This window comes from Hyaena hyaena, unplaced genomic scaffold (genome assembly GCF_003009895.1).
Source record: "Hyaena hyaena isolate Hyena2069 unplaced genomic scaffold, ASM300989v1 scaffold_395, whole genome shotgun sequence".
NCBI classification, from domain to species: domain Eukaryota; kingdom Metazoa; phylum Chordata; class Mammalia; order Carnivora; family Hyaenidae; genus Hyaena; species Hyaena hyaena.
In genome coordinates this window covers 1062675-1115335 of record NW_024081029.1, presented here as the reverse complement: position 1 = coordinate 1115335, position 52661 = coordinate 1062675, and the positions used below count along the sequence as shown (strand labels likewise).

The 52661-nt window shown below is 36.4% G+C and overlaps 2 protein-coding genes across 2 annotated transcripts in view; both read right to left on the bottom strand.

The window, feature by feature from the left end:
- Positions 1-5293: 5293 nt before the first annotated feature.
- On the bottom strand, positions 5294-34430 carry DCK (deoxycytidine kinase). The gene is made up of 7 exons (XM_039251769.1): positions 34087-34430; positions 28440-28555; positions 12028-12221; positions 10721-10868; positions 9205-9320; positions 8332-8422; positions 5294-6522 (listed from the first exon to the last, which is right to left on the bottom strand). The coding sequence occupies exons 1-7, from the start codon at positions 34202-34204 to the stop codon at positions 6496-6498; spliced, it is 810 nt and encodes a 269-aa protein (XP_039107700.1). The 5' UTR covers positions 34205-34430; the 3' UTR covers positions 5294-6495.
- Positions 34431-46677: 12247 nt separating this feature from the next.
- Positions 46678-52661, bottom strand: part of MOB1B (MOB kinase activator 1B) — a 49039-nt gene continuing 43055 nt past the window's right edge. The window contains exons 5-6 of the mRNA XM_039251799.1: positions 50186-50349; positions 46678-47290 (exon numbers count right to left, since the gene is read on the bottom strand). Of these exons, the coding sequence (XP_039107730.1) occupies positions 47213-47290; positions 50186-50349 (242 nt within the window). The 3' untranslated portion in view covers positions 46678-47212. The remainder of the gene's footprint in view (positions 47291-50185; positions 50350-52661) is intronic.

Below are 52661 nucleotides of genomic sequence, written 5' to 3'. Positions count from 1 at the left end.
TTTCTCATTAATTTTAATAGGATACATTATATTATATACCAAGATATGAAAAAAGCATCAACAGAAAATAACAAGTTTATACGAAATAAGCAAAATGGACTGTACATAAAACATATTGTAGAAAAGATTTATTGTATTTGCCAAGGTAGAATACTTGATAGTGGGAGGCAGTTAGTGGAGAAGAATAAAGGAATCATTCTTTGGAATGTAAAGTCTACTTTCTGTACCATTTCCCTCCACCAATTTTCCACCCTTTTGGGGACTAATTTAATGGTTATCTTGCATTCAAACTGCACTTAAAATTAACTTATAACAACGACAACAACAAAAACCTTCAGGGAACTTCAAAACACATGGAAATACCATCTGAACATAGCAGACTAGAGTCCTACAAGATGTGACCTCTTCGTTTTTCTCCTTTGACATGCTTATGCAAAGTAAAATAATCTGATGCATAATTCACATGTATTCAAAATGATAATCTCTGTATAAAAAGTGTCAAGTAAATTAGTGTGTTTTTGTCTGAGACAGGAATGTTTAAATATTGATTTTTATTGCCTACTTATTGTGTTTTGAGAGTACGAGTTTCAGAATAGGGAAAGTCTTTGTACCCAAAGAGAAAAAAAGGGTGATTTGTCTATAACATGATATACCTTTCCAAGAGATATTATGGCAAAAAGTTATTAACTGAACAGTTCTTTTCTTTTTAATTTATTTTAAATGTTTTATTTATTTCTAGGAGAGAGAGAGAGAGAGACAGCGTGAGCAGGGGAGGGTCAGAGAGAGAGGGAATCACAGACTCCGAAACAGGCTCCAGGCTCTGAGCTGGCAGTCAGCACAGAGCCCAATGCGGGGCTCGAACCCACGAACTGCGAGATCATGACCTAAGCGAAAGTCGGACGCTTAACCGACTAAGCCACCCAGGCACCCCTAACTGAACAGTTCTTAATGGGGAGGGGGGGGAGACTGTATTTGGCATTACTAATCTCAATACTAATATAATTTATAATTAATGACAATATTCCAAGGAATTACATAGAATAAGGAAGATACTAATTATATCAATCTTGCCTTCATTTCTCAATTTTAAACTGAAGATGAGAAAAAATTTCATTGTACAAATAAATACTTAAAAGAAAAAAGAAACCTTATTAGGTTAGTCTCAAAAAGCCTCCAAATTATTAGTAAACCTAAGTATCTCAGGCCTTTAGGAAACACAAAATTATACAACTTCAAGACTTATTATAAACCTAGTCAAAACAGTATGGTATTGGGAAAAGAAAAGACAAACAGATCAGTGTATACAGAGTCAAATGATCTTCAACAAAGGAGCAAAGGCAATACAATGATGCAAAGATTATTTTTTCAACAAATGGTGCTGGAACAACAGGACATCCACATACAAAAAAGGAACCTAGACACTGACCTTACATCCTTCACTAAGATTAACTCAAAATGGATCATAGACCTAAATGTAAAATGCATAGTTCTAAAACTCATAGAAGACAACACAGAAAAATTGCTAGATGACCTTGGGTATAGCAATGACTTTTTAGAAGCAACAAAAGATATAATCCTTAAGAGGGGCACTTTGTGGCCCAGTGGGTTAAGCATCTGACTCTTGGTTTTGGCTCAGGTCATGATCTCATGGTTCGTGAGTTTAAGCCCCACATCAGGCTCTATGCTACAGTGTGGAGCCTGCTTGGGATTCTCCCTCTCTCTGCCCCTCCTCTGCTCACATGGTCTCTGTCTCTCTCAAAACAAAAAAGATAAATTTTAAAAAACTTAAAAAGAAAAATAATCTTAAAAGAAATAATAAGCTAGACCTCATTAAAATTAAAAATATTTGCTCTGTAAAAAACGTCAAGAGAGTAAGATAAATCACAGACTGGAAGAAAATATTTGCAAAAGGTAGTTTTGATAAAGAAATGTTATCAAAAGTATACAAAGAACTCTTAAAACCCAATAAGAAAATGAACCCAATTAAAGTGGGCAAAAGACCTTAACAGACATCTCATCAAAGATATACAGACAGCAAATAAATACCTGAAAAGATGGTTAACATCGTATGTCATAATCAAAGTGCAAATTAAACAAGATACAACCATATATCTATTAGAACGGCCAAAATCCAAACCACTGACAACACCAAGTACTGACAAGGTTGTGAGGCGAGAAGAGCTCACATTCCTTACTGGTAGGAGAGCAAAATGATACAACTGTTTTGGGAGACAGTTACAGAGTTTCTTAAAAACCTAAACAAACTCTTAATCATACACTCCAGCAATTGCACCAGTTAGTATTTACCCAAGTGAACTGAAAACCTACGTCCATACAAAAATCTACACACAGGGGCACCTGGGTGGCTTATTCGGTTAAGCCTCCAACTTTGGCTCAGGTCATAATCTCGCGGTTCAGGGGTTTGAGTGCCGTGTTGGGCTCTGAGTTAACAGCTGAAGCCTGGAGCCTACTTCTATGTTTCCTTCTCTCTCTGGCCCTCCCCCAGTTGCACTCTGTCTCTCTCTCAAAAATAAACATTAAAAAAAAAACTACACACAGATGTTTGTAGCAGCTTTATTCATAACTGCCAAAACTTGGAAGCAACCAAATGTCTGTCAGCAGGAGAATGGATAAATTATGGTACACTGACAATGCATTATTCAGTCACCCCCTCCCCCCAAAAACCAAGCTATATGAAGCCATGGAAAGAAGCCATGGAGGAAACTAAATGCAAATTACTAAGTGAAAGAAGCCAATCTGAAAAGGTACATACTGAATGCTTCCAACTATATGTTCTCAAGAAGGCAAAACAATGCAAACAAAAACATTAGCGGTAGCCAGAGTCGGGTGGGGGTGACAAACAGAGCACAAAAGATTTTTTGGGCAGTACAACTATTTTTGTATGATACTACAGTGGTGAATATGTCATTATTCATTTGTCAAAATGCACAAATGCACAACACTCTGTAAACTATAATATAAACTATGGACTTTGAGTGATAATGTGTCAATATAAGTTCACTGATTAAAACAAATGTATCACTCTGGTGGGGGATGTTGTTGGTGGGAAGGCTGTATAAATATGGAAGCAAAGAGTATATGAGAACTCTATACTTAAGTTTCTTTCTAAAACTGCTCTAAAAAATAAAGTCTATTTAAAAAGTTTTAAAAAATGGGGCGCCTGAGTGGCTCAGTTGGTTGAGCGTCCAACTTCAGCTCAGGTCATGATCTCATGGTTCGTGGGTTTGAGCCCCACATCAGGCTCTGTGCTGAATGCTTGCTTGGAGCCTGGAACCTGTTTCGGATTTTGTCTCCTTCTCTCTCTGCCCCTCCCCAGTTCACACTCTGTCTCTCAAAAATAAAAATAAAATTTAAAAAATGAAAAGTTTTAAAAAGAAAGATAAGAATGGTAAGATCCAAACAAAGTCTGTAGTCTAGTTTAGCATTTTTCTAGAGGTAATAAAATTTATATCTCGATATAAAAAAATGTTCTGTGACTATTTGTCCCTTAAAATATAACAGACTTATTTTCTAGGGGGCTCAGTATACAGTGCTCAAAGTTTCAGACATAGGTGAGAATATTCTGAAAGAGAGAATGTCTTGTACAATTAAAATTACCTTTTTGTATAAGAGTAAAGCATAAAAAGTACATGCACTCTGATGAAATATGAAATTTAACAGGAAATAGGATCCAAAAGATAATACAGACTACTAGGTTCAACACTCTTTTTTCTTTATAATTTTTTTTTTAATGTTTATTTACTTTTTGGGAGAGAGAGACAGAGACAGAGCACAAGCAAGGGAAGGGCAAAGAGAGAGAGAGACACAGAATCTGAAGCAGGCTCTAGGCTCTGAGCTGTCAGCACAGAGCCTGACGCAGGGCTTAAACTCAAACCGTGAGGTCATGACCTGATCTGTAGTCGGAAGCTTAATCGACTGAGCCATCCAGGCAACACTAGGCTCAACACTCTTGTACCTGCTCAATGGCATAGCTTTTATTTTGAGTCATAACAAATAAATTTGTAAGCTTTTTTTTTTCAGTTCTACAGACTTAAAGTCATTAAGTTAAACATTTCTAGAGATAACTAAAAATCTCTAAATTATGTGTTCACCTAAAACAGAGTCGATGTAACATATATAAACCATTGTTACCTTTTTATATTCATAATTTTTTCTTCAAAAGTGGAATTTAATTCTTAAAAGATGTAATCATTTCAATGAGTGTAGCTCCATCACAGTTCATGAGATAATATTTATTTATTATGCCAATATTTAAACAAATTCATTTGTATCAAACACAAACCAAAAAAACATACAGTATCAGGAGATAGCTTCAATATTCATGGTGAGTATAAGATCTGAAACAAAGTCTCCCTTACAAAGATCAGTGCATCTAGTCTGTTTAATGTACAAAATTATCATCTTGGAATATCAAAAATTCAAAACAAAAAAAATGACATTTTAAAAAGGAAAATGATAGTTTCAAAGGCAAAGTGATGCTTCCACTCATTTCAAAAACCGAATTTTTCTAAAATATAAGTAGAAAGGTTAAATACATAGAAAAAACACTGCACCTTAACTAAACAAACTTGAAAAACATTTTATCTACAGACCTAAAATGAAACCATGCGGATTTTTAAAATTGTAACTATTCTACCTCCTTGTCTGCCTAATGTATTTCCTAATATATATTTAATAAAAATGATAATGCTTTCAAGATACAGAACATATAAAGCAAGACCATTTTTATCAGTAATTTAAAGAAGGAAAACAATAAATCTAAGGTATAACCCTACAATGAAGCACAGTAAACTGTGAAGTGAAGAGTGATCATGATGTTCTCAAAGCAGAAATGTGTGACTTTTAAACTTTAAAATAGCAGGCTGCTGGGGCACCTGGCTGGCTCAGTTGGAAGAGCATGCAACTCTGGATCTTTGGGTCATAAGTTCAAGATGAATATTGGGTACAGGGATTACTAGAAAAAAATAAATAAAAACTTAAAAAAATAAATAAAGTAAAACAGCAGGCTACCTAATTAATCCAGACAGTAAGGAAAGCAGGATAGGGCAGGAAGTAAGAGCGGGACAAAGAGAGGCACCTGGGTGGCTGCTGGTTGAGCGTCCTATTCTTGATTCACGTTCACGTCATGATCTCATGGCTTGTGAGATCGAGCCCCATGTGGGACTCTGGGCTGACAGCGTGGAGTATGCTTGGGATTCTCATGCTCCTTCCTCTGTCTCTGCCCCTCCACTGCTCATACTCACACTAGCTTCCTCTCTCTCAAAGTAAATGAACATTGGAAAAAAAAAAAAAAAAAAAAAACCCCTACCATGCAGGAAGGTGTTTTCTAAAAAAAAGAGCTAGACAAAAGACGCTACACTGCTAAGAAGATAATCTACCTTGTCTTCAGTTTCTCTTTTGACTTCTTACCATGTGTAAAGGTAAAGAAAAACTACTCATTCCCAGTACAGGGTCAATAAAAACTTAAAAGGGAAAAACTTATCCCTTGCTATGTTCCACTAATGTTTTACCTATAAAAATGGGAAGAAATTTAGGGAAAACTATACTTTCACCTCAAATGAGTTTAAAGACAATCATATTTTAAATCAATCTTTTAACGATAAGACTAATATCCCATTCTAAAAAGAATGATCTGAAAAGTGAGAAAGTAGGTAGCTACTTTAAGCTCCATATAAATTGAATCTTTATACTCATTTATCTTTTAAGTACAGAAACATTTTAAGTTATCATTTCCTCTTTAATCCTCTAAAATCTCATGCAAAAAGTTGAATGAAGCCTCATTCATACCATAGATGTAGAAATAAAAGCAGAAAAAAGATTAAATGACTTAGAAGCTAGGCTTTACCATTACAAAATGGGAACAAAGTCTGACCCGATCCTTTGTTCATGTGTTAGAGGCACATTAATAAATATCAATGAAGTGATTAAATACTAAACTGGTCTTAACTTCCACATAAATTAAGAAGGAAGGGAACACATTTGATCAAAAGTATTTAAAATAAAGCTTCCTTATCCTTTTTCAGGGATTCCTAAAACTCCACTTTTCAACTTTTAATAGGTACACTAATTTACAAAGGACATATTAGCATTTACTATGTAACATTAAAGTTCCCAGTTAAGAAACTGGTCACCAGTGAAATAAGAAGCACCAGGGGAAAAAAAAAAGCCAACCTGCTGAGGGGAAAGGTAGAAGGAGGCTGGATCCTTTATGACGTAGTTTAGCCAGCACTTATTCTGGTAACATTTATCTCCAGACTTTTTGTCATGAGAGATAATTAATGTCTTTATTTTTGTAAAGCAAAAAAGAAACTCCTCGTAAACTTTTATATAGAATTCATCAAAACAAGTTTTTTTCTTGGAACAAAAATGGTAAAAAACCTGGGTTTTCTAGAGATTTGTATGAATATGGAATGACAAAGATACACAAAGCTGAAGTATCTGGAATCATTTGGCTGCCTGTAGTCTTCAGCAAAATCACAAAGTGCTCAAAAATTCTTTGACCTGAGGGGAGGAAATAAATATTAATATAATTCCTTGACCAATTTGAAATTTCTAACATTCATCTCTATTTTATAGTATATAACAGTTGAAGACCCTAACTGCATAAGTAACTCCATCACAAAGATACAGCATTTATTTTCAAAGAAATATTACTAAATACTTCAGTAGTAAAAGATATATGACCTAAAATGTCATTTCAGGAGTTATTTACATCTAAGATTAATACAATTCTATAAGAGCCAAAGACAAATATAATAATCTCCTTATAACAACATAGACCAATGACGTGGAGCTTTAGCACCAAAAATATTAGTAACTGTAATGGTTTAAACAACTCTGAAAGGCTTAGACTTGTAAAATTTATAATTTTTCTGAAGCACAAATTTGAATCAGGTTTACAATATGTAATGTTAATATGTACGGAAAGGTCATGTAAGTCGTGAACGTCACCAACTGCCCAACATCACAATGCAACAAGATCCTGTTCTCTACAAATTCTAGATGGCATAGTAATTCTTCTGAAGAAACGAAGATACTGCCTTGAACACTGGAGAACATATAGAACTGTCGAATCAATATGTTATAAACCTGAAACTATATATAACATTGTATGTCAGTTATGTATTTCAATAAGAAAAAGAGAAAGTGAACTACTAGCATTATTAATGAAAGTAAAAGTAAACAATAACATTTAAAGGCAATTCTTAGTCAAAACACAAAAGTGTTAGATAAAATTAAAAAGTGGTTCTATAGATTCACTCTGAAAATGGTTGGCTATTAGTAATGCAATGGCTGATTTAATTTTATTTCATTTATTTTAATAATATCATAAATGAATTATATCCTGTATTTTTAACATCATTAATGGTATTAAGAGGTCATCTGAATTTTCCAAATATGCTTTACTTTATATCATGGGAAAAACAACTATATGCTAGAGAATAGTTAAATAACATATGTTGAGATTTTCAAAATTCTTGAGATATATCATTTATGAATGTCAGGTTCCTGTTATAGTAAATAGTTAACTTCGTGAAGGAGAAAAAATTCAAATTTCTCTCAAAACTAAACAAACCAAAAAAATGTGGCTTCTTCAGATCTTGGATCATCACTAAGTTAATTAACATGGAGAGTGGGATATTTATTATATGATTCCCATTATTATTCTCTCTCAAGTGTACATCAATAGGTTTTCTCTCAGTCCCTTTATCATTGCAAGCACCACTCATTAACAGAATAAAGTCAACTCTCAAATATGCAGACGATAGATTAACTCTGATTAAGACAATGACTCAATGATCAGGCAATGCCAATTCATCATTGACAAGGTTCCACATAAAAGTCAAAACTAAAAATTGTTTCATCTCAAGACTTGAGCTAATAGAAAAATGGATGAAATCCATATCCTACAACTTCCAAGTATCTTCCATACTGAATTTAGTTGAAAAAGATAAACTTAATTTCACAAGTAGCTTATTATTAAAGTACCTAAAGATTGATGATACAGAGAAAAGAGGAAGTAAAGGAAACAAAGCAGAGAAGGGAGTGAGCAAGAACTCTGTTAATGTGATCATCCCTGTATTACAGATAAAGGGACCAAAGGATGAATGAAAGAAACTTCTTATCTTAGCTAAAGCCACAAAGCTGAGTATTTGAAGTTAGGATTAGTCTAAAGTCCAAATCCATCGAAAGCTCTTAACTGTAACATTATATATTCTTTTCTGTTAGTAAGTTGTTTTCTCACAAGTTACAACACTTTTCTAGACAAGACAAAACAAATGTTAGTGTATAGTCTTCCTATAAATCTACCTTTTCAACCAGACCATCATGTTTGTCTTTAAAGTCTTCATTGATGTCCAGTGTTAAGATAGGGATATCTTGTAGAAAATCAAAGTCAGTTCTGTTTTAAAAAAGAGAGATGAACAAAATAATTAGAAAAAGCATTAATAAAAGAGAAACACTAAAAACTCACTCTTATACCATCTCTGGAAAATCAAAATGTTGTCAGTCATTTTATATTAAAATTGTCCTGCCAGTACTTTATCTGGTAGTCCCTTCTTGCTCATCTAGATTTACTACTAAATAATAATACTAAAAATATCTAAAAATCTCAGGTATAAAATATATAAAGCTAGGGCTTATGACATGTAATTCTTCTCAAAAACCAAAAACGTACCATAACATAGGAATGTCTGCATTTTAAAGATGAGAAAACTAAAGCTCTGGGAGGTCACTCTGAGGCTCAGTGATTGCCTAAGGCTGCACACTAATAACTATGGATTTGAACCAAGATCTGACTAATGACAATGAAGTCCATGCTTTTAACAACTGTGCTCTACTAGTGCTCAAGCCTTGATCTAAAAAATAAATCTACAGTAACTTATCTTAAATTCTCTCTAAAAGAGAGTACCTACATAATGCACATAAATATATTTCCTACTTTACCACTTAAATTCCATACATTTTGCTGTCAATAACATTGCGCGAGATTAGCTATAAAAACTTTAAGGAAACAGGATCTCATTATAAGAAAAAGAATCAAAATTCACACCTAATTCTGGGAGGTCCTATAATACTTGTTTAAAAGAAAAATGTCTGAAAATGAAAACTTGTACATGTTTTAGATTAAGATTTGATAAAGGTCTTTGAAATGAATAGTAAGTGAAAATAAGGGAGTCTTACTTCAGGGTTCTGTGCAGGAGCCAGCTCTCATGCTTTTCATGAAGCTTTTCCAAATATTCAAGAGGAATGCCTTGTTCTTCATTTCTTCCCCGTAAATATATTCTATTCAAGCATTTCTAAAAGCAAGCAATAAGAAAGTGGTGGGGTGCAAAGAATGATTATTCTTGCCTGCTGTCATTAAAGTTTTCTTCTCTAGTGTCTCTTTAGTTATGCTAGCCAACATCTCCATTTATTCCTTCTTGAAAGCCGACATAGTTCATTTTTCCCTTTTTGTGCTTTTCCATCATTTGGTGGCTATAAACCAAGGAGTACTATCAGAACAAGTCTATAAACTTATGGGATCCATACTTGAAAAATACTGTGTAAAATAAATTTGGTAAAAAGTTCAATATATAAAATGTTTCAAAATCTATTATAAATCTTCTTTTCAAGTACTTAGATGATCCTCCAATCAAAAGATATCATAAAATAACACTGATTTAAAAAGTTTTGTGTTAGACTTTAAGATATTGATATATTTTATAGCATTCTTTATGTTCTTCTACATTTACACTTGCTATATTTGTAATTAAAAACAAAAAAAATTCTTTTCAAAAATAAAAGTAAATTTCAAAATTATTGTTAAATTCTGGCTTCCTCGATATTAAAAAGAAGAACAAAACCATCACTTGGAATCAGAAACCTAGTTGCTTTGAAAATTCAGCTTCAATAGCAACATAGTATCCTTTCAAACTAGAAGTCATGACATTTATATTCATCAGAGCCTACTTTGCGGCTTACGGAAGACACAGGAATAAAAAACAGAAAAACTGAAATGCAAGCACCAAAACCAGAAATTTGTTAACAAATGTAATCTCTTATTTAGGTTAGCTTTATGAAAGGCATCCACTTAGTCTTCCTGGACTCATTATATAATTTCACATATAAACAATATAGCCATATTACAAGGCACATTTTCAATTAAGCTCCCATACCTGAAAATGGCAAGTGTCCTCTAAGTCTCTTCTCACCTGAAGCTGCTAACTACCTATCCATTCCAAGCCATGAACTATAAAAGATTTCCTGAAATGGACCTTCATCAACTTTGTCAGTCATTCACAAATATTTACTGAACTCCTACTATGTACCCAGGCCCTGTTCTAGGCAATGGAAATTCAATAGTATTAAAACACTCAAAGTTTCACACCAAGAAGCCTATCCTCTAGCAGTTACTTAAGCAAATATTTTAATCTAGCTGTGATAGATAAGAGACATTCCAAAAGTTAGGAAGAAATAATAAAGAACAGAATGGAGAAAGCACAGAGAAGGGCCTAAAAGAACAACTTGCTAAATGTGGGCTTCTACTTTGCTGAGAAAAAGAGAATGCCTCTCTCTGCACAGTTATGAGTTTCTAATTTGGATGTGGGGAGTAGAGTAGGGAATGGAGTTAAACTAAATTGCCTTCACTGCATACCACTAAAAGGACTTCTAAGTATTACTTTAAATTGGCAATGGAACAAACAAATTTATGTCTCACCTCTGGTGTTGCTCGAAGATAAATGATTCCATCCAGTTCAAGGCTTTGACCAAAATGGTGATTCATCCAGTCATGCCAGTCTTGATAAATTGTCCACTCTGTTTCATTCATGCAGTCAGATTCATACAAATTTGATGCAAAAACATACCTGAAAAAGAGTCTACATCAACACATAATTCCTTTCCAAAAAACACAAAGAAATAGAGAAGAGAAAAAAAGATCTCCTAAATGGACGTGGAACATTCTCCCAAAATCCATGGCAAATAATAACTTAAAAGGCAGAAAAAAAAATAGAATATCTCCAACTATAAAAAAATATGTTTTTGGAAAGCATTTCTCGAAAACGTATTGAAAGAATGCCTGGTAGTCCCCAAGACCTTCAACCAAAAGAACATAGTATACAGATGGAGAAGCCTATAATGAGAATCTAACAGTCTTCTATTAAGTTAGACATTAAAGAGATGTGTAAAAATGTAAAACAACCCTACTTTTCTAGTTTTTTTGAAAAATACAATTTTACAAGTATGTTACGCTAATATGTAATGGGCTTATTACTAATTTTAAATAAATAAGTGTCCTTTATACTTCTCAATATTAATTTCTAATAACATAAATATCAATAAGACACAAAGCTCTTTGGGCTCTTCAATAATTATTAAGAATAGAAAGGGATCCTGGGGTGCCTGGGTGGATCAGTCGGTTAAGTGTCCAACTCTTGGTTTCAGCTCAGGTTGTGATCTCATGGTTAGTGAGTTTGAGCCCAGTGTAGCCTACTTGAGATTCCCTCTCTCTCAGCCTCTCCCCTGCTCCTCCCTTCCTGTGTGCTCACATGTGGGTGTATTCTCCCTCTCTCAAAAAAAGAGAGAGAGAGAGAATGGAAAGGGATTCTCAGACCAGAAGTTTGAGAACCGTTGTCCTGAGCCAACACTCCAACTTAAAAGAATTCTTGCATAAACAAGGTAACTCTAAGGCTCCCTTAGAAATTTTTGATCTTGCTCAAGATGCAAGTCTAGACTACAGATCCAGATTTAATCAGAGTACATGAGAATTTTAAGAGCATTAGAGGGGAAAAAACTTCTCTGCAAATTTGAGTGACATGGCTATATTCCCAAAAGCTTCCTCGGAAGCTAGCAATTATTAATACTAGTACTTCCCTAATGCCATGATTACCAAACTGCTGAAGGTAATTTTCCATCTCAAATCTTCAACACAGCCTCTCTTATTACTTTGATTACCAGGAAACAGAAAAAAAAGTCCAGTTCCAAGCCAAGATTCCAAAATGACAAGCGCAAGTTATTTATATATACCTGTCACTATATATAGATCGTTCAAAAAATAATACAGGTTTCTCTGCATCTTTGAGCTTGCCATTAAGACAGGCAAGCTGGGCTCGTATTCGACTAAGGCAGGCATATGACTGGAAGGTAAAAGACCATCGTTCAGGTTTCTCGTACATCATTTGAAGAACATTCCCACCACTTTTCTGAGATGGTGTCAGTTCCTATTTTGAATGGGAAAAAGGGAAGAGAAAACAAAATTAATAATCAATAGGGCTATTTAAATTTTTTTTAAAAGTTCAAAAAGAGAAGTTAGATAAAAAAATGCATCATGATTAGCAAAACCAAAATGGTTAAATTCTCTTCCTCCTGCTCTTTCATTTTATTTTTCAGGATGCCTGAGGTCTAGAAGGCTAGCTTAACCATCAGCTCTTTATAGAGCTCTTCCACAAGAAGTCACAAATTAATGGCCTATGGTAGAAAATATTTGTTTGGCCCAAATGGGACTTTTTAAAAATTTGAATTAGCTGTCAATATTTAAAAGCTAAATAGGTTCACATAATATATCTGGATTTGTATTTTCTTTTTAAAAATGTGAAAACCACCAACAGCATTTTTTACAGAACTAGAATAAACAATCTTAACATTTAAATGGAACCACAAAAGACCCTGAATAGCCAAAGCAATCAGGAGAAAGAAAAACAAAGGAAGTATTGAAGCCGCTGCCTCAGCCTTCTGGCCAACTTAGTCAGTAAATATTAGCAAGCACCTGTAGCCTGAGTGATCAATTAACTAAACCTTTCTGGGTATATTTATAGAGAGTGTATTGTTTCCTAGAAAAGCCCTGAAGGAAACCCTCTAGTACCACCTCCTTCCCCACTGCCCTGGGCATTGTGATAACATCTGTAGCTGGCATGAAGTCTGCATGAATGCAATCAAGAAGTATTACAGACCACTGTGCTCCCCTTTTACTGATGAACTCTCCTAAAGTTCCTTTAAAAACCAAACCTCAGAGCTGGTTTTTGGAAAAGGGCCCACCATCTCCCCAGTCGGTGGGCCACCTGAATAAAGCTCATCCTCCTTTCCAATCAAAACTCATCTCTTGAGCATTGACTTTTTGTGCAACAAACATCTGAACTTGGGTTTTTCAGTAACAATATCACAATCCCAGATTTCAGGATACACTACAAAGCTATAGTAATCAAAACTGTATGATACTGGCACAAGAACAGATATACAGATCAATGGAACAGAATAGAGAGCCCAGAAATGACCCCATGCTTAAATAGCGCCAATTAATCTGTGACAAAAGAGGCAAGAATATAAAATGGGGAAAAGACAAACTCTTCAATAAATGGTGTTGGGAAAACTGGACAGCTACATGTAAATGAATGAAACTGGACCACTTTCTAACACCATACACAAAAATAAACTCAAAATGGATTAAAGACCTAAATGTGAGATCAGAAACGATAAAACTACTACCTAAAAGAGAATACAGGCAGTAATTTCTCTGACATCAACCATAGCAACATTTTCCTAGATACATTTCCTAAGGCAAGGGAAACAAAAGCAAAAAATAAACTATTGTGACTACACCAAAATAAAAAGCTTTTGCAAAGCAAAGGAAACCATCAGCAAAATAAAAAGGTAGCCTATTGAATGGGAGAAGATATTTGCAAATGATATATCCATCTGATAAGGAGTTAATACCCAAAATATACAAAGAACTCCTACAACTCAATACCAAAAAAGAATCTGATTTAAAAATTGACAAAGAAGGCGCCTGGATGGCTCAGTTGGTTAAGTGGCTGACTTCGGCTCAGGTCATGATCTTGTGGCTTGTGGGTTCAAGCCCGCATCAGATTCTGTGCTGAAAGATAGGAGTCAGGAGCCTGCCTCGGACTCTGTGTCTCCCTCTCTCTCTGCCCCTCCTCTGCTTGCACTCTGTATCTCTCTCTCAAAAATAAATAAACATTAAAAAAATAAAAATAAATTAAAAAAATAGACAAAGGACCTAAACAGACATTTTTCCAAAGACATACAGATGGCCAAAATATACACAGGAAGGTGCTCAACATCACTAATCATCAGGAAAATATAAATCAAAACCACAAGGAGATATCACCTTACACCTTCTGGAATGGCTAAAATTAAAAAAAAATTACAAGGATGCCTAGGTGGCTCATTTGGTTGAGCATCCGACTCCTGATTTCGGATCAGGTCATGATCCCAGGGTCATGGGATTGAGCCCTGTGTCGGGATCCACACTGACTGTGAAGCCTGCTTAAGATTCTCTTTCTTTCGGAAAAAAAAAAAAAAAAGACAATAAGAAGTGTTGGCGAGGATGTGGAGAAAAAGGAATCCTTGTACCCCATGGATGAGAATGTAAATTGCTATTGCCACTGCAGAAAACAGTATGGAGGTTCTTCAAAAAATTAAAAATAAAAATAGAATTACCATATGACCCAGTAATTCTACTACTGGGTATTTTCTAAAAGAAAACAAAAATACTAATTCAAAAAGATACATGCACCCCTCTGTTTATTGCAGCATTATTTACAATGTCCATGGACAGATAAATGGATAAGGAAAATGTGATGTGTGTGTATATATATATATATATATATATATATATGTGTGTGTGTGTTGTGTGCACATATATGTAAATGTATATATACAAGCACATACATATAAATGTATATATACAGTGGAATATTACATGGCCATAAAAAAGGATGAGACTGTGCCATTTGTGACAACATAGCTGGACCTAGAGGATATTATGTTAAATGAAATAAATTGGAGAAAGGTGATTAATATTTATATGATTTCACTCAAATGTGGAATCAGAAAAAAAATAATAAAAAAAGCAACAAGCAGAATTAGATCTATAAATACATAGAACAAAATGATGGTTGCCAGAGGCGGGGAGAACTGGGGATGGGCAAAATGGGTGAAGGAGAGTGGGAAATACAGACTTCCAGTTATGGAATGAATACATCATGGGAATAAAAGGCACAGCAGAGGGAATATAATCAATGATACTATAATAGCATTGTATGGTGAAAGACAGTAGTATACTTGTGGTGAGTGTAGTATAAGATATAGACTTGTTGAATCACTATCCTATACAACTGACGTTAATGTAACATTGTGTATCAAACAAACAAACAAAAAAACTTTTAATGTGGAAACCAAGCAATACTGTGCCTGCATTTTATCTCAGTAAATAGGGCCAAGTCACACATGCTTCCACTAAAGTGGGACATATGCTCTCCAGCTAATCAGCTCCTGCCATTCCCTTTGATTCTCACAGCAGGCCTGATTTATTTGTTTAGCTACCTGTCCCCTTTAGGTATTTTAGGCCTCAATCTTCTAATAAAACAGAACAGATCTTCCCTAAAATTTTGTGATTTTATAATCATATTGTTAGAACCAATATTTTCAGTATTAAGAAAAAAACATATAATAAAAAATAAAGTAAAATCTTTGTAATGTTATATTAGAATTTGAAATAGCATCCAGAACTCATGAATTATTTTCCTTCCTATAAAATATTGTTTTCCTAGCTCTGTCCACCAAAAGGCGTATCAACAACGACAAGTTTGTAGGAATGAACATAAATGTCACCCAGATTATGATCTCTAAATACCATTTCCCAGTGAAAGGAATTAGGGTAACATTCTTTATTCAGTCTGGAGAAATAAATGTAGAACATGAGCTTAACACACCTAGTTCCAGGAAATAAACTATTGAAATCTCCTGAGGCTGTGCCAAGGGCAAGAGAGCTAATGTCAAACAAAGGCTTCAATTTGTCAAAAGATAGGACACTATGAACATTCGAAAGGAATGATGAGTGGAAGGCAAAAACTGTAAGTTCAAATACTAAAGGGAACCAGAAAACAAAAAACCCAAACTCTCCAATCATCTTTGGAGGTTGCTAGGGTACCAATGAATTATTCTGGAAATTTGTATATAAAGAAAAAAAAAACATTAAAAATTTTATTCTGGGGGCACCTGGGTGGCTCAGTCAGTTAAGCATCTGACTTCAGCTCAGGTCACGATCTTGATGTAGGTTAGAGCCTTGTGTCAGGCTCTGTGTTGACAGCTCTGAACCTGGAGTCTGCTTCGGATTCTGTCTCCTCTCTCTCTGCCCCTTCCCCACTTGTCTTCTGTCTCTCTCTCTCTCAAAAGTAAACAAAACATTTAAAAAATATATAAATGGTGAATTTGTGTAAGCCTCCTTTCCTTGTGCCTGAGAAAAAAGTCAAATAAAGCCTTGAAATTATTTTGTAGCTAATCTAGCTATAGTTAACTAAAATGAACAAAGAGGCTCACATAACTAGATATAGTCAGAAAAGAGATGGAACCAGATCCTGAAAAATATGTACATACATACTTGTTACACCAATTCCACGGAAATCAACTAAAATTAGCAAAAGGAACATTTAGATCCTTGAAGTGTGATTTTGTTCCATAATCAATGAACATTCAGACCTTAAGTTTTCAAAAATGTTAAATAAATTTACACTGATAAATGTAAATGTACTCTTGATATAATCCTAAACTCTGGAGTAAAGGCAGTCATACATTTCCACATAATATTCTGTGATCATAATCACAAATCAAATGCTGGATAGTTTTAGTCATGACTTGACCCAACAGATAAAATTCTTATGTTTGCAAATTGTTAACTCAATTTCTAAATGGGATTACTTTACTCCTACTCAAACTTCTGACAAAGACATGCATGAATATGGCATTCTGTAACTATAAATTTTAAAATTCTTCTCAACTATTTGATCTCTGGAAACAGTGAAATTATTTATTGCTCTTACAAAACATCACAGAGGTTTACTACTAAAATGTTTCAATGCTTTGCTCAGATCTGTAGCCTAGAACCTACTCTGCACAAAGTACTATGTGTTTAAGTAATTAAACAGGCAAGGTTATCTTAGGTCCCTTCCAGTATTCCTATCACACTTAAAAACTCCTGATAGGTTGGCAGTATCTATTTGTTAATCTCTCTCCAAAAACAGCCTCCACTACAATATTCTATATAGGGGCGCCTGTTGGCTCAGTCAGTTAAGTGTCTGACTCTTGATTTTGGTTCAGGTCATGATCTCACCATTCATAGCATGGAGCCTCATATTGAGCTGTGCTGACAGATTCTCCTTCCCTCCTCTCTACCTTTCCCCTGTTCATGCTCTCGCTCTCTCTCAAAGTAAATAAACAAACTTAAAAAAATAAAATATTCTAGATAATCACATTTTGATAGTATATATATAGTCTGATTAAAGTAGTTTACATGAAGCAATATCTAATTCAGTACGTGCAGTTTTTAAGAGACTTGGTATTCTAAATGAATCTCTAATTTGTAAACTATATAGGAAATAGTTTTGAGCATCTGAGGACTGTCCCTTGCCACTTCACTACTACAGTCAAAGTCAGTAAATCTTACCTTTCCTTGCTTTCCAAATCAAAATAAGAGCATAAAGAGAAAGGAAGCAATTGAAATTTCATTCTTTCAGTGACAATATTCTTTCTTTGTTTCACAAAGAATACATTAGAGTTCTATAATATTAGAATTGTCATATTAAGAAAGAAAAATGGGCACCTGGATGGCTCCGTCAGCTAAGCATACAACTTCAGCTCAAGTCATGTTCTCACAGTTTGTGAGTTTGAGCCTTGGGTGGGGCTCTGTGCTGACAGCTCAGAGCCTGGATGGAGCCTTCTTCAGATTCTGGGTCTCTCTCTCTCTGCTCTCTCCTGCTCACACTCTGTCCCTCTATCTCTCTCAAAGATAAAAAAACATTAAAAAAAATTTAAAGAAAAAAGAAAACCCAGAACCTCCAATAAATCTGAACTTCAGATAAACAACAAATGATTTTTTAGTATAAGAATCTCCCAAATATTGCCTGTTATTTTAATTTAATATGATACCTTACCTCACCCATATAGTCTTTCCAACACAATGGACTTTCATTTTTCTTTTTTTATTTAATTCTTACACAAGCTTGATTTTTCCTATTATCATTCCCATTTTACTGATAAAGTTTGGAAAAATTAAAGTGCTCTTGAGGATTACACAGCTAACTAACAGCAGAATTAGAGCTTATAAATATTCAAATTATATGTAAAATTTTATTGCAATGGCATTTAATGTAACTGAATTTCACCTACAATCTTATTAAGTATATACTTCTCTTTTTAAACAGTTAAGCCCCAATTTAGGAAGAAAAATAAAACCAATTCCAATTTCATCTATAAAGAAAAGGGCAAACAATCCCACTTACCTTGGGGTAGGTCAGTCACTTTTGCTTCCCTCTCCCTAAATTCCAGTGACTCAACAGTAATGCCTAAAAGGATCTACATATGCCAAATCAAACCTATAAACCTAATCCTTTCATTTACAGGAACCATAACCCACTATTGTTATATTAGTTCAATTCTAACTGCTTTAGCAAAGAAGAGCTTTTATTCATAGCCCAGAGAAGCAGAAGCAAAAATATCCCAGGAGACAAGTCCTTCCTTTGTGGACCTAGAATGATCATTTCCCTGTGTGTCAGAAAACCAAGACTGAGCTCTGTTCTAACAGCTGACTATCTTGAATACTATTGTTTTTAGAAGAAAGATAGTTTATCCACCACATGCACTATAGGATCAAATATTTATAGTCCTAGGCAAAAGAAATAAATAAGGAGTTGTTTTCATAGGTCCTTATGGTGGGCAAAGGATGCTTCCTCAGCCTTTCCTGTAATAACAAGCTATATAACGGTTCTCCCAAACCTTGATAGAGCTTTTAACCTTATATACTAACTTTTAAGGAATAAAATATGATGGCTTAATCCCTATTCACAATTCTAGTCCAAATAAACACCCCTGAACACTTCCTAGAAGTTCACGCTCAAAGTAGGTAGTTTTTCTCTGGGGAAAAAAATCCACCAAGTGTAAATATTGACCTCAAAGTTTCAGTTAAGAACTAAAAACCACACAAACACATGGCACTTTGAGGCAGAATTTAAATTACATACCACAAACCACATAATTAACTGAATCTTCTTCCCAAAATTGAAAAAAAAGCATAAAATAGCAAGAAGTTAACTTTCAACAATAGGTCTGTTTAGAAAATACTCTTAGCATATCATGAACTGAAATAAGGGTGCCTTCCCAAAGTGCTTAAAGAGTAAATTTATTTTTATTAAATTTCATTAAAAAGACTTTGTTAATTATAAACTGACTTTCCACCTATTAGCATTCCCCAGGGGGGAAAAATGTGTCATACAAATGAATCTTTTCAGCTAAATGAAGCTTATCAACTTAACCACTTTTTTATGTATTATTTTTATAGCGAGAATACATTAGTAGGTATTTAATTTTCATACCCTCAAAAGGATAGAATTTCAAAAATTACTCAGTAATAGACACTTACTCTTAAATAACTTTTAAATACCGACTGCTGGATTTATGAAAGAAGTTAGCAATAAAGCACAAGTCTCCAATGTGCTATCACATAAAATATTAGGCACAAACTGTGGATACTGCTATTCAATTTTACACTAAATGAGACCAAATTAGTATTACTTTTTAGTTCTTGTCTAGTTTTCAGTTTTTCTATCTCCCTCTTTGATGTCAGGTTAATGACATGACCATCTTTTTACAGTCCCTCCCTGTTAAGGGATTTTTCTAATTTTTCTAATCAGAAAATAAGTTTATCAGATTGTGTCAAAAGTATTAAGTGAATATCCTGTGAATAAGCCACATTAATTTTAATGCATAATTTTGTGACCTCCATTTGGTCCACTCAGATGATTGGTTTCCTTCCTTATTCTCAGCTTATCTGTGTGTGCCTTATCAACTATAACAAACATTCCCTCTTAGGGACACCTGTGTGGCTCAGTGGATTGAGTGTTCAACTCTTGGTTTCAGCTTAGGTAATGATCTCACGATTTGTGAGATAGAGCCCCACGTTGGGCTCTTGCTGACAGCACAGAGCCTGCTTGGGATTCTCTCTCCCTCTCTGTCTCTACCCCCCTTCTCAAAAATAATAATAATAAACCTAAAAAAATCCCTTCTAAAACAATAGGTAGTTAAATTTCTGTTTTTAAAGCACAATTCCATCATGTATTGTCATTCAGGTTTGGCAGATATAAAATAATTTGGTAAACTTTGGACCAATCAACAAGCATTTTCTCTTAACCAAACATCCTCTACCTTTCCTGGATGTCAGCTACTCCTTCAGAGAGGGTCTGAGTAGACCAAAAATAATAATAATCATCATCATCATCATCGTATACCTACAATGAGAAAAAAAAAAAAAAGAAACCTCTCCAATAAAACAGAAATACCAGGTCACATCACATTTCTTTCAGTACCGACACCAACCAGTTTTTAGGCACACTTCCCCAGTTCTACAGAAAGGTGATAGATGATTGTGGTTGTTTATTTTAAAGCAACTGAACTTCAAAAATACCTTCAGAGGGAAAAAAGTGATATAATGAAAAAATAAAAAATAATAAAGTGAAATAGAGTCACTAGGCTTTCTCCCTTTGTATATTAAATTAACCAGAAAAATAATTTAGTATCAACTTTTCATTAGTTACAGTTGATCTCATGATTGGTGCTGGTATTTATCTGGAAGCAAAGTATACTCCCTGCTTAATCCTAACATATTATTTATTTTTTAATGTGTATTTATTTATTTTGAGAGAGAGTTATGTGCTTGTGCTGGCAAGAGCAGGGGAGGGGCAGAGAGACAGGGAGAGAGAGATTCCTAAGCAGGCTGCATACTGTCAGTCAGGGCAGAGCCTAAAGGGCTCAAACTCACAAACCATGAGATCATGACCTCAGCCAAAATCAAGGCTTGGATGTTTAACCATCTAAGCTACCCAGGCTTTCCAAATAAGTTTTTCACTTCCCTAAAGGGAATACATATATTTGGCACTAATGAAGAGGAGCAGGGTGGTAGTGGTATGCATGTATATATGGAATTCTCTGCAGTATAAATGGTAATTCAAAACACAAAACTTAATTCTTGGATAAGTATGCTCTATTCCTGGTTACATTATCCCTGGCATGTTTTTATAAAATGAATGTGCTTAGGAATGTGAGTCAAAGGGCATATTTAAGTTTTTCTAAGAGTTTATTTTTAGATCTTAGAAGTAGAAAGTAGAGAATATTTGTTGCAGATCTCTTCCACATGAATTAATTAAACCTGGCACTTCTGAGTTTAAGTTACATTAAAAAATAAACTTAAGGTACTCCTATTATGAAATGTGTGTGTGGCAGACACTGCTATGTGTTCCTTAGAGCCAGGTTGTTTTTCTTCTTGGACACAAACTAGGCTTTACTGCCCAGCCTCCCTTGCAGTTGAGCGTGGCCATGTGACTCAGTTCAGGTCAACTGAAGTAGGGCAGAAACAATGTATATTATTTCCAGGGTTCAATCTAAAAACCTCTGTAATGTGATGCTTCTCTCTCCATCAGTTAAAAGCAAAGAACACCAACCCCTAGAACAGTGGCTCTCAACCTCAGCTCCAGGGCAGTGGTAATAAAGGATGGTACCCATAACAGCAACAGCACCATCACTTGGGATCTTGTGAGAAATGCAAATTTTCAGAACTGACCGCACAGCAGACCTATTAAATCAAAAACTGAGGGTAGGGCCCAAATACGTGTTAAGTCTCCCAGGTCATTCTAATAAACAATAAAATTTGAAGCACCGCTTTAGAGGTTGAATGAATCACAATTTAGAAAGGGCCTGGGTCCCTGAGTCACAGCATGGCATACCATCCACCAAATACCATTTGCACTGTTCTCTGAGAAATAAAATTTTATTATTTTGAACTACAGGGATTTTAGACCATATTATTATAGCACCAAGTGGTACCTTAAATCTACCTGATACACTTAATAAAATCTATCAGAAGTAAACTTGGTTCATTTGAAAAACACTTAGGATAAATTTGCTATGCACATAAATAACAAAAATAGGTTACATATGTAAAATTAAATGGCTACAGGTTATATACTGAGAAGTTTGAAACTTTTTCTGTAGAACTTGGAGGACAATATGCTAGGTAACATAAGCCAATCACAAAAGGACAAATACTATATGACTCCAATTATACAGTGTATCTAAAGTAGTCAAATTTGGGGGCGCCAGGCTGGCTCAGTCAGTGGAGCCTATGACTCTTGATGTTGGGGTTGTGGGTTCAAGCCCCATGTTAGGTATAGAGACTACTTAAAAATAAAATCTTTAATAAAATAAACAAAATCTTAAAAAATAAAACAAACCAGCAAATAAACAGTCATAGCTAGCTATAAGAGAGTAGAAGGGTAATTCCCAGGAGTTGAAGGAAGGGGGCCAAGGAGAGCTGTTTTTAATAAAATAGTTTCAGTTCTGCAAGATGAAAAGATACTAAAGATCTGTTTTATAATATAATAATGTAAATACCCTGAACACTACTGAACCGTACATTTAAAAATGGTTAAGATGGGGCACATGAGTGACTCAGTTGGCTGAACATTTGACTTTGGCTCAGGTCATGGATCTCATGGTTTGTGAGTTTCAGCCCCACATAGGGCTCTCTGTTGTCATTGTCAGCGCAGAGCTGGCTGTACCCCTCCTTTCTCTGCTCATTCTCTTTCTCTCAAAAATAAACATAATAAATAAATAAATAAATTTTATGTGTTTTTGACCACAATAAAAATATTAATCATAATCAAAAAGACTACACTACACATCTCCTTTTTATTTGCATTTTCCAATAAATGTAACCCTTCTTACCCAAAATAATTCCAAAGTCTACTACATGAAAACAATTTAGAGAACCAATCCTGACGCATCACCTACTTATAAAAATAATAATCAGCTCATTGCTCTAAAAATACAAATGTTTAAATTAAAACTAAATAAAAACTCTGTAGTAGAATTTTACAGCTTTGAAGTTGTTAGTTGTTGTCTGAGTTTAACTTTGTACCAAATTAGAAAATTAACAGTAAGCCAGGATATTGTTTTCTAGCTTTTCAGAGTGGTCTGAGGGCCAGCCCATACAAATTTTCTTTTGATTCTATGCATTAAGTTTTTAAGACCACAAATTTTTGAGTTTCTTGTATACAACTATGGATGTTAAGAATAAAATACATATTAAAAATTTATCTAAAAAACACTAAGTATCATCTTTACCATATGGAGTATAATTTTATCTGTTATTTTCCCCTCTGAAAAAGACCTGGGTAAAAAATGTGAATGGGTCAGAGTCAAATTATATGTAAAAGTTGACAGAACATCTCTAGAAAGCAGCTTAGCTATATTTATTTTAAAAATTCTATACTCTTGGGCCTACTTAATTTCACTTTTGGAAATTTATCTTAAAGAAGTAATCAAGAATACAGATTTAACCACAAAGATGTTTATCACATTACTAAGCAGATAGGCTATCGTTCCATTATTATTAGGCATTTATATTATGTAAACATTAGTACATGCACACAATAAATTAGGACGCCCTTGGAATTGTTTATAGTAAACTTTTAATGAACTTTTAATTGCTTTTGATATAAACATAGAAGGAAAAAAGAAAAATACAAAATCATATACTGCTGTGCCAAATAAGATCTCTACTCTGGGAAATAAGGTTATAGGTAAGTTTTATTTCCTTCCTTTGGTAATCTATGATATTTTAAGTTCCAACAATGAACATGTATTACTGTATAACATTTTAAAAAATTATGTAGCCCGCCCAAGTGCCAAAATTGGAAATAGTAAATTATTATCTCATATATATGGGTAGTGGGATTATGGATCACTTTTATTCATATCTGTAATTCTGTAACTCACTTCATGATAGAATACTTCATTATTTTGCAGAAAGCACAAATTATTGTCAAGATAAATGAAAAACAGAAATATCAAGTAAAGATACAAAATCATTGATCTTTTAATTCTAACCAAACCTTTGTAACATTGCAAAAGAGGTGAATTAAGTTCAACCAAAAAAGATTAGAATCTACCAAACAAGATAATCATGACACGGCCAACAAAAGTTATCAAGGGATCCCAGAAGGTATGAATAGAAATACTTTATCAAGCATTCCTAATTAATTTTCAAGAATGACTTATTAAAAAATGCTGTTATTTGAAAAAAAAGGATATTTTACCCCTTTATCACAGTTCTAATTTTTCAGTGGCTTCTTAGTTGTATGAAGTGGATAAAAGTCAAATAGTACTTGACAATTAATAACAAAGATCCCCTAGGATTTCACCTTGATAAGAAAAACAGGACACAGCAGAGACATGTCTCTAAGTTTGTCCATCTCAAAAATAAGCTAAAGGAAAGCAATTAAAATAAAGCTTTTGGCTGAAATAATATAAACCACCAAATAAATGATTATTTGAAATAAACCTTCAATTCAAAGATTAATAATCATCTGAGTGGTTCCTTTAAAGATAATCTTATCATAAGAGGGAAGGGGGAAGGGGAGACTACATAACCTTTTAGGTACTTTGCCTCATTATTTTGCTAAAATTGGTGCAGCTTATCAACAGTATAGCAACATTTCAGCCACTAGATGGCAGGTAAAAAAAATAAAACAGCTAAAAAAAAAAGCATGCATAGCATGCAGGTGCAAATTAAGTTACTAACTAGGGGAAGAGATCAAAGGTGCCAATAACCCAACTCTTCCAACTCTACAGCAACTGCCGAGAAGTGTGATTAAATGTAGAACATCCAAAGTAGGACTGGCCTTGTCCTGGTTTCTAATCTACTTCTCACTATTGACAGCCTTTTAAGAAAACAGATTTGGACAGTTGGTGATTCACACTATAACCTCAAGAAATAGATCAGAAATGGGTCTGTAGAAGAAAAGTTCCAAGATGCAAGAAGAAAATCCCATTTCTTGAGTTTAGTAGAAGTCTGGGAGAAAAGAAGAAAATATCCAAAGATACAGGGAACCCACCCACCACTATCCTCACATTCCACAACCTTATCCCCCAAATACCATCCCCACACTGTCTGAAATGTCCCTAGAAGTACAAAGCACTAAGAACATAAATAGACTCCAATACATATACAAATATAAAGCTATCCTCCAAAAATGTGCACCCAAACCCAATTAACGTAATCAAATTGTAACATCATGGAGACATGACTAGATTACAGTAAACTGTATGATGAAACTCTATGTTAATAATAGAATTATCAACAGAGTTATAAAGGTCAGTTTGGAATTCTGACTCTAGTACATGGGAAGAAAGTGCCCCTGCCCATACACATGAGCATCAGATCCATGAAACCAAGAGTCTTAAAATACAGACAGATGCATCAGTGTGTCAGTCTGATGACATCAGTTAGTAAGATAATATAACTAATTACCCCGGGCTCTGATTCTAAGCTTAATAGACAAGTTGGCTTACTGTAAATTTGCCTTCCTATATATATTAATGCAATGTTTTCAACCTCTCTTCCCCAATATAACTAAAGGGGTCAACATAATCCCAACATTAACAATGATTCGCTAGGGTAGTCATTTTTAAATAGGAGGCATCCCACATATTAAAATTCCTAAGGCACTGTTTGTCATTTTATATAGCATCCCAAAACTTTGAGATTCTTAAGGGTTTCTTCCACTAGTTGAGAATTATGGGTCTCCATAGAGAACAGAATGACCTAATTTAGTGAATCTGATAATTACACTTCTCCCTACAAATTAAAACTTTTGGGGGGAACCTGGGTAGTTCAGTCCATTGAGCATCCAACTCTCAAGTTTAAATTAGGTCATGATCCCAGGGTCATGGGATCTCTCTCCCCCTCTGCCACTCTCCCCTGCTTGCACATACTTTCTCTCTAAAATTAAAAAAAAAAATTAAATAAACTTTTGGTCTTTTGGTTTTTTATGTATCAGTTTCTGAATCTCAGGTTAATTATATGTATACTGCAAGGGAGAGATACTTAAAGTGCCAAAGAACCAGTTATACATATTTAAAAGGAGTTAGAAGCTTATGATACTAAAACTAGAATGGGCCTCAAATAGAGGTCACGAGCCTAATCTAGTCTGACATTCCTCCAATGAAAGACTCCTTTCAGTATTTCTGACATTGGTTTAATTTGTCTACTTTCTACTAACACTTGAGAACAAGTGCACTAACAGCTGACCCCCCTAGATGTGAGGGGAAAAGAGGGGTCAGTAGAACACAGCTCTCTCATTTCTAAAGGTAAGTAAACCTGAGCCTGGCACTTCAGTCAAAAAAGAAGCCACAAGACATACTTTGGGAGATGAAAATTCAGAATGGAGCAAAGACAGAAAACTAAAGGAAAATGACAAAAGGACCCGAACAAGGACTTCACCAAAGAAATCCAAAGAGCAAAATAAATTAAGTAAAGGAGCACAATCTCATTAGCAACCAAAGAAATATAAAATTAAAAACATAAAAGATATTAAACACCTAACAGAATGACAAAAATTAGGAAGCTGGATACTACCATTTTGGAAAACAGGCATCACACAAATACCCCACCAGCCAGTGATTTTATTTATTTTTAGAGAAATTTTTGCACGTGTGCACCAGGATTCATGTTCATAAGAGGGCTGTTTTTACAACTAAACTAGAAATCACTAAAAAATTGATCAAAAGTATAGAATGGAAAAACTGGAATGTCTGAATACAACTGAATACTCTATGGCAATGAAAATGTACAAACTACAGTTGTATGCATCAAATGAACAAATTTCATCAACTTACTAAGCAAAAAAAGCAAGAGGGAGAAAACTGCAACCAGTTGATTTCATTTATGTAACATTCAAAAATGGAATACTAAATTTTATTTCTTAGTCATATGTTTGTAGATGATTAAATTACTTTTAGAAAGCAAATTATTATTGCAAGAGGTATTTGATATGATTACCCCTAGCTGAGTTGTCACCCTAGGCAGGGAGATACTGTGACCTGAGGACAAAAAGGGATTTCTAGAATGAGAGTAATATTCTATTTCTTGACCTGGTTGATGGTTAGCTTTCAAACTGTTCTTCAAACTAGACATAAGTTTCCTATACTTTTCTATAGTTATATCATGTCAAAAAAAAGTGTTGAAAGAAAAAAGCATATTCACCCACTTTAAAATTCTATTTAAGGCTAATCCTACATTTCCCCCAAAGGCCAGATTGAAATATCAATTTCTTAAAAAAAAAGAAAATGGAGTCCATGAGTACCTGGGTGGCTCAGTCAGTTGAGCATCTGACTTTGGTTCAGGTCATGATCTCACAGTTCGTGAGTTGGAGCCCTACTCTGGGCCCTCTGCTATAAGCACACAGCTCACTTCAGATACTTTGTCCCCCTTTTTCTCTGCCCCTCCCCCACTCATGCTCACTCATACACTCTCTCTCAAAATAAATAAACATTTTTTTTAAAAAATGGAGTCCATATGGAAAGGAAGGTTCTTCAAGACTTAGTCCTGGATTATTCTAAGGATCGGAATGTTCTAAATGCACCATTAAAGTCAACTATGCTTGGCAAATAGGTATGTGAGAAAATATTTTTGGTTATTCAAAACCATATAACCTCATATAACCTCAAAACCATATAACCTCAAAGTCTACAGAATATCTTGCTAATGATTTACATTTTAAAAACTCAATTATTATTTCCAGATTCCTCATACCAATAGCTAAACCTTAAAAAACAGACATTTTTGTTCAATCCTCTATCCTCAATTCTAACAAAGTAAGTTTCTACCACACATTTCCATTTTGAAGATTTCTGCTATGCTACTGCAAGTTCAATTCTCATTTCTCCAGAAATGAAAGTCCTAGCAATAAGATCCCTCTCCTTCATACACATACAACATAAAAATTTTGCTATAAAAAATGAAATTTAACTATTATTCCTTCTTTCTTATTTACAGTGTAGAATGGAAAGTGCTGGGAAATGGAAAGTTGTGTCTAGGGTGAAAGTCTGGCAAGAATGAAAAGTACAAACAAGTAAGAGATAAATGCTTCTCTCTAATACATACAAAAGACTCAAAAGGTAAACTAATAAAAAACAGTTATTGGGTAGTTTTTTTGCCTTTGGTTTCTTTGCTTGTTTTTAAACAAAATGTAAAAAGCTACTTAAGGAATTTAATTTGCAATTATATTTTTAAACTTTTTAATTAATTAAAAAAAACTTTTACAATTCTTAGCTGCAATGAAGTATATAAATCTTAATGTCAGGGCTCAATGAATGTTTACTTACACACACACACACACACACACACACACACACACACACACACACCTCCAACACACATACATATCCATAGATGAAGATGAAGAGACAAACTTAAAGCTAGATTTGAAAATTTTATTAGAAAAGGGAAAACAAACAAAACCTAAAAGATTAAATGCTACTGGTCCTCTAAAGCAAAAGAATTTTACTTTATTTAGTTAATTTTATTTTCATACCTCACAGTCCTCTTGTGCACTTTGAACATTGCACCATCTGGCAACAGGTTCAAGAACCACTCCCCAATCCTCACAGACCTGTTTAAGGATATTCACAAACGTTGTCTTCCCTGAAGCTGTTGTGACAGGAAAAGGAAAATTGAAGAGGAGACTTAGAAAAAAAAAGCCAAAACAGTCATCAGCTTTTACAAAATGTATACTAGCAAATATAAAAAACAAAAATATTCAATATCCTAAACTTTCTCTTTAGATTTGCTTTTTGAAAGGGTCCCTACCCACTTGTATTAAGGACACTTGTTTGTTATTGTTTTCAGTTTATCAAAGCCATGGAACGGAAGAATTTTTAACCTGGTGAAATTGTAGGCAAGGTGTTACAGCAGAAAAAAAATCCTAGTCCAAGCTTCACTTTCCTTCACCAAGTAATTAGAGACAACTTTGTGGGAAATAGTTAAACCTATTCTTCCACTTAATTAGACATGTGATTTTGGGCAAGCCACTGAATCTCTCTGAGCCTGTTTCTTCATAATACAGTGGAAATAATAATAATACCCTATTTATGGAAACTGCTGTGATAAGCTATGACTACAGTGATAATAACAGGCTCTTGAATTTTCAAAATTTTCCTATTTTCTCAGTTTACAAATAAGCTTAAGTCCTTCCTATCTAAAATCAACTTAAAAATAGCTAAATGAACTACAAATCAATATAAAGATGCATCCAAAACTTAGAGCTTTAGAATGAGAAACCGTATGTGACACTAATTGTATAACTCACATTAAGCCATAGTGCCTAACAGAATTTATAAAAACGTTTTTGCACAGCATCCCTATAAGCAACAGCCATGTTTTTTTTTCTGCTTCACTTTCAAGGTTCTGTGCACTTTACCCAACCATTAAAAACAAGTTGTACTTTGCTTCTCCCTGATCTTTCACTAGTTTCTGAGACACTAAGAAGGCAAAATAAAGGAAATAGTTCAAGCATAATCAGGGCATATTATATTCACTACTTTAATATTACCTGGGAATTCCTTCCATTTAATAGTAGGGAAAGTCTTGATGTAGAATTTAACAGGGTGTAGCGATACTCCTAATGACCACCACACCCCTTCTATCTGAAGTCACCAAATGTGGTTATATTAGACATCTCTGGTCAACATAATATGTTTCCCTGTCTCTCTTACTCTCCTCCATATGTATACAGAATTACATACACACACAGACTAAAAAATATAGAAAAGATGCTTCTGAAAGCTTTTAAATTTTTTAATGTTTATTTGAGGGGAGGGGGTGGGTAGAGAGAAACGAAGACATAGAATCCAAAGCAGGCTCCAGGCTCTGAGCTCTCAGGCTGAAGCCTGGCCCTGGGCTCGAACTCATGAACCACGAGATCATGACCTGAGCCGAAGTTGGATGTGTAAGTGACTGAGCCACCCAGGCGCCGCAGTTTCTGCAAGCTTACCTCATCTTTATAAACTGGATATTCAAAGAGGGCAAAAAGAACTTACCTTTGACCTGAAGAACTATATTCAAACCTAGGACATTACCTAGGCAATAGAAAAGAAGAAAAAAACCAGAAGAAGTTTAAGGGATCAAACACAGAGCCAAAACAGGGAGCGGGGATGGGGGTGAGTAAGAAGGTAACACAGAACAGAGAACTGCTGAGAAGCAAAACACAAAGGCATATTATCACCACAGGATAGAAGAAAAACTTTTAAGGATAAACTAGATTTAATCATGGGAAAAACACTGGTGACCACAGATTTTGTATGGAGAGGGTAATCGTAGGGACTATAAAGCATTTAGACTGTAAGTGGAAGCATATATAATGATCACTGGACATTCACTGAGCTAGATGGAAGAAGGGAAGGAAAATAAGATGTACAGAAAGAGGATCCAAGGAACATACTAAAAAATCAGGCATCACCCAGAGTCTGAAAGCACTTTTTTAAAAATAAATTTTCTTTAAGTTTATTTATTTATTTTGAGAGAGACAGAGATAACACAAGCAGGGATGGGGCAGAGAGAGAGGGAGAGAGAAACCCAAGCAGGCTCCGAGCTTGCTGTCAGCTTAGAGCCCAATGTGGGGCTTGAACTTACGAAACATGAGATCATGACCTGAGCTGAAACCAAGAGTTGAGTTGAGTCAGACCCTTAACTGACTAAGCCACCCAGGTGTCCCAAGTCTAAGAACACTTAAAGCTAGAGCATTCAGCTTTCTTCTGACACGCTTACAAAGAAAAAAAGTTCATGTGGTCATACTCTAAAATTTTAGAAACAAAAACAGCTATTCTTTAAAATTACTCTTTAGTTCAAGCAGAGTAACAACAGTTACCTATAGTTCCCAATCGGATTAATCTAGTTCCTTAACTTTTGAGGGGAAAGCTAATTAATAAATTAATATTCTATGAAAGCAAAGGAGAATAAGAACCAGAGACACTGGTGTTACTACTTTAAAAAGTCATGTGGCTGGGGCGCCTGGGTGGCTTAGTCGGTTAAGCATCCGACTTTCGCTTGGGTCATGATCTCGCGATTCGTAGGTTCGAGCCCCGCGTCGGGCTCTGTGCTGACTGCCAGCTCAGAGCCTGGAGCCTGTTTCAGTCTGTGACTCCCTCTCTCTCTGACCCTCCCCTGCTCACGCTGTCTCTCTGTCTCTCTCCTCGAAATAAATAAAACATTAAAAAAAAAAAAAAAGTCATGTGGGACCTAACAGAATTACTAATGCCAAAAATCATCTGTACAAACTATTAATATGAAAGCAGGTAAGGCCTCCATAAATCTAACACAAGTGAGTATTATAGTAACAGAAATCATGAGAAGATGAGTTACAGGAGTATAAACTAAAATGACCAGTTAAGGTTCAAATTCTAGAAATCACAAAATAGTTTTCTACATATATATTAGCAATTTGTACATTTCTACTTATTTGGGATTGGCAAATAAGGTGGAAGGGACAGCAACACCAGCGCAAGCACATTAACAGCAACAAACCCTTAGTGTCAGGAAGACAAGTGTAAGGAACACAATCCATCAAAATAGCAAACTGTTATCTTACAGAAACAGAAGCCCAGTGTTACCAGATCTTTGGATACTGTACAGGATGCCAAGAATCTAGATGTTCAAAAGGAAATCTCAAGAATTTTAAATGCTAGCAATTCATTAGTTTTTTTTTTCCCAAAAGCGCCTGAGTGGCTCAGTGGTTAAGCGTCTGACTCTTGATTTCAGCTCAGGTCATGATTGATGGGCTCAAGCCCTGCATCAGCTCCATGGTGGTGGTGTAGAGCCTACTTGGGATTCTCTCTCTGTCCCTCTCTCAGTGCATTCTCTTTCTCTCGCTCTGAAAATAAACAAACTTAAAAAAATAAAATAATTATTTCCAACATTCTAAAACAATTTTTTTAAATAAAATTTTTTTCAAGTCTACACAAGCCACTATTGTGCAAATGCAAGTCATTAGTTTGCAACTCTTTCCAGTGTAGATAATGGAGAAGTCAGAGAAGAATTTTAAGCAGGGGAATAACACAATTACATTTATATATAGAAAGTCAGCTCTGGAGCTAGGTAAGAGAAAATGGAGATGGAGTGACACATTAGCAAATTATTCAGGTGCTGGGAAGATTAACGATGCTTGGGGAGATCTAGATACAATATATTGCCTAACTGGATTTAAGAAAGGGAAAAGGAATAACTTGTTGTGGTATTGATGAGGTGGTGTTTTTCATTCAAAGTTGAAATGAATTTTGTTCAGTTGAAATGGCTTAGTTCAACTACTTCCTCCTCTATATATGTTCTTCTTTATCCAATAAGTGTCTATGAGGAATCATACCAGTAAACATTCAACTTCAAAGAATTTATCCTAAAAGGAAAAGAGAATCTATTATATGGATCTTTTCCACCAGTGCTTTTATACTGGAGCAATGCGACAAAATGCCCTCTTTGAGGGTGAGTTCAACTATTTTCTACTACTTGCAATACTGTTAAAGCATCTACTTTGCCTTGTCTTTTTAAAGAAGTACAAGGACTTTGAATGTGGTAAGAATTAAAAAAACATTTGCTGTATGCATGAATGGCCAGTACCCAACTTGGAGCCAAAAAAATTCTATCAGAACAGGAAGTGTCAGGCATAGGTTTCCTGTGGTAGGAAATAAAGAAGAATGTAAGTTCAGATGTACCTTGCAAAAGGATATGCATAGTACAGTCTGCCCTCATCCGGATTAGGAACAGAAACAGTACTGGTCTTTGAATCATAAGCCAATGTTTACTTGGAAGTGGGGTAAGGGGTGAGGAGCTCCAGAATACTAAGATCATCAAAAACTCTTTCCTTGTACTGGAACGTTTACAGCTGTTTTATCCCTAATCCTTAAAACTGGAAACCATCCAGATGTTCACAACTGGGAAAGAGGGAAACGGTGGTATATCCATGCAATGGAATACTACTCAGCAATAGAGAACTACAGATATTAAGTATAATAGTAGAAGATGGGATTCGGTAGGCAGAAAGGGAGAAGCTAAGTAAGACTTGCAGGTCATCTGATGGGGGGAAAACACATATTTTAAAACAATGCTGGGAGTGTCTGACCACAGCTGACTCACTCGGGTACAGAGATCCTCTAAGAAATCTAACAGACACCGTCTACTCTCCTCGGGTTCCCCTCAGGAATCTGACAAAAGACCTGACTAAAAGTAAGTGGTAGACCTTAGAACATACGACCACATGGAACAGTATGGCCATAGATCACCCCTCATACGATGGAAACAAGCCAATCAAAAAGGAATGACTAAGCATTTAGTTACCTAGCCAATAAGGGTAGTACCTGAGAAGGAACTAGACGCAAGGGAGGGGGGGCCCAACCAGAACCCTGTAAAACAAGGACCCTCGCCTACAGTCGGCTGGGCCTTCACTTTCAAATGCCCCCTCTCTGTAAACAGAGCTTTCCTGCAATTCGTACTTTCTCATCTTACGCTCTAATAAACTTTTACCTGCTGCTCATTTTATTCTAGGTCCACCTCTTCATTCTTCGAAGAGAGGAGACCGCGAATACATCTGAAAGCATTATGCTAAATAAAAGAAGGGAGACCCAAAGGCTACATACTGTATGACTCCACTTATAGGACATTCTGGAAAAAGGCAAAACTTGGAAACCAGATCAGTCAGTGGCTGCCAAGAGGCAGGAACCCGGAGGGAGCCGACAACAAAGGAGCACCAGGAACTTTTTGAGGGGATAAAAATGTACTGAATCTTGACCATGTGGTAGTGAAACAGCATTATTATGTGTGTCATACCTCATGGAAAAGTACACCTAAAAGGATAATTTAATGTATGTAAATGACACCTCAAGAACTAACACGGTCTCAAAAGAAAAAAAGAAAAAAAAAAAAAAAAGCTTTCCCTTCGCGCGATCCCAACAAAAGGAGGAACCGGGCCCAAGGGCACCTTCCGAGGCCCGCATGCCCGGGCGTGCACCGCCTGACGCCCGGGGGCCGCCGCGACCCTGGGGGCACGGGAGGGAAGCGGGGCAGGACAGGGCAAAATGCGTTCGATGGGAAGGGAGGTAGAGGCCGTGCCCGCATCCATACAGCCAGGCCTGAAGGAAGCCCTCACTAAGTGGAAACCCCGTGCTCTGGGACCAGCATCTCCCGAGCCTCCTTACCGATGTTCCCTTCGATGGCAATCTTCTTGATGCGGGCCCCCTCAGAGCCGGTCGCGGGAGATGGGCAGCTCCTCTTAGGTGGGGTGGCCATTCTGGTCCGGTGGCGGCCCGAGTGCATCCAACAGGGAAGGCTGGGAGGCGGCCGCAGGTGCGCGCGCTGGGGCTCCCGCCACTGCCGAACGTGACGAGACGCGCAGGCTGAGCTCCCGCCAGCAGCAGGTTGCAGGGACTGCGGGTCTCCGGGTTTGATTTTGGCGCGCGGAGGCAGCGGCCGACAGGGGCGGGCCTGCGCCGCGGCCGCCCGCCCAGCGGGGAAGCCACGCCCCCGCCGTCTCCCCAGCTGGCCCAGCCTCCAGCGGCCCCTCGGCCTTGGCCACCGCGGGCGGGGCTCCTGCGTGCGCGCCCGGCACGTCGGGTCACGCAGGAGCACAGGGCGGGACGGCGCGTCTCTTCCCCGGACCCGGAGTCCTGTGCGACTGAGGGCGAGCGCCGACGCTGGAGGGTGAGCCGGGGTAGTGAGTGACACCCGCCCTCGTCACCGGTAGTGGCCGGCCCTGACTCAGGAGACTTCGCCTCTCCAGCGGGTTATGTGGAAATAAACAGAGCATCTGGAACACAACTTGCTGTGAAGCAGTGTGCGGTAGAAAAACCAAGCGGATTACCCGTGTAGTCCAGTCGGAGGACAACGGTCAGGCTAAGCGCGGGCGGGCAACCCAGCCCTCAGGAAATGCGTTGCACTCTTCTTGCGTGCCAGGCAGTTTCGAGCGCGGTTCTTGAATTAACTCGCAGCGCAGTGCAGGAAATCCCACCAGTAGCCCGATTTATCGGCGAGGAAACAGACACTGAGAGGCTACTTGTTCCAAGTCTCAAAGGCCGTGAGGCATGGTCTGGCGTGCGAATTTACGTAGTCAGACACCGCGACACGGCAGGCTTTTCCTGATCTCTCAAACCCCAATTATGCTCAAAGAGAACACGCCACACCAGAATGCCACTATGGCATATGGATTATTTCGAAATTCAGAAACTCGAGAAAGAGTGCAAGGATACTCTCTGCCCCTCCCTTGTCCCCCCGAAAGCAGAGTCTATGTAAAAGGTGCCCTCTCTGTAGCTGGAGGAGAGAAGGCCTCATCACCAAATAGGGAATTGAGGGCTGAGAAGGCCTATGAACAACCGTTTCTACTTCTTCACCAATTTATTACCCCAAACCCAATCCCCTTTGTCTTGTCAGTTCTTCACTAATTTATTGTTCGTCTAAAAGATGCAATGACTTACTTTGGTTATCCCTTTGAATTTCTTATATGGAGTTCCTGTATGTTCGTAGTTAAGTCTGGTTTCCTCCTGTTAATCCATCTTGTGTCAATTTAATTACTAGACCAGGCAAAGGACGTAAAAGGGAAGAAGGGAAAATTTTCCTGCCCCTACAATGCTATGCAAACATTACCATACTGGGTAGGTTTCTGTTCATCATGACTATAGATAGCTTAATTTTGCATGCCCTACACCTGGCACATAGTTAATAAATGAATCTTGAATGCCTACCTGTGTGCCATGAACTCGGTTAGAAGACTTAATTAAATGGGGACACATGCAGTGTAGAAATACTCAGAATTTTTTTTTTAATGTTTTTATTTATATCTGAGAGAGAGAGAGAGACACAGCATGAACAGGAGAGAGTCAGAGAGAGGGAGACACAGAATCTGAAACAGGCTCCAGGCTCTGAGCTGTCAGCACAGAGCCCGAAGCGGGGCTCGAACCCACCAACCGTGAGATCATGACCTGAGCCGAAGTCGGACGCTTAACCGACTGAGCCACCCAGGCGCCCCACTCAGAATTTGTTTTTAATCTTGGTAAAGATCCGGTAAACTGGCACTACCCCATTTAGAAGTTCCTGAGCTCAAATGGTCTATAGAAACCAAACGCCCTATTACTCTGTTATCTTGAAATAACCACCTGAAATGCATCCAATGCTAGAGTCAGAAGGGGTGTAAATGGTGAATCCATTCTAAGAAAAGGCAGAAATCAAAATGTGAATCCATGGGGAACTCTAGGATAAAAACGGCAAAAATCATTAACTTCCTTATAATTGTTTTATTATTTTATGTTTATTACTTTTGTTTATCCCCATAGTAATTAGCAGCAGGATCCTTGAAATGAAAAAAGGCTGAATGCTTGTCATCAGGGATGGAAAGGAATCTGGGGAAGCCACTAGGTGTTATATTCCACATCCAAAAGTGGGGGAAAACCCATGAAATGGTAAAGGTATTGGGAGATACGGAGAGAGGTAAGGCAGGGTTAGTCTCTGAAACCTTCAAACAGGAGGAAAGTAGATGAAGAAGAATAATGAATCCCATATGGATCTGATAAAGATGTTTAGAGTTGAGCAGAAATAATCAAGTATGGTTTCCACAAAAGACACACAAGAAAAGTAGTATAGTGCAATGATTGAGAGGCATAAGCAGTGGAAAATTAAAGACTAGTTTCAAATTTCAGCTCTGCCAGTTTCTGGCTGTGAGAACTTGCGTTCCTCAAAGCTTAAAAGTGTTCCTTAAAAAGATGAAGTAGATGGCGGAAATTGGGAAACTTTCTTGGCATCAAGTTCAGCATAATTTCCCATTTTCCTACATAAACCTGTGGATAATGCAAGTAAGAGACAAGAGAAAAGCACTTTTAAAATCACCTTCTTAAACCAAATTGACAATAAACTATTTATAAAAAAAAAAAAAAAAAAAGCAAAAGCTCTGAACAAACAGTTCTCCAAAGAATATATAACAAATGGCTGGTAATGAAAAGATGTTCAACATCATTAGTCATCAGAGAAATGCAAATCAAAACAACAATGATATATACCACTTCACAACCACCAGGATGGCTATCAAAACAAAAACAAAAGCAAAACAAGAGTTGATGTGGGTATGGAGAAATTAGGGCCCTTACACACTGCTGACAAGAATGTAAAATGGTGCAGTCCTGTGGACAATAGTCTTCTTCAAAAGCTTAGAGTTCCCATATGACCCACTATTGTATGACCAGTTATCATATGATCCACCACTAGGTGTATACCCACTATAACTGAAAACATATGTCCACACAAAATTTGTAAACCAATCTTCACAGCAGCATCATTTCTAATAACCAGAAAGTGGAAACAACCCAAATGTCTATCAACTGATGGATAAATAAAATGTAATATACATATAAACACAGAGTATTATTCAACAATAAAAAGTACTGATACAGGTTATGACATGGCTCAATCCTAAAAACATTAGGCTAAGTAAAAGAAGCTGATCACAAAAAAATCACATATGATTCCATTTATATGAAATGTCCAGAATAGGCAAATCCATAGAAAGAAAGTAAACAGGTGGCAGCCTAGGGCTGAGGGATTGATGGGAAATGGTGAGTCATTTCTAATGAGTATAAGGGTTTTTTTGGAGGTGGTGAAATGTGATAGTGCCGATGGCTGAATAACTCTAAATGCATTGAAAATCACTGAACTGTATTGTTTAGATGGGTGAACTATATGGCATGTGTATTATATCTTAATAAAGCTGTTATTATGGGGCACCTGGGTGGCTCAGTCAAAAAAAAAAAAAAATCACCTTCTTGATTTTTGTCCATAATCCTTGATCTCTGTAACCAGACATTTCAGAATGCAAAATTTTTGGATTTTAGAAAAACAGTAGTGTGAATGGAGTATTACTCGGCAATCAAAAAGAATGAAATCTTGCCATGTGCAACAACATGGATGGATAGAGTGTATTATGCTAAGTAAAATCAGTCAGGGAAAGACATACCGTATGACTTCATTCATATGTGGAATTTAAGATACAAAACAAAGTAACATAAGAGAAGGGAAGCAAAAATAATATAGAAACAGGGGAGCCTGCATAGCTCAGTTGGTTAAGCGTCTGACTTCAGCTTAGGTCATGATCTCATGGCTCATGGGTTTGAGCCCTGCATTGGGTTATGTGCTGACAGCTCAGAGCCTGGAGCCTGCTTCAGATTCTGTGTCTCCCTCTGTCTCTGCCCCTCCCCTGCTCGCACTCTGTGTGTGTCTCTCTCTCTCAAAAATAAACAAACAAAATAAAATGAAAACAGGGAGGGGGGCAAAACATAAGAGACTCTCAAATACAGAGAACAAACAGAGTTGCTAAAGAGGTTGGGGATGGGAGGATGGGCTAACTGGGCAAGAGCCATTAAGGAGGACACTTGTTGGGTTGAGCACTGGATTCTACTCCTTAAGTCACTGTTGCACTATATGCTAACCTGGATGTAAATAAAAATAATAAGTATATATATATAACATATAGAAAAAAACAGTAGTGTGGTGCATATATTATGTAACCATCCCTCACCCTCCTGCACAGGTGTTAAATCCAATACACAGGTATTTTGCAGTGAAACAGATTTCACATTAAGTGGGATAAAGACTATTACCTTTAGATGAGGTTAAGTTTACACTAAATTCAAGAAAATACTTTGTTTTCCAAGCTCTTCAGATTTTGGAATTGCAGATAAAAGACAGGGTATTGGTGGCACCTGGGTGACTCAGTGGGTTGAGTGTCTGACTCGATCTCTGCTCAGGCCATGATCTCACAGTTCATAGGATCAAGCCTTGAGTCAGGATCTGTTGTGACAGAGCAGAGGCTACTTAGGATTTTCTCTCTCCCTCTCTCTCTCTGCCCCTTCCCCACTCACAAGTGCACATTCTTTCACTCTCCCTCTCCCAAAAATAAATATATATTTTTAAAGGGTATTGCAGCACCCAGCCAGTCATGACCATGCTACCTTCTTCATCCTTCCTCACCCCAAAATTTTGCTACTCCTTCAATTTAAGAATTCCTTTTCGGGGCGCCTGGGTGGCTTAGTCGGTTAAGCGTCCGACTTTCGCTTAGGGCATGATCTCGCGGTTCGTGGGTTCGAGCCCCGCGTCGGGCTCTGTGCTGACTGCCAGCTCAGAGCCTGGAGCCTGTTTCAGTCTGTGACTCCCTCTCTCTCTGACCCTCCCCTGCTCACGCTGTCTCTCTCTCTCTCCTAGAAATAAATAAAATATTTAAAAAAAAAAAAAAAAAAGAATTCCTTTTCTTCTCTGGGAATGCTGGTATTACTAAAGAAAGACAACTGACCCTGATAACACATAATAGGTTTATTATGAAAACTCTAAAGTGAGACATGAGAACTCAAAAAATGAGAACAAAAGCAGAAAAAAAAGGCCTTGAACATTGATATGTAGTGGTATATATTATATACATGAACCTAACAACTTCTGTAAAGTGATATTTATTAACTTAATAAACTTAGTTATGAATTTCTCCTTACAATCTTCATTATTGCCTAGAAATACATGAATGCAGAAGCCATTATAAAAGCAAGAGTGGGGAGTCAGGGTACTTCAGCAAATCTGACGTGCAATAGCAAAATAACATACTAGAAAGGCGTAGCAGGGAACCATCAGCCCTACATAAGGCCTTATCAAAGGAAGATCTATTATGCTGCATGCTTGCAAAGGTAAACTTAGTCATCAAGAAAACAACATGGTGGGGTGCCTGGGTGTCTCAGTCAGCCTCTAACTCTTGGTTTTGGCTCAGGTCATAATCTCCCAGTTTGTGGGTTTGGGCCCCATGATGGGCTCTGCACCGACAGTACAGAGCCTGCTTGGGATTCTCTCTCTCCTTCTCTCTGCCCCTACCCCGCTCTTGCTCTCTCCCTCTCTCAAAATAAATAGTCTTAAAAAAAAAAAAAAGTGACATTGTACTTATTAGGCTGTTTAAAACAGAAGTATAAGACATTTGGCTTTTTAAAAATTTTTTTAATGTTTTTTATTTATTTCTGAGAGAGAGACAGCGTGAGCAGGGGAGGGCCAGAGAGAGAGGGAGACACAGAATCTGAAACAGGCTCCAGGCTCTAAGCCAGCTGTCGGCACACAGCCTGACAAGGGGCTTGAACCCACAAACCATGAGATCATGACCTGAGCCGAAGTGGGACACTTAACCGACTAAACCACTGAGGTGCCCCGACATTAGCTTATCTTTAAGTAATCTCTACCCCCAACACAGGGCTTGAACTCATGACCCCCAAAATTAAGAGTTGCATGCTCTTCCAACTGAGCCAGCGAGGCGCCCCAGCAATATAAAACATTTCAACATGGTTGCTTAAAGGAGTATTTAGAACTTCATACCAAAATGCATCATTCCAAATAATATTACATAATGAAGAATTAACTATTTAAATTTAGTACAATATAGGCAAATTAACATACTTCTTAAAATATAGTTAAGTTTTTATATGGGTATTTTATATGTGTTTATTTCTTTACATACAGTAGATGTTTTATAGCTACTGTATGTGCAGAATAACAAGGTGGCTTTATTTACGTATGCAGGTTTACAATCCACATCAGCATGAACCAGTTTTTTCTACAAATACTAATTAGTGACACTGGGAGACTATGGTGACCTGATGTTCCCAACACGAATGCCTCTAATAAATACCTCTAGATAATGATACTTTGAGAATACTCTAAAATACATACTTCCTTTTAGAACTTAGGTATCAGGGTAAAATGAAGATCCTCCAATACTGTTTACTAATATTATTTTTTTTAATATTTATTTACTTTTGAGAGAGTGCAGGGGACGGGCAGAGGGAGGGGAATAGAGGATTTGAAGTGGGCTCTGTGCTGACAGCTGACAGCAGCAAGCCAGATGTGGGACTTGAACTCACAAACTGGGAGATCATGACCTGAGCTAAATCAGACGCTCAACTGACTGAGCCACCCAGGTGCTCCTGTTTATTAATATTCTTTAATGGTCTATAGTAAGATAAAATATTAGATAAAAACTTGACAGAAAGGTCAACAAGTAATTATCTTGCTAATTGTTCTCATAGTAGTATTTAACAAAAACAAACAAAAGTGCTGGCTTCAAGGTCAGGACTATTTGGGTTCAAATCCTGGTTCTAATCAGTGAGGTACAATTCTGAGCTTCAGTTTTCTAGCATGCAAGACACTGAGATATGAACCTCTGAGGTTGTTGTAAACATTAGAAAAAACATAACGCTCAACGTACTCCATACTTACAATATTTTTCTAGAAATGTGTTCAATGTGGGAGCACCTAGAGCAAAAATAATCAGTAATGCAGGATTCATGGCCAAACATAACTATTTATTAATTTTCCTTAAATAAACATTCAGTTTCTTCCTTTAGAAAAAACCTAGAATTTAAATATTTCCCATCCCATCACATACAAGTCTGTATACATTATTTACATCTTTCAATTAAACATATTACAGATTTTCTGACATTTATTATCCCCTTTTAAAGTAAAATAACATAGCAGTTAAACTTTGATCTGTAATAACTAGAATTTGAGTAATCTTGGCACAGTTTTCAATAGAGCATTCATGCTGCATTTCTTATTTTAGACCATTTTTCCCCATCCAACTACTTAAAAATAAAGAGAATTGTGTATCGCATGGGAGCAGGACCCCTGTCTGGTGCATTCTCTGTGATATGTACAGTGTGAATGCTGCCCCGAGGCTCCCATTATATGGCACTGGCAGGATTTTGCTTCTGTCCTCAGAAATGATTCCTATTCAAACTTTAAAAGTTGCCATGTTTATTGTACTGTCTCAACCTAGATTTCATGACACTGTTCCTTGATAATTTTAAGTAATAATGTATAGGAAAAATTCAAATAGAACAAAAGTTAAGTGTTCCCTACAAGATTAGGGCCCTTACCACCTTAGTTATGCATGTACAAAAATAAGAAATACAATTTAGTGACTGTAAAAAACTATTTCCCCTAAAAATAGTTATCTCTGCAGAACAATGTAAGGAGAAATGTGTTCTTAATATGGAAGTGCACTAATCTATTATCTCAGAAAACAAAAATGAAAATATGTACACACCTGTAAGAAACACCAACACATAAGAATTTAATACACAGAAGAAAAACTAAGTATTAACAAAAATCTTAAATTACTAATAATCTCAGCGTCAGCGACATAACTTCAAGAAAGCAGTCAACCGGAACAAATCAAAAATGCTTATGTAAGTTGCACCTTCCAACACTTCTGTCAGTGGATTACAGAAAGTGCTTCAGAACCACTAACAACGAGGACCTGCACAATCAACCCAGCTGTTTTGTTCTCCTAGTGCAATGGAGGCTGAGAGGTGGGAAGTCAATGGTGCAAGGAAGTAATTTAAGAAGGAGATGATAAGTCAACAGAACTAAAAGAGGCCAGTGATTTCATTATCTATCTTTGAGAATTGTAATCCAAAATGTTCTATTATATAACATTGCACACAGAAAAGGAACTTGAGTCGTACTTACAAAACTGAGATTATTCAGTATTTTAATACATATTTCCTCTTTTCTCAAAATTTAAGTTTTGTTCAGCTATAAGTGGCAGACATGGAACATAGAATACCTTTAAAATAAATTATTCTCTATGATTAACTGGTTAGGAATGTCTGAAATTTTTAAATTGTTTGTAATCAGAATTGTAACTATACCTTAAAATTAAACTTTTCCATTAAATCTTAAGATATCTTTACCTCTAAATATTAGTATCATACACCATTAAACTGAAAAACAGTAATTACTATGGGTGAATCTGAACATTATGACAAAACTCTACTATTTAAATTATTTTAGGAGTGGTTCTTTAAAGTATAGATCTAGAATAGCATTTCTAAATATTGGCATATTCTTTAATATTTCAGATAGGTTTCAAAATAACTTTTCCCCTTGGTATGTGGTTACATTTTCAAATTACAAATATATTTATGGTCCCCTATCTTTTAAAAAGACATTCAAAATTTTTAAAGTTATAAATGATATATGAAATGATTATACAATTTTAAACATTTTATCTGTGATACACAGGCTTAACATTCAGCATAATTATTATATAAAACTTACTCCAATGTCTTTGTACAATGATCTGAAGTCTTCTCATTTGAGTGTTTAAAAAAAAAGACAAATGTAAAGGCTTTTGTCACCTTAAGCTACTTCTATATTAAATATTGGATCCATTTTTTCTTACTATCCCTTCAATCAGAATCATCCTATAGTAGTTGAGATAAAGTTCAAAAGCTATCAAGGAAAGGAACAAAAGTAGGAAACAAGAGATAGACTTTGATTTTTTAATTATTATATTTAACAAATAAGGTAATTAAACTAAATTTGTGAAAATTAAATAAAACCTATACATCCAAGTGATACTGTCTACTTCAAAGGAAACTATTCCTTTATTAAATGGTGCAACCAATGCTCAAAACATTCTCTTCTGCAAATTCGGGGCCTATGGCAGTCTTTTGAACTTCTCTAATGGTTTAGTTCTAAGAAAACAGCAAAGTAGAGTTGGTTTGGTGAATGAGCTAGGCCATATCAAGCTGCCAAAAAAGTCTTCGGTGCAACTAAAATGATGAAATAGATTTTCTTGCACAGTCATAAACCAATTCTCAAGGCATTTCTGAAAATGTTCCAAGCACATTACACCTTCAAAGCATAGCTAGAAAAAGTAGTGCTCCCAACAGGATCCACTTTGAAGATCAACTCTCATTTGGATGTTTCAGGTATGACACACTTATTTGAAAAGAAAGTCCTGTTACAACTTAATAATTGTATCTCACGTTTCAACATTTCAGTGGTTATCAAAACCTCTCTCAGAGAGGGTGTACACAAAGGTATAATAGAAATGTCATTTTGCTATTTTCCCATAAGCAAGGAAAATGCTAATACATAAAATGGAGTCTTGTGATTACATGTAAAATATAAATATCCACATCATCTGTATTTCCTGAAGATAAGAGATTGTAGTGTTTTACCTTTCCTAATAAGCCAGGCAGTAACTCAGTCTGAGATATATTATATACTAAACCTGTCTTCTCCCACCTAACACATTTTATGCTCACCCTTTAGAATTTATAAATGACAAAAGTAGAAAGAACAATCTAAAATCTTTCAAATGTAAAGTAAATTGACCTCCAAAGCCTCTACCAGCTAACTAAAACATGCTTACTGTTTTAATGAAGTCTAATGTCATGGTTTTTATGGGAAACAGAACAATCAAGTCAGCAAATGAAAGCCAGTAGCACCATCTACTGCTTACTAAAAGATTTTCACTCTTGGTTATTAATTTCTCTTCACCAACATTACTCCATCATTTAAAGGAACTCCTAAAACTTGCTTCATTTCAAAATAATACTATGTTAACTTACTACTTGATATTTTATGCTTTAATTAGTAGGTGAGAAAACCAACTTCTGCTTTAAATCTCTGTATAAAGAACAAGGGGGAAAATCATTATCTCGGTTATTTATAAATTAAATTAAGAGATCTGGAAATCTCTTATCATACATATTTATAAGCAAACTGCTACAAAACCAGGATTTGATCCTTATTTTATAAAGGTCATCTTATTAATCCTCATGGGAACTAACCAAATCAAAGCAACAGTTTTGTTAAATTGATTATTTCTCACATGCTTTGGTGGGTGTTTCCTTACCTGTAGCCATGCAACACCATGTACAATGCCAGGCCTCTCCCTGGGAGAACTTCTCTACTTTGTTACCCCACACACGTACACATCTCCTCACTTCCTAATAACACCTCTGTTGAAAGGAATACTCAGAAGCAGGCACCTGAGATTCTGACACAGAGACAACAAACTCCTATCTACACACAGTAGGAAAGTAGGGCCTCGTACTAAACATTAATTTATAGAAACATTTTTCCACTTTTACAGTGTACTACTGTGTAAGGCTTAAAAGAGCAAGAACAATTTTTCACTATTTTCTACACTTGGCTATTGCAGCCCCTTTGTTACTAAGTTGATACAAAGTCCAACTCGGTATGGAAGACTATTAGAATTATCACGTGCTTCATTTTCATCAATAAATAGGACCCCAAATCACTTGAAGCCAAATTTTATTTTTGAATCAACCTACAGTGGTTGATATTACCTATCTGGATAATAAAAGATTTGTTTTAAGGAAATCAGTTACTCCTCATTGCAGTTTATCAATAAACATTACCAATGAACGTCCAACATACTTGCCTCTGCCAGGCTCTCCCATTACTTCTACTGTTGGTACTTGGAGAATGATTGTTAGAAATAAAATGGAGAAAAAGGCAGTTCCTAGTCATCGTAACTACAATGGCATTAAATTATATCACTGCTCTCCTTGTTAATGGCAAAGACAGACTGATTTAATTTTAGATTCTTTCCTACTGACCATTCTTAGTCTATATATAATTTGAAAGCGAGATTTCTATTCCACAAGGAAAAAGGTATGTATTTTAAACTAAAGGAAGAATATATATATATCTGTAACTGACGGAATGAGATTTTACCAGAAATGACAAAATTAAAACAAAGTCTGAAAAAGATACTTCTCAAAACTAAAATCGGGGGCACCTGGGTGGCTCAGTCGGTTAAACGTCTGACTTCGGCTCGGGTCATGATCTCACGGTTCATGGGTTTAGCCCCGCATCGGGCTCTGCGCTGACAGCTAGCTACGAGCCTGGAGCCTGTTTCAGATTCTGTACCTCCCTCTCTCTATGACCCTCCCCTGCTCACGCTGTCTCTCTCTCTCTCTCTCTCTCAGAAATAAATAAAAACATTAAAAAAAAACTTTTTTTAAAAAGACTAAAATTGAAGTGAAAAATGTTAAAATTATTTTAAAAACTAACTTTCTGAACTTTTTACTTATGGGAATAATTCACTAGAAAGCCATGATAAAATCAAATGTAAAAACAACTATTGAATTAGCACTTACATTGTTTTGTATCACTGCAAAGAAAAAGATTTCCTTTCACAGTGGAAAAATCAGAAGTCAGAATGCTTCAAATTGGGCCTATCATAAGCAAAGAAGGGTACTGTATCATTTTAAAATGACAGGCAAACATCGGCTCCATTCACTGAATGGAAATGCTAGAGAGTGATCAATTTCCCCCAAACAGTCCTTAAATTCCATGTTTAATGTCTAAACCTAAAATTAATAATTTATGTTTAACTTCTCATGGAAGTTGATTCCTAAAAGAAGGAAGTCTCTAAGACTTTGTTTACAAGAAACTGGTTAAAAACGTCATGCCACTCTACTCAAGGATTTTAAGACAAGACTTTTTGAACTGACTCACCATACTTAATCCCATCTATAGCTCCCCATACAAACAAACCCTCCCAACCAAACACACACTCCTATCCATCCCCTCCTCTTCAAAGTAGAAGGGAATTCTCTAGACTTATGGCTCATTTGGCAATTGCTAAGAAACCTCACAGTTCAGCATCACCTCTGAAGATGGCAAACCTATATATAACCTGAATTTTTACACCTAGAGTGCAGTTAACATGTAGAAAGAAGCTAAAATGCAATAGGTATTACACTTCAACATCCTCAAGTTTCAATATCACAGATACCAAGAGATGGAAAAAAGACCTGCTTGTAGAACTTTAAGCATTTGTTGAACAGAATTACCATCAATATCAAAAATAATTAATAAATACTAATTTTGTATGTTCTACATGCACACCTTTACAAATTGTGTTTCTTCAATGTAGTAAAAGCTGAGATCACCAATTTAGGTAAACTATGGCTTTTATCATAGATATTTTAAAACATGCATCAGTAAGTGCCCTGGGTAGTAATCCTAATATTGTTCAAGCCCTGTTCAGTTCTATGTCTGTGCTTTGCACCTCAGAAGTGAGCCTACCAAGGCACTTAAAAACATAAGTCTTTTGGGGACTTCAGAAATTGGCCACAATTTACACAATACAGAACCCCCATCCGTCAGCAGTCCAATCAGCAAGCGTTTTCTGTTAGCACACAGTATTATCAAAAATTCTGCAAGTAAGCAAACCAAGTAAAAAAACAAAAAACCAAACATCATATGCTAATAAGACAAAACTTACCCCTATCAAATATAGAGAGAATGGTTCTTGGCTTCTTTAGCAATAGAATATGGTTTCATTTGCTCAGAATAAAGAAAAAGAAACCCAAACAAGTCCCCCAAACCTAAGACAAAAAACGACCGATATAAAAATAAAACACAACAAAATCCAAATACTCTTCACACACTTCATTTGAGGAACAATTTGCACAGCTCTGTGTCCTTTTATCTGTCCTTTGAGGTGAGTTTTTCAATCAGTTCTTGGAGTGGTGCAAGTTCTCTTCTATCAATAAGGTTGAATTCCTACGCATGATAAAGGCAAGAAAAAATAGTAAAAGCGTATTATTTACATCTCATTCCAAAGCAGATTTCCATTAACATTTGTTGGAAATTAGCTTTCAAAGTAAATAAAGTCTAATCATTTTTTTAAAAAAATGTTTTTCTATTCCCTCACTCTGTGTCTTAGGCAAATCACTTAAGTATTTCTGATATTAGGTTCTACACATCTGAAGTAATATTAGGGTAAATCCTCCTACCTTGTAAAATTACTGTGGGGACTAAATGCAATACTATATGTTAACCACTTCATGTAATTCCTAGCATAAAGTGAATACTCAATAAATGAGAGTGCTGCTTCCTGTTAAAAGGGAATAACCATTTAGATATAGTCAAACAAGTGGAGACCAAAAAATCTAGCATCTCATGCAAATTTCAGCATTATATGAAGAGTAAAAGAGTTAACATCTGCAAGCTATCATGAGATGTAGTATGAGAGTAACAAAAAAATGTGGAGTCCACAGATAATCAATAAAATCCTATAAGAAACAAATTAGAAAGCCTGGATTTAATTTTTGCTTCTTTAGAAATTCCACTCCTGTCATTCTGAGCTTCAATTCTGAATAGATTTACCCAGAACTATAACACTGTAAGGCTAAATAAATATAGGCTGTCCATACTTCTGATCTTCTCATACTCTGCCATGGTCGGGCATTCTGAGCTCCCCATTTCATTTCTTGCGATGATCATATGCCAACCATTACAGTAAGTACTGAGCGGAAGCATTAGTAGCATTTAAAAGCAAGCCTACCCCTAAGATTTGGGGGATCTCGACTAAGGACACAAATGGATATACAGCATAGGACTATTAACTTTTACATACATGTTCTATCCTCCTACCTTAACAAATATACCTTCAAAGCGACCAGGAAAGCGGATTCAAATTTAGAATTCTCAAGATTCCTCAGGATTCTGCACTGGAAAGGGGTGACATGAAGAGAGCCTATCCCTGACTCTCAGCAAACCTCCCTGATCTTCCAACTCCCAGCTCTACCCTGAACTTCAAGGAGCCTCCTTTGCAGAAGTATGGACACCCTGGCTGGTTTATGTAGCCATGGTCACACACCTTCACAAACTGCTGCCATCTGGCTACTCCTAAGATCCAGAGGTGTACATATCAGAGACACGACCATACCTTGAAAGAATAGACCCAAGGAAAAGATCTATGCAGAACTTGGAAATATAACTGGGACCGTGTGGAAAGGAAATTGAGATGTCAGGTACCAGAGCACAAACCAGAGGGATCTGGGAGGTATATTCTTTGCCCTGTGGGTCCCTTACTCTGTGGGAGTACAGCTGGAGAAGGGCCAGAATAGGACTCACTAAACAGTGAGGTCTAGGGCAGAGGCGGCCCCTAACTCCAACAAGGGGTGACTGTATACTAATGGAACTACCTTTAAGAAGGTCGGTCACAGTGTATTGAAATGTAAATAGGCCCAGATGTGGTAAATGCTATGTATCAACCTGTTACTATTTGCTAGCAGTTGAGAGATAACATTGTATTTTCAGATAAGATAGTAGGATAAAACTAACCCTTCTCGAGGTAGAATATCTTCTCCTAAATCACTAAAACATGAACATTAGCAATCCTTTTCTGTCTAAATCGAAACACAGAAGTAAACTTTGGGATAACATTTTCTTTTTTTCTATAGGTGTCTATAGATAGGATCTCATGGTAAAATAACTCCTCTGAGCAACAGTGTTGGCAGGTTATGATCTAAAATGTGTATATAGGTGAAATGAAATGTGTGCTTTCAGTGTGAGAGGTATGTAGAGAAGGAAAATAGACACATTTTTCTTCAGTGGAGATGGGGTGAGGGGAGGGCATTTATAAGTATATGCCCACAGATACACAAAAAAACCCCACAGATTTAAGACTTGAACTTCTGCCTACCATCTATCCTCTCACAAAACAAAAACAAAAACAAAAAAAACACCAGTCGGCTTAACCATTTCTACCTCTTTTTGACTCCTGCCTATTTGCTGTCTAGTTATTATAGCACGATGAGACTATAGGACTCTTCTTAGTCTACACCCCTGAGAACTAAAGGGAGAAGGAAGAGGAGGTCAGCCAGAGTCCGAAAAAAAGACTAATGGACTTCTGGAACAGCAACACTCTTGTGGGCGTTTTTTCCTCTTCTGGACATAATGAATAACACCTAACTTAAAAATTATTCAGCATATGGTTTTAAAAAGGAGGGGGGAAAGGTGTTATATACAAAGCCCATTTCCAGGCCAGAATATGCTTAAAAAAAAAGACCCAGGGTAGACAGGAATTGAGGGTTAAGAGGATCAGGAGGAATGCTAAAATGGTAAAGGGACCAAGTGCGTCTACAGGACTGCCAACTAGCCAGATTCCTAATTCGGGCCCTCCGTTATGGCCTGTTAACTGAAGCAAAGCCAAGGTAAGACCTCTCAGATCCATTTTAGACTTCCATGCCACCAACCTGGACATGAACAGGATTCAGAAACAAAAGGCCTTATCATCATGGCAAGTACAGGAGAGGATAAAGACTAGAGAGATATGGCAAATTTTATCCTAACAGTATAGGTGCAGTATTCACCTTGGAATTCTGCACATAACTGGTTTTACTGAGGAAAAACGACCTCCTGGGGCACCTGGGTGGCTCAGTCAGTTCAGTGTCCAACTTCAGCTCAGGTCAAGATCTGACAGTTTGTGAGTTCAAGCCCCGAGTCGGGCTCTGTGCTAAGAGCTCAGAGCCTGGAGCCTGCTTCAGATTCTGTGTCTCCCTCTCTCTCTGACCCTCCCCCACTCACACTGTCTCTCTCTCAGAAATAAATAAACATTAAAAAGAAAAACAAAACTCTTTAAGAAAAAAAAAGTCTCCTAATCCAACTTACCTGGACAAAAAAAATAAAGTGCTTGAAAGATGTATTGAGATGTGCTTCCTCCTGAAGTTGGATTACAGGATCGAAATGCTGATGATAAATGTGAGCATAAACCCTAAAGAGGCGTTTGAGTATAGTTTTTGCCACAGACATGAAATTCTTTGGGAATGGGACACCTAATAAATAGATAAACAACCCCTTTGTTAACAAGAGACAAGAACAAAGCAATATGAGTTTGTCAACAAATGGCAACATAAATTAACAGGACAATGCTTTAAAGAAGTATTTGTGAATTACTACTTAATAATACCCACTGTACTTTTCAGAAGTTCTCAACATATCATGAATGAAAATAAACTTTAAAATTTTCATGGAATAAGAACAAGACTTCAGCACTGCCCCTTAATGCCTCTTGTATACCTACCACTTTACTAAAATGAAATAAATTTATGCCAAAGATGGTAATGAAGCTAAAACTCGCTTATATCCTTAGATTTCTTAACATCAAATCTCAATACAAATATGTGCTGAACACAATATATTAATTAGCCATGTTCAGTTCTGTTTAAAATGCTTACATTTTTATATTTTTTCTATGGAAATTATTTTATTACTATTCCACATCTGTATTTATTCTTTTTTTAAAATGTTTATTTTTGAGAGAGAAAGAGAGACAAGAGAGACAAAGATACAGAGAGCACAAGTTGGTTAGGGGCAGAGAGAGAGGGAGACACAGAATTCAAAGCAGGCTCCAAGTCTGCGTTGGTGGTAGAGTGGTGAGCATAGCTGCCTTCCAAAGCAGGCTCCAGGCTCTGAGGTGTCAGCAGGCACCTGATGTGGGGCTCGAACTCAGGAACTGCGAGATCATGACTGGAGCCTAAATTGGATGCTTAACCAACTGAGCCACCTAGGCGCATTTATTTTGAAATTCGCTACAGTCTCTCTCTGTGAGGCTCATTGTTTTATGAATTAGAGCACTTTAACAGCATTAGACAAATACAAAACTAGAAAAATACAAAATTTCATGTCCTTTGTTACACGGGCAAAATGATCCAGTTTGGCAAAACATAAGCCAAATATTAATACTCCTGGATTCAGTGTCGTCACATGATACTCATTTAAAAATATTATAGATCACAAGGAAACAGAAGACAAACCAAAATTAAGGGACAATATATAAAAGAGTATGCTTATACTCTTCGAAAACATCAACGTCATGAAGGACTAAAAAGACTGAAATGCACATATTCCATTTTAAAGAAAGCTACAGAAACATGACACGTGAATGAAAACAATTGTCAAAGATTTTCTTTTGCTATAAAGGATATTATTGGGAAAGTGAAAAATCTGAATAAGATCTGTAAGTTAGACAACAGTATTGTATCATTGTTACATTCCTGATTTTGATAGTTATCCTGTGATTTTCTAAGGAAATGCACACTGAAGTACATTTGGATAAAGAGGCATCATTCACATAACTTACCAACAGTCCAAAAAAAACCAAAATATGTAGTTACAGGGAGGAGAGTGGGAAAGGAGAAAGGGGAGAGAGAGAGAAATGCACACACAAATACGATGAGATGTTGATAATTAAAAAATCTAGAAGAAGAAAAAAATCTAGAAGAAGAATATGCAGGGATTCTTTGCACAATTTTTGCAAATTTTCTAAGTCTGAAATTGAGTCAAAATAAAAAGTTACAAAATATATTATGGGAGATAAAAGATAAGGTAAAGGCACTTAACAAAAATGATTATGATGTATGTAAAGCAGTCCTGAACAAAAGACCTTTTGTTACATTAATACAGTTCACACATTCAATAAATGTGTTTAAAACAATCCATTATAACAGCAACTATTTACATTGCTGTCTCTTCCACTACATCCTTCTTACAAACTCTGAAAGTATAAAATATAGGGGTGCATGGGTGGGTGGCTCAGTTGGTTGTGCGTCCAACTTCAGCTCAGGTCATGACCTGGCAGTTTCTGGGTTTGAGTCCCATATGAGGCTCTGTGCTGACAGCTCAGAGCCTGGAGCCTGCTTTGGTTTTTCGTTTCCTCTCTCTTTCTACCCTCCCCCACTTGTGCCGCTCCCTCTCCCTTCCCCACCAGAAACAATAAATGAATAAACTTAAAAAAAATAAAGAAATAAAATATAGTCAAAAGCTATCTGTTGATAGAACAAATTCTTTTTTTTTTTTTTTTTTTTTTTTTACAAATAGTTTATTGTCAAATTAGTTTCTACATAACACTCAGTGCTCATCCCCAAAGTGCCCTCCTCCATGCCCATCCCCCCCTCCCCCCCACATCCATCAGTCCTCAGTTTTTGTCAGCATTCAAGAGTCTCTCATGGTTTGCCTCTCTCCCTTTCCCCCACCATTTCCCCCCTTCTTCTCCCGCTTGTTCCTCCGTCAAGTTCCTCCTAATCCTCCTATACGTGCAAACATATGATATTTGTCCTTCTCTGCCTGACTTATTTCGCTCAGCATA

What these genes read in the sequence shown, in the direction of transcription:
- DCK (XM_039251769.1), bottom strand. Translation starts at nt 34,204, where the DNA reads ATGCACTCGGGCCGCCACCGGACCAGAATGGCCACCCCACCTAAGAGG. An exon ending in TGCCATCGAAGGGAACATCG is followed by an intron (nt 28,556 to 34,086) that starts GTAAGGAGGCTC and finishes CTGTCACAACAG; the next exon opens with CTTCAGGGAAGACAACGTTT. An exon ending in ATCTTCGAGCAACACCAGAG is followed by an intron (nt 9,321 to 10,720) that starts GTGAGACATAAA and finishes GCTTGCTTTTAG; the next exon opens with AAATGCTTGAATAGAATATA.